General features: G+C 36.7%; 2 protein-coding genes across 4 annotated transcripts; both read right to left on the bottom strand.

Moving 5' to 3' along the window:
* Nucleotides 1–2,102: 2,102 nt before the first annotated feature.
* MRPL52 (mitochondrial ribosomal protein L52) lies at nt 2,103–8,808 on the bottom strand. The gene is made up of 5 exons (XM_072415113.1): nt 8,687–8,808; nt 6,523–6,628; nt 5,573–5,640; nt 4,012–4,076; nt 2,103–2,272 (listed from the first exon to the last, which is right to left on the bottom strand). Exons 1-5 carry the CDS (start codon nt 8,703–8,705, stop codon nt 2,141–2,143), a joined length of 390 nt encoding a protein of 129 aa, XP_072271214.1. The 5' UTR covers nt 8,706–8,808; the 3' UTR covers nt 2,103–2,140.
* Nucleotides 8,809–14,900: 6,092 nt separating this feature from the next.
* On the bottom strand, nt 14,901–66,029 carry CARMIL3 (capping protein regulator and myosin 1 linker 3). 3 transcript variants are annotated; one of them, XM_072415111.1, is made up of 40 exons: nt 65,568–66,029; nt 64,728–64,825; nt 56,490–56,540; nt 55,322–55,381; nt 54,670–54,788; nt 47,911–48,011; nt 44,473–44,543; nt 43,818–43,891; nt 43,657–43,732; nt 43,483–43,571; nt 42,949–43,043; nt 42,737–42,823; nt 42,432–42,541; nt 41,103–41,180; nt 40,775–40,851; nt 39,967–40,071; nt 38,312–38,381; nt 37,893–37,974; nt 37,416–37,512; nt 36,169–36,223; nt 29,796–29,968; nt 29,397–29,465; nt 29,184–29,277; nt 28,821–28,916; nt 28,602–28,730; nt 28,024–28,137; nt 26,937–27,109; nt 24,505–24,592; nt 23,899–24,021; nt 22,972–23,035; nt 22,580–22,809; nt 21,707–21,804; nt 21,323–21,578; nt 21,076–21,165; nt 20,920–20,983; nt 20,595–20,677; nt 17,492–17,678; nt 17,106–17,198; nt 16,503–16,592; nt 14,901–15,370 (listed from the first exon to the last, which is right to left on the bottom strand). In XM_072415111.1, exons 1-40 carry the CDS (start codon nt 65,605–65,607, stop codon nt 15,333–15,335), a joined length of 3,987 nt encoding a protein of 1,328 aa, XP_072271212.1. In that variant the 5' UTR covers nt 65,608–66,029; the 3' UTR covers nt 14,901–15,332. The 3 variants fall into 3 exon arrangements, 2 of the variants coding, with proteins under 2 accessions (XP_072271212.1, XP_072271213.1); XM_072415112.1 differs by lacking the exons at nt 17,492–17,678; nt 20,595–20,677 and having other exon boundaries at nt 65,568–66,028; XR_011921353.1 differs by lacking the exons at nt 14,901–15,370; nt 17,492–17,678.
* Nucleotides 66,030–72,089: the final 6,060 nt, after the last annotated feature.

Genomic DNA, 72,089 nt, shown 5'->3' with positions numbered 1-72,089 from the left:
GCTTTCGTCATTTCTGTATGTATTATCTTCCAAAGATGTGCATACAAGATGTCCTCAGTTTGATGGCCAGCATCATTTAACACTCTCCATTTAATTATGGGTAATTCTTGACCTATCCCAACCTGTGATTTGAAGGTGTTAGGAGAACCAGCACAAAGACAAGCTTATCTCTCGGTCACACTGCGTTTTTCTTCTATCAGCATGCCCCCTATAAGAACACAAACTGACTAGCTCAATGTAATGCCCGTCACAGTCCAGCAAGAAGCTAGATTTGACATGTTAAATTGAAGTACCTGCATTTCTGTAATTTACAAAACCCTTACTATTTAAAATTGCAATCAGGCAGGTCCCTTCTGCAATAAAATACCCTTACCTACCTAAATCCAATGTTTAAAATACACCCATCTGTCATCGTTCTGCATGCACAGCTCAATGTTTTCTTAAAATAAACAGCGATCAGGGAGGTGATTTAGTTGTAATCCAGAAGGGAAATCACCTGTTCCTTCTGCAATAATGACCTGGCCTGATTGCAGCAGCTCAAATAATTATTATATAGATTTCACAATTGTTGCTATTCTTTGCTAATCTTGTCAGACTCCTTTCCTTCACTGGTTTTGGATATTTTAACAGTTTTCAGGTTACAGTCCTAGGTGCTGTGTATTTTTCTTGCCATGTCTATTCTTAGCCCTTAGCAATGTCATTTTTTTGTAAACACAAGTAAGACATTTTATGAGGTTAAACCTGTAATTTGAACTTGGATTTTGCTGCAAGATGTATTTTGTAGTTAGACTTTTCTTAAAAGCACAATCGAGTAGCTCTTCTTAATCAGGGGTCTATTGATATATAATGCAAACAACTTAATGTCATGTACAGCAAAACTGCAGAACGTTTAACTTCAAAATACATACCAGATGTACTCCATATGCACATTCCAGTGATCACACATCCGTATGCAACACCACAGAACCAGGGAATTACTGTAGCATCAGCTGCAAATCACGGATCATGGAAATCTGACTCAGTCAAACTTCCCCTAAAAGTTGTCTACAGTATATATCCATCAGGTGTGTCATCTGTACGTCAGCTGTCTCAGAATGATTTTCTCCAGTGTAAGGTTCTTCACACACAAATGACCCATAGTACCTAATACCTTTATGTATTTTCAGTACTATGACTTATCATGTTTGCATCTACCGGTATGTACTTACATACTCAACTGCAAAACCATGTAACATTTGTTCATTTTTTTTTTTTTATTGTATACAATTTCAACCAATAGTACATCTGTCCCAAGTTCTCCTGAAGAAGCCAGAAGCCAAGACGAAAGGTGTTGGGAGTTAAAGAGAGTCTAATTGATCGCAGGTATACAGTTTTCAAGTAACTTTGTATACATTACAGACCAAATACGAATGTTTCACACTTCCATCAGTAGTATTTGTATGGTGTAAGATCCCAATAACCTCACATAATCTGATGAGGCTGGGATAACTGCCTAATTAAACTTGTTGCACATACAAAATATGTATTTTGTACTATATCATGTTTTGATACTACTTGTAAAAATTGTTTCAATATAATTTAGCCAAAAAAACCCATCTATATGTGCGTCCTTTGTTCTAATCCTATTGCAATACCCGAGGGTTTGGCATCAAAAATATAAGAAAATTAGATATTTAAAAATATAACCACTTCCCTATATTAAAAGACTCTGAAGCTCTCTAAAGTGTGGGTACTTTTTTTCTTGAACCCATAATTAGCTATCAAATTGTGGAGACCCTTTTAATAATCTATACTGGCTGCTGTTCACCAGGCTTTCATCGTACACCTGTTCCTGACAGATCTGTTCAGCTCAAGCTGTACTTACTATTTACAACAAGAACTGGCTTATCTTACACAATCAGTCATTGAAAGAAGTTTCTGCAACTTCATAGGACAAGGTGCTATCCACTTGCTAAAGCATACATTTAGAAGCCAAACACTCTAGACAAATAGAATTTAAGTTCACTCAAAATGTCAGAAGTACCCATCAGAAAGGTGTCACAAAAAGCTCAAGCACATTCCAAACCATTACATACATGTGTGGTGAGAAATAAACAAATCCATTTATATTCAAACACTGTTTATTTACAACTTCTGAGTTTTATTTTTTTAAAGATTTAGCCTTTAGTTTGGTCTTCTGTGCCAAAAGTTTTTGCTGCCTTAGTTCCTCTTGCTTTTCAGACCACTTCTTCATTCCTTCATCAACTTCATTGCTAAGAAGGACTATACGTGTCTGTAATGAGGGAAGAAAGATAAAAATTAACCATACCAAAATACATGGTAAGCAAAAAAGAAAAAAAATATTTATATACTAGTCACAGGCATAATCATATTACATAAATCCACACAAAGAGCAATCGTGATGTAAGTGCAACACAGCAATGGGTTTCTAGTGAAATCGTAGAAGTTTCATTCTGACTACTTGCTTAATTTTCTGCTTTTCACCAAATTAATAATTAAGACTTTATATTACTGAGTGGTCACTAAAAGGCCACAAATTATATTTAGAATATGTGACAGGAGATGGTCAGAGACTGCAGGCATGTTATAGGATTGGTTGAAGAGGCTACTATAGATTGCCGCCCCTTTTACAAATCATTGTTTTCACATTTGTTTTCCATATGGGCCCCCTACACCTTGCTTGGCACATATATATTTCTATCAGCAAGATGCGTTTTGAAAGTGGAAATAAATAAATGAAGCCATTTAATAATATTATTTGTGGCTCAAGAGGTTAGCACTTAGGTCTTTTGCAGCGCTAGGTCCCTGGTTCGAACCTCGGCCAGGGGACTATCTACATGGAGTTTGAAGGCTCTCCCTGTATATGAGTTGGTTTCCTCTGGGTAATCCGGTTTCGTCCCACATTCCAAAAACATGCAGTTAGGTTAATTGGCTTCCCCCCAAAAAAAGTTGACCTTATACTGTAATAAAGACATATGACTTTATGATGGTAGAGACATTAGATTGCGAACCCCTAGGGACAGCTAGTGACATGACTATAGACTTTGTACAGTGCTGTGTAATATGTTGGCGCTATATAAATACTGTTTAATAATAGTTTCTAGCAACAGCAGGAACAAATAACTATTGTACAGTCTGCGTTCTGGGAGAGGAGTTACTCATTGCTGTTAGGGGTCTGTCATTTAGCAATTCAGTATAGGGACCATTGTACTAACCATAGATTTTTAAAATGAGACTACTACATAGAATTGAAACAGATGTATGTGGTAGTCTCAGGTAAAAATCTATGGGACAGTCATTTGTACGAGGTCTAAGTACAAAGGTCTTTGGAAAACACAGACTAATATACATAGGGCCAATAAGTGCCAAGAACAGATAAGTTTGATATATATATATATATATATATATATATATATATATATATATATATATATATTATCCTTGAGGGTGCCAGATTGGCCTAGCATTTGGGTAAAGCAAATGTATATATGGTGCCAGGAAAATTGTTCCCCAATACACCCAGTACATGCTTAATGGGTGCCAACAATTATTTTTACTGCCTTCTGTAACACAAATATCAGGATGCTTGCTTCATTTGCATGTACTTTATCCCTTTACTTCTCTGTTCCCCAAGGTAAATTAGTCTATCAGTATGGTACTGGTGCTTATTTTTAAACTTCTAATAAAACCCTTATAATAAAAACCTAAATTAATACAGAAAAAAATGGTGTATTGTTACAGCAAAATAGGAAAGCAATGACAAGGAAATAAATGAAGTGTTGGATAACAAATCAAATATGTCTGTACAGTAAAGGATAACATGTATAGGAAAAGTTCAGCCTCTTTCAAGTAACATATATTGGTAATGAGGAAAAACTAAATATTTATATGGTCCTCAGAAAAACTGCCACAACTTTTAAAGTAGACATAAAACAATTTGAATGTCTATTTGGCAGTCTAACAGAGGAAATACAAGTGTCAGCATTCCATAAGAACTTGTAACACACTTACAGCCAAAGCCTTGTTTTGTTCTATTCTCCTGATCTGGCCTTTCCACAGTGGGGCTGGACGTCCATCTATGAATGAGAATATTTATTTTGAAAGAATTCTGAGTACAATTTTTTTGCAGTTAGTAAAATGACTTCAACTTTCAAAATAAAAAGTCCTGTCTAAGTACACACTTGAAATTCCTGCTATTTTAGACAGAAAGTCCTTTTTGTAACCCCTCTGATTGAATTTATCCTCGAGTTTTTGGGGCCGGTTGGAAAAAAGGCTACACTTCTTTTCAGGAGACTGCAACTGCATGTGCCAGGAATAGTAAGGGTCACCAAGTGCTAGCTATATCTACAAAAAAAAATACAAGGTCCTACTGTCAGGGACAAAATAAAAAAATGCAACATACAATTTTTCTTCTAACACCGCTATGCATACATACATTGCTTTATGAGAGGTCAAACAGCTTTACAATAACTTGAATTTGTGACAAAGAAACATATATTAAGGGAACACACAGATATGCTTTTAATGTTAATATTTGTCCTTATACAGGAAGCAAGCTTTGCCAAAAGGAGTCACATGTAGAAAAGACTCAGCTAAAGGTAATAAAGGATATTTGAGAAGGAATTCCTTCAGGTAAAGAATTACGGCAATGCCATGTAGGTGTTTCCCTTCACCTTCACTTCTTCCTTTTCTCTAGTCCACAATACAGATGTAATTTATTGGTGTTATCTATCAAAGAAAGGACCCTCCACCACAAACGAATGCATTTAACGTTACTGTGATAACCCTCAGGATTTGGGGAAGAAATGTATATACAATCTAGGAGGGGTGCTAAAATGCTATTGATAACTAACACAGATAACTTTGCAACTATTTATATATATATATATATATATATATATGATCTATTCATGATTTAACCAAACAAGTGGATAAATATGCAAGGACTAAAACAAGCAGCACCAAAGAAAGCAGCACCAATGAATTATACTGTGATATTTTTTCAGCAACAGGTAGGTGAGCCACCTAGTGGTTGAATGTGAAATTATTCCTTATTTGTAACAGTGAAGAGCGCTGGTATTTTATTGTGTTAAAATGCATTTTAAATAGGATTTCTCGTAATTTTTCAGTATGGTACTGTATAATATTACAGTAACGCTATGATCACTTCTGCTCTACCAAAGAAATCAGCAAGTGCACTTGGGATTGGGGACATCTCCTTGCTGGCTTCTTACAGGTTCGAAATACACAGACATTTGATTAACCTGGCTAGGATTACAAAGTCCCTAAATGTGCAGGGTTTTATTTCACCATGATACATACTTTTGGCATGTGGAGCTTAATGTACAGTTTAAGACGTCTAGTGGGGTATAGGAAGGGGGTACAATTTCAAATTTACACTAAAATGCCATCACTTTGTAATGTTTATTATGAAAAAGTTCATGTTTGGTATACAGTTTGAACAAAAACTCATACTTATTAGCACAACTTTTCCTGTTCTATTTATATATAAGGTTTCTGTGTAAATATCTCAAGGATTCAAATAAAGTAACACATTTATGTTTTAATTTACCTGTAAAGCTCCAGTCTGGAAGGTCTGTTAAGGGGCCATACTCTGAATCACTGCGAGCAAAACCATGCCTGGGGGTAAGAAAAGAAATGTAAATATTCCTCTTCTAGAAACAATAGAGGAAAAAACTGGTGCACATTTTCCCACATAAATAAAATCTACAGGCTACAATTTTGGACAGGCAAACAGTAGATCTTAATGTAAAATATAGCTGATTATAAAGGTGATATACTCGAACAAATAATACATAAAACTGACATTTTCATGCACAATTTAAATGAGTAAATAATGAATATTTGTCATGTGGAAAAAAGTACACCATACGTTACCAACACTTTAAATTCTTGAAATTAGATTGAGGTGTTCCAGACTTGGTGCCAATTATAGGAACATACTCAGGAAGTATGCAAGTGACACGAGTCTTATTTAAACCTCAGAAATCATAGAAATCTGTGTCCTTTGTGCTATTGAGTTGACGTATGAGTTGTCTTTATGCAAATAACAAAAGAGGAGAAGATAGAGGCATTCAGCCACAGTAACAGTACAATTTGGTGCAAAGCACAAACAGCATTTTAGGAATTGTAATAGGTCCTAGTTGTAAAATTGTTCTGAATGTGCATGGTTTGGGGTTGATTTGCTGCATCAGAAACTAAAGTCATCAAGCCAACTATAAATTTTGCATAGCAAATGTGAGACTGTAATGTTCCAAAGGACAATAACAAATCCTCCATGAAATGCCTCAAAAAGAAGAAATAGAGGGCTATGGACCAGGCTAGTAAAGCCCCCGATTTAATTTGTATTGGTATGCTGTGGTAAGATCTTGATAAAAAAAAAAATTGAATAAACACAAATGCTGTTACAATGGTATAAATCATTTATCAAAACTGGAATTGGTGCCTTAACATTCTGCTGCACTGATCAGTACAATTGATAAATAAAATCAATATACTCACTGTTTTCTCCATTCCTGCCCAGCACAGAGAACAGAACCATTCTGCAAACTTCTTTTAACTGTGTAAAATACAGATGTCCTGCTCACACCACGCTGCATGCATGCCACTGGAAACATAAACGTAGATAATAATCACTAATTACGTCAAAAAGGAATCAAGTTTTCATGGTTTACCCTATACCAGTGTTCTCCCCGGCCCCTTTTAGCTGGGTGCACCACCCTGCACATTTCAGTAACCACCCGGCTGTTTCTGGGTTGTTATTGATGAGTTGGGTCACAATACAGGGGCTGCCACCTGCCCACAGCTTCTTCCCACCCAGCTTAAAAATAGCAGTTGAGCACTGATTTCCATATATACATGACTCACTCTGAAATCTGTTGGTTGGATTCACATTTATGTGTTGTCGTAAAACAATTCTTGTACCAGGTTACTGCAAAAGACAATACCATACGAACTGCAGGGTTTTCATTTTAAAAGACCCACTGCTGCAATAGTTGAAGTGTTATTAAACTCTCCTATCAGAAAGAACGAGAGCTGCAGACCTCAGTGCTAACCATTTGTGATGTGTGATTTTATATTCTGTCACTTGTAAGGTCTAGATCATTTTTAACAGGTTTTAAACAATAGTGTGAGTTATCTGGCATGCAACAGCCAAAATGTCCGTTAGGTAAAAAGCTCCTCTGCTTCGGATACTAGGGTGGCTACTTTGTCATGTTGGGTCCCAAGCAGACCCATTGTAGCCACCCTCACCTGCTCACTCCCCATAGTAACTGACACACACATAAGCCCAAATGTGATGGCATCAACCAATTCCCCTGCTCCTCCTCCTCCTAACCTTTCACAACCTTTTTAACACAGGGGAACCCCTACTATCTATATCCACAGCTCACAGTACATTAGTGTGGTGGTCAGTAGGAAGAATTCCTCTGTTATAAATAGACTAGAGTGAACATTGGATGTCAAACTGATCTAAGAGACACAAATTGCTCAAGGAACCCCTAGCAACCTCTGGAGGAATCCCGGTTGAGAAACTCTGTCCTAGACTTTTATAAGAACATGGTGCCTGTGTTTCGTATGCCTGTCCCTGAAAACGATGGCACAGTAGAATTCCCGATGAAGTTGGTCAAGTTACATCTGTGAGTTACATTCAACATGCGCTTCCCAACGTGAAAATATGGAGCAGTGCTAAACAAATCAGAATGAGCGGCCATAATTATAGGTGAGTGTACAGAAAATACATCCATGCTACATCTGAATTGAACCAAAAAAAATTGGAAAGTTTAGTACTCCTAAGAAAGTATGAAAACGGTATGAGGCTGAAGTAAGGAATTTGGATTTATTTCTGATCTGTATATCTGTTCTAGGTTTTAAAAAAGCCGAGCCTGTCAGGCAATTAGCATTTCCACAATACTACCAGTTGGCATATTGCCCCTAGCATAGGTTACTTTTAAGTGATTCTGCCTGCCGCCTATACCACAATGAAGCCCAATTCCCAGCTTTGGGGGAGTCCCCCTGTGGCCCGTGTCTATGCCATGGCGCCTGTGCCCCTCCATGTGTTCCCCATCCTGACATCATTACTGTGTGCTGGGCCAACCAAGGAGCCCATACCCCAATGTGCTGAATGCTTAATGTCTGATGGGAGCTGCAGTGCTGCAATGAGGACCGGGGAGGTGACACAGGACGCCAGCAAAGTGAATCAGATCTCCTACTGCAAGGGATATTACAATGACATAAGCTGACCTTGTCTGTCACACCTATGCCAGCCGCCATGATATTCCTCAGGCTTTAATTACCTCACTGACCAGAACATTATTAGGAACTTGTTATCTCTATTTGTCTGCTGATTAGTATTAAGAACGTACAGAGGACACAATCCAGACATCTAACCATCCATAGCAAGGTCATGTGCTAATGTCAGGTTTAGTTCAGGGAAACACATAAAGCACTTTATGTCTGGGTAATGCGCGATACAGACAAGCAGCCTGCACAGAATACAGGTAATATAACAACTTGTCATTCATCGACCTGGCAGCACAATGCTGCACCACTGACTTAGGAGAAGCACCTGGCCGTATATTCTATGCACACACACCGCATAAACTAATAGAAGTCACCAGAAACCAAAGAAAAACACGGCACGCCTCACACATAAGTAAGTCCTCACCTAGCAAGGGCGCCGCCATTTTGCCCAGCAGTACGTCACGTGGATGTCAGTGTCAGGTGACCGTGGCGGGACTCGAGGGGCGGGGTTTGTTGTAATATGTGAGGAGAGGGAGAAGTGTGAGTTCAGCAATGGCTGATGTGTTGTGTGCAAGCCGTGTGTGCGCTATACCAGGCTGTTTCATTACTAAGACCGCTGCATAGCCAGCAAAATGGCAGCCCTGACTGCACCCTGAGATAGATCCCCTGTCATAGCATTTGTTTTACATGCCAGCTTTAAAATATGTTTTGGAAAGAAGATTTTAACGTTATAATCTTTTTATTATGGAACACTTATTGGGCTGCCAGATTCCTGATTTCCCTGCTACATGGCTCTGTTTGCTGACCCTCCATCATTACCGGACACAGTGACCATCACAGCTAGGGTGCAGTGACTGAGCTGGCCAGCAGTGGGCACCCTATTCAGGACTGACTTAGGGCCCCTATGGGCTCCTGGCTATGTGTGGCCCTGCTGAGGTGTGTCACATGGAGATCAGTCAGCAACAATAACTCCTTAAGAAAATCTGTGGTGTGTGAGATATACATGATATAAATACAGGGCTCTAATACCTTACATATTAGCCTAACGATACAAGATTGCTTTTGGGCAAACCTGTTTTATAGCACAGCCACTGTTGTGTTCCAATGACCCATCCAGTACCCAACATATACATAGACATTCCTTCTTATTTCCTTCATTTATGATCTGGAGATGAAGGAATACCCAATACCTGGCTAATAGACAAATTACCATTGTAACATGGGGAGTCCATGCCCTGTAGCTTTCCTTTCACTCTGGTAAGCTCAGTTATGAAGCACAAGAACAAAATGTATTTATATACCGTATTTTCAGGCGTATAAGGCGACTGGGCGTATAAGACGACTCCCCACTCTAACCAATCAGTTGGGGGTCGTGTTATACGCCCAGTATTGTATTGTTCCTTCTTCCTGTTAGATCTCACTATTGTGCGAGAACTGAGAGGCAGAAGGAACAGTACAGTACTAGTTCTAAAGAATGAATGGGCGCGTTCCTTTAATGAATGGGCGTGTTCTAGTGGAGAGCCAATCCAGGCTCACGTCCTCCTGTGCAGGCTCACGTTGTTGCACAGGAGGACTTGCGCAAGCTGCACAGGACGCCGGACGTGAAGCAAGCTGCAGGTAAGTACCGGTACACGGCGTATAAGACGACCCCTGACTTTGGCACAGATTTTTCGGGGTTAAAAGGTTGTCTTATACGCCGGAAAATACGGTATTTGTGAATGGAAAAGCAAACATCAACCTGTTGCCTTTCCTTTTGCAGATAAAACACACATTTGAATAATTATGTATTTTTTTTTACTAGTTATAGCCCAATACCACCTTCCTCTGGCCTGAGGATCCTAGCTACGTACAATCCTAGGTAAAGGAGCTGGTTAAAGGTTGGAAACCTCCAAACAAAAATTCTTTAACCTGTTGCCCCGATACCCCCTTACAATTTACTATGAGCTACCTGTCAAGTCTTTCAGCAAGGTTTACATCTATCGGTGTTCATAATAAAATCACATCTTCTATGGCTGGGAGGCAATCATCTTCCAGTTCTTTACTCTATATGTTACAACCTTGGAAAAAATTGTTTCTGATTCTTTCAACATGTGCAAAGGCACTAAGATCAGGTAGGGAGAATAAAACAAGGTCCTTGCTGCTAATTAAACCTTTCTTACTAAATGATTTATCTGCCTGTCCGCAATAAGACTGTTTTTATCACTGAAGTCATTGCTAATGAAATGAGAAATGACACTTACTATATATACTCAAATTTAAACCAATACCAATATAAATCAAGGTACTGTATACCTAAGAACATTACAAACCTGCTTTATATAACCCTAGGGAGTAAAAAATGTAGGGGTCACTGCTAACATTCAGTGCAGTAATGTCAATAAAGATGTCAAAAAAATAACCTGGATAGGTGCATACATGGTTTGTGAGGTTAAAAAAAGTCACTTGAGCTTAATCTGTAATTTTATCCAATCTTTTTATGTTGGTTATTATTGGTCTCTTGCCCTTAAATTATATTTTGTGTATTTTTTATCAGTCACCAGTAGATGGAGCTGTGTCCTTATACAAATTGAGTAACACACTTTACATGAGGACACAATGCCATCTAGTGATGTGACTTAAGTAAAAACTACTCCAACTACTTGTAAGATAGAAGGCACATTGTCGCTTTGCAGAGGTAGAGAATCTAAGGCTTGGTCTACATGGACAGTTTTGAAAACGCATATAAAAGTTCCTACCAAGTTTATATGCCTTTTTATGCCCTTTTACAAGCGTTTTAAAGCTTGACTTTAAAATGCTAAAAAAACTTTTATAAACGCCTATGACAGGTTTTACCGCGATTTTACATAAGTGTTTATAAAAAGTTTACTTTTAACTCTTTCAGGGAATGAGTTCAGGGGTACATAAAACCCCTTACTCATTACCTGAAAGGGTTAAAATATGTGTAAAAAATAGGACGAGGCCTTAATGTTAAATTTTTTTAATAAATGTGTGTTTGTTTTGTGTAACTAAACTTTTTTTTTTACAGGTTATCCCAATGACAGGATGATTCCCACGGCTGCAATTATGACATGAGCACAGCCATGGGACTCCTCCTGACAGTGAGGGATCCCCGGGCACTAGGGGTTAAATGAGGACAAGGCTCCCCATTCACCTCTAGTGCTTTGTGATTGGCTGAGTTTTTCTGTTTCTTAGCCATTCAGTAAACTTGAATGGTAAGACTTGTCCTTATCCATCTTTAGTGCTCTGAGATTGGCTGAGAAATAGGAAACCCTGATGACTGCTCAAGCATCATCATGATTTCCTTTTCCTCAGCCAATCAGGGAGCAGACCAATCAGCAAATCTCTGCTATGCTCACAGCTCCGCTTCCCTGATTGCTCCCACAGCCCTAGAGGAGCTGTAGTATGTGCTATAGATACAGAACATGTCACAGCTCCTCCAGGGGTGCTGGAGCAATCAGGGGAGCGGAGCTGTCAGCATAGCAGAGATTTGCTGATTGCTCTGCTCCCTGATTGGCTGAGGAAAGGGAAATCCTGATGTAGCTCTGTGTACACAAAGGAAGATGGCTGAACTCAAGTCCAAATTGCTAATAGCAACATCACTTGCTTAAATAAGCCACAATGGCTCAAAATTGATATGACTGAGAAACAGTTTGACAAAATTGAGGACAAAGGACCAAAACCTGATGGATTACATACACGCGTCCTCAAAGACCTAAACTCAGTAATTTAAAATCCATTTTTTATCATTTTTAGAGACTCTTAAATCACTGGCATGGTACTGATGGATTGGCATAAGGCCAATGTGGTTCCTAACTTCAAAAAGAAAGCAAAGTAATTACTAGGTAACTACAGACCGGTTAGTTTAACGTCCATAGTTGGAAAGGTCCTATAGAGTTTGATAAAGAACCACATAGAGGAGTTTCTGCTAGAAAATATTATTATTGTGATAGTCAGCATGGCTTCAAGAATGACAGAAGTTGTCAAATAAATTTACTCTCTTTTTATGAGGAAGTAAGTAAACCGGTAGACAGTGGAATAGCAGTTGATATAAGGTACTTGGACTTTGCTAAAGCATTTGACGCAGTACCCCACAAACGGTTAATATGCAAGTTAGGGTCAATAGGTTTGGAAAAGTCAATCTGCAAATGGATAGAGAACTGGCTTAAAGATCGCCTCCAGAGAGTTTTAATTAATGATTCATACTCTGAATGGTCTAAGGTTATTAGTGGTGTACCACAGGGTTCAATGTTGGGACCTTTACTGTTTAACATCTTTATAAATGATATAGAGTTTGGGATTAAAAGTATCATTTCTGTGTTTGCAGATGACACCAAACTATGTAACGGAATTACCATACAGGAGGAAATATACAGGATGTCCATAATCTAAAACAAGCAGACCTTGATGTATTGTTTGATTGGGCAGCCAAGTTGCAAATTACATTTAATATAGACTTTTTTTTAGAAAGTTATGCACTTGGGGGCTAACAACATGCATGCTTCATACTGTCTAGGGGGAATACATTGGGGAAGACAGGAATGGAAAAGGATCTGGGGGTTCTGGTAGATCATAGACTTAATAACAGCATGCAATGCCAAGCTGCAATATCTAAAGCTAGTAAAGTACTTTCTTGTATTAACAGAGGAATAGACTGCAGAGATGGAGACATATTGCTGCCCCTGTACAAAGTATTGGTCAGACCACATCTGGAATATGCAGTCCAGTTTTGGGTTCCAGTTTACAAAACGGACATTGTGGATTTTGGAAAATGCACTAAATTATTAAAAGGAATGGAGGAGCTCAGCTATGAGGAGAGATTAGCTGAACTGAATCTATTCTCCCTTGAGAACAGACGTTTAAGGGGGGATATGATCACCCTGTATGAATATATAAACGGTCCATATAGAGAACTCTCTTCCCAATTATTCACTTTGAGATCATTGCAAAGAACAAGAAGGCACTCTTTGCGTCTGGAGGAAAAGAAGTTTAAGCTCCCGATAAGGAAGGGATTCTTCACTGTAAGGTCTGTGAAAATGTGGAATCAGCTCCCTCAGGAAGTAGTTTCAGCAACTAGTATAGAATGCTTAAAAAAGCTGGATGCTTTTTTAGAAGCAGAGAACACACCTTGGTAATAAAGCTTTTAAGAAAAGATTACAGACTGTTGATTTAGGGAACATCTGATTGCCTTGTGGAATCAGGAAGGATTTTTTTTTCCCGTAGAAGCAAATTGTACTGGGGTTTTTTTGCCTTCCTCTGGATCAACTGACCACCAATGTCCATAAAGTTTTATATCTGGGATGTGTCTATTTCTCTAGTGGTTAAACTTGATGGTCTTATGTATTTTTTTTTTTATTCTGACTTACTATGTTTCTATGTTTAGACATTATCTAAAATCTCATACCTGTCAAGTCTCCCATTGTTTTGTTTTTTTGTGATAACCTATTTTGATCCCACTTTTCTCCCAGATACTAAAGGCTACTTTTTAGTTTCCAGATGATGGGGTGTGGAGTTTAAATAACTTTTACCTACTCCTTAATTGCATTCCTAGCAACCAATACATATACATTTCTGCATGTCTTTTGTTATCAAAGGTAATCATTTTTTCCTGCCTATTGATGCAAATTTGTATTATGTACTTACAGCAAATGCATGTGCAACGTTAAGCAAATCCTAGCTGTGACTCCAGTAAAAACAGAAATATATTTTCTTGCGGGATGTGATATTTCAATGCAGAGGAAAAGCTTAATGCTCTTGTGCAAAGTAAAGTTAAAGCCCCCTCATATAAATATCCCTAAATTCCAACTAAACCTTCAAATTCTTATAGCAGCCAGGGTGAAGTGAAGTGAATACAAGTGCTGTATAGAAAGCAATGAACAGAATATGTTTCATGGGTTTCAATGTCCTAGCACGCTGCATTACAGTTATTTCCTCTCATCAGTTCAACCAGTGGTAATGTCAATCAGATGCGGTCAAATGACAACCATAGTAGAAAGAACAATAGATTCCAAACTACATTTCTCAACATCCCTGCATCACAGAAACCGTGTCTACATGAGGAAGGGCAGGCCTTTTAGTCACAGGAAGTAGGTGGTTAGCAAATGTAGGATCATAATCTTTTATCAGGAAACTAAAAGGCAAGAATTTACCTTGTTTCATTTTTGGTTTGGTTTGCATTGAAAAACAATATTTCTGCCCTATAGGCCAACAGTTAAAAGTTCTCCTAATAGGTCACCGCCTCCACCCATTGACTTATACTTACCTGTGGGAGGTTTAAATCTAAACCCTATGTAATATCTGTTCATGCTCAAGCTTATGTAGGCTTCAAAACCATATCTCTTACTCATGGGACAGTGTTCAGGCTTGGGAACTTAGAGCACTGTACCATAATGACTAGGACCCAGTTATAGAAAGTATTTCTCATTACTCCTGCAGACAAATACAGAGGGTAAAGTAAAAAAAAACACAGAAAAGTAATAAAAGAAAGAGCCTTTCACTTTGTCTGAAATGTCCTCAATCCAGTTTCTTTTAACTGTCATGTTCAGAGTGTAGGTTGCCAATTTTAGGAAAAGAATTGTAAAATCCACCTATTTCAGTTCCTAGAAGCTCAATCAGCATATACAAAATAAAAGGATCAGAAGGAAAGAAAAAGGTTGCTTTATTCTGTACATGTTATTTTAACACATATATTAAACATAAATATAGAGACGTAGCAATTGTGGTTGCCCCATGACTTTACAGGCCCAGGAGCAGTTGTAGCAGTAACACCCCAGCATGAGGAGACGCTTACCTATGACACTGTCTGACTGAAACAATATCAAACTCTTGGAAAACATCTTCTATTAATCTAAAAGAAGTACTCTTTTCTTATACCATCTTATTGTACATATTAAGTATGCAAGAAAACAACCATTTATCAAGGTTTAAAGTTTTATTAGGTGCTGAAAATGCACAGTCATTCATTATAGGCCTCTCATTGCAACCTAGTCCAAGGTTGGGCACTCTGTGTGGTGTGTTCACAGGCAGATATCCAATAAGTCACACTTCAAGTTTTCCAGATGGTAGAGTCAAGCTTATGAAGGCAGACTCTTCGCATCTCTTTCTTTGGCTTCTGAAATGAAAAAAATATATCAGGGCAAAAACCTATTCACATCGGATAGCTGAAATAATCCTAACAGATTTAAAAAAAAGTGTTGTAGGCTGACACACAGATTTATAGACTGATTGTCATCATTGCTTAGGTTTCTCTTGACACATCTATTCTCCCATCTCCACAACACAATTGGTAATCATTCCATAAATGTAAGATAAGGACAAGGGTGGTTATTTACTCAATTTAAGATAACACAAGGCTTGATAACTAGGCACAGGACAACTCTGAGTTCCTGACATTACCAAAATATATTATTTTCTATTTCAAATAGATATAAAAATGTTTTAAAGTCATTTTAACTGAGCAAAAGGGATCAAAGACGGGAACGTGTTACTGTTTATTACAAGCCTATTTAGCCTATAACAGCCTATTTATTTCCCAAAATTTAAAACAAGCAATTGATGGAAGGAAACCCACAAACATAATCTCAATGACATAACCACTGGTTGGAAGTTAGGTATAGCGCCCATGGTGTATTTACTTTTTCCACAGTATATCACAGTATCTATTGATATTTTTGATGAATAAAATGGCAAAATTCTCATGTGATTTTACACTGCCATATCACCTTTATAGGCATTTTTTCAATAAAGATCTAATGTTTGCTTGTTTAACTATGTTTAACATTTTAATAATTTCCATGTGTTGTACAAACTTTATTTCACATGACTGTTTTTCAGGGTTTTTTTGACCTATGTGTACTGCTAGGGAAGCCATCTTTCCTGTTCATTAGTTATCTAGTTGTTTGCACTTATGTGTTTTGTTACATAGGCCTGATTTAATAAAACCCTCCAAAACTGGAGAAGTCTTGGATCCAGATATCATGGGAGAACCTGGGTAATGCAGCAAGCCTGGAGTGGACTTCTTGAAAATCACTTGCTATAATTTAGCAAACGTTTTCAATCCCGGACCAGGTGTATTTCAGGTTTGCTGTATCACCCAGCTTCTCCCACTATAGTCTTCTCCTGTCTTGGAGAGCTTTATTAACACCAGGACCATAGTGTGCAGAGATATTATGCTTTGGTAATGCCTTATCAGAAATTAACTTTGACAGGCAGCCTTTTTGTTTTTGACTAGGCTCTGAACTTACCAGCCATGTGGCGTAGTCCACGTTGCAAGGCATCCCCTGTCTGAGGCATTTTCTGTTCATTTGTTTGCAGTATAATACCTGTTCCAGCCACTAAAACAAAATATCACAGCTAATCGCTCTATATATTGGAATACATAGAATGAAATATGCCATCATACGTACAGAGACACTGTTACCCTGCCCACGTGTAACCCCAAATACTTGTTCTACCTCACCACACCTATTTCTGTTGTAATGGGTGACAATACCTGGTACTTTACCTGGTATGGGGGAGCATGTGACCTCCTCCCATGTGGCATTGCCTGGGTCTAGCATCCAGTCACTAGACCTAAGTACTGTCATATGATGTTTGCATACCCCTTGGGATATACCACCTGCTAGCACTGGGATTGTAATGCCCACTGCAAAAGAGACAGGAGCAGGGAGGAAGTAAAATCAACTGGCAAAACACAGGTTAGCTTTAAGGTGTTTGTTTCTTCTTGTTTTTATATGTCAGTATCAGTAATGTTCATTGCAACCTATACACAAATATATTTTGTAATGCTATATTTATGAGCTGTATTGATATCGTCTTTGCCCTACCTATGGTATAAAATATCTCACCAGAAGTTGGTGGTTCAGCTGAATCACAGGACTGCATCCTTCTGGATCGCTGAGGCTTTAGAGGAGGCCTACGCACAGGTGGTGGTGCACCATCTAATTGAAGCATTTTGGAGAAAGTAAGGAATTACAATACAGAGCAATGATCAATCTAGGTCACAGTAGAATGGAAAGAGAGAGGGCACACAAACAGCAAAATATAATGAATAGCAAACGTCAGAAATGAAAACAAATGCAGAATGTAGAGATAAACGGCAAGGCTGAATGCATTTACAAACTAAAACTGAGAAAGCGGTAACAGATATAGGCAGCAAAAATGCAGACTTAGGTAAATGTGGGTGAGAGTGTGCACTGCATGCTGTGTAATCTTTGCAATGGGCTGTTCCCACCTCCCGTTGGGGGGGCCGCCTCTTTCACAGGTTCTCTGATTCTTGGTCTGGGCACTGGAATTTCCTTTCTCGCCTCTTCCGGACATTCGGTATCACCTTGCCCCCCCCCACAAGACACTTTCCTACCCCGTGGGGCAGCAACTGGCCGCAGTTCTGCAGAAGGGGGGCAGGAAACAGTAAGACCCCCCTGGAAAAACAAGGGACGGGAATGTGCAGTGAATTGGATGTAAACATTTTCTGTTACCCTGTTCTTTAGGGGACAGATTGCTTCATAATAAACCCCGCTGCTCAGTTCTGTTATTAACACACTAGTTACATTTTCTGTATTTCGTACTAACATGCAAAATGCAAAATATTTAGTGACAGCATTAAAATCTACACTAGATTGCTTATGGTAGATAATCCCAAAAAATACACTTATTCATGTCATGTAGTGCTTAACTTTCTTTTTACAGTAGTAATGCTTGGAGGACTGAGGAACCCTAAGGCATTTATAAACATCTTCAACTTGAAAGAACATGATAGTGTCTGTCTTCAACTACTTTGTTCTGGTATAGGTTTCAGTTTTCAGCCCACAGCAAAAATCAGGTGTGATAAGGTAAACTGCATCTGCATCCCAATATCTGCTAGTTTGATAAATTTACCTAAACAACAATAATCTAGTATAAAGAAACAAAACATTTACACATCAATGCTTAATCATAGTGTTGATTACATATTTTATAGGCTCTATGGTTAAGCGCTGATGTGTGAAATAAGTTAGCACCGCACAGAGGCAGATTTTTTAAACTATAAAAATCCAGAAGAATTCATCAGACTGATCGTAAGGCTGACCAAAGACTCTAGGGGGTGAATATTAAGGACTAGTAACATGGATTGCACTTGGCCATTTTTTAATCTTTGTCATGTGATTTATTTTGGGTTCTTTTTATACACATTCATACAAAAGGGAGAAATGTCATTTATTAACTATTAATTGTAAATGATAACCTTTTTTTATGGAATCTGCCCAACTTTTTAACTTTTTTTTTTTAATTACTTTAACTTTATTTTTAAAGACTGTAGTATTATGTATCCTTTGTTCACTTTAAGCAAGAAGAATGGACCATGGTCAGATAAGCAGTGACCCCCTCCCATAAATCTGGCATGCTGATATCATGCCACATACCCTTCATTAGTTGGAGATAATTTAGGAGGGGTTCATCAGTAACAAATGATGCCTGATGATGACAGGCACCAGAATCCGCCGTATCCCTTGTGTGCAAGTAGGGAATATGGGTTTGTCTAAAACCCACCAGCTTCCCCTTGGAGATTATGTAGGTTTTAACCTTTTCCATGCAAACACTAGTTTACCTGTAGTACCAAAAACAAAAAAAAAAATCTCCACGCTTTTTACAATAAAGTATTTTAAATGTATTTTTCTACACACAAACATGGTCTGGTAGGGTAATGTTACCAGGGATCCTGAGTTTACTGTGACCTTATAATCAGCCACCAACCAGATCTATTTACTTCCAAACCTATGTTACCTGAACATTGCTTGAGAAAAGAAAATTCTTGGTGCTGGGCTACATGAGGTTTTTTTTCTTACTCCTCAGTTTAACAGGAAAAAAGACTATTAGTTTACTGGGCAGACAGGTTGCACAATGATGCAATCACTGAGTGCCAAAGTTATAGACCATTGGTAAAAGTCACTTATTGTTTTAGAGAGATGTCACTTTTTTTTAGAGACAGCTTTCATGCAGACTGGGACTTGCTTGATGATGACAGGGCAATTAATTTCTACTTCCTTGCCATGGGATACCAACTTGCATACCTGATGTACTATGTTGGCATTTTCCATACATAAAAATGTTAAACTAACACACAGTAGCTATCTGAAAGCAGGTAGTTGTGAGGATTTTCTTATTTATTTAGGATTTATATTTCTCTTCCTTTAGGCTCACTACTTCATGTATTATCTCCACTTCCTGATACTAGGGAGTAAGTATGCCCCTGCCTTCATTCCACATTGTAAGTCCTGTTGCAGGAACAACTTAGTAACAATTACTGGAATTTCAAAGTGGGAAGTAAATGGACATGCACATGCTTATGCAAATAGAAAATTTGGGAGTATTTTCAAATGTGATTCAGGAGGGCTACAGGCCGCAGGGCATGAATACATCATAAAGGAAGAGGTTTCTGCTACACTTGTTTGTTTAACACCCTTAATTCCTACACTTGGTGTACAGAAGGGCAGGGTTGAAGTATGTGAAAAGCTTAAGTGATGTTAAAGCATGCCATTACCTTTTTTAATCTAGTTAAACGGTTATATTAATCGGGTGTTTGAATTGCAAGGGGATATATAACACCTCCACATTTTCTTCCAATTTCTCCTAACATGCAGCTTTTAGTGTATGCTGAATCAAGAACAAGATGGCAGTAGATTTGTATTGTCTGGCCAAATCCAGCCCAGCATCAACATTTTTCTTCTACAAGATTTATATTATACAAGACTCAGGAGCCAATCAATTACTGCTGGTATATTAAAAATTAAAGAGTGGTTAAGAGTTGTACAACTATGTATAACGGGAAAAGAACTGTGTTATAGACATTATAGTCCTGTGCTGGTGCTTTTTTTTAATGTGTGGTACATCTAAATGAAGCCACAATGCTTTTTAGTGATAGCCAATTCGAATTTCAACCAGGACCATAATTTTCTATTATGTTTGCATGTAGCCTTTATAATCATCTAACCACCAGCCTGGGGTTGCCAAATTGCTAAAAAAAAAAACAACAGGTAATACAGTAATTGAAATTAGGATATTTATATTTAATGCTTGATTCGTTTTTTAGGTTTTAAATTATTTATCACTATCAAATTCTTTATCTTGTACATTTACCATTTTTCTTGCAATATTTCTCTTTTCAGTTTTACTGAGGACAAATCAAAATAGGTCTTCCATTTAGAGGGAATAAAAAATGAGCAAATATCTGGATAATTAATCAATGCACGAAAATGTATATTTTGTATATCTAAAGGCTTCTTGTCCATATTGTTTTTGGTCACCATCTATTCCCTTTTATCTACCCGAATCTGGAAAGCTTTCAATGTTAGGATTACCTCTTCACTTGATAAATTCTTCTGATTGTTCCTGTCTCCGTTGGAAAAACAAGGCTGTCTGTCCTCAAACGTAGCACCCTCCTCTGAGAGACAGAGAGAGAGAGCGAGAGACAGAGAGAGAAGAAACAAAAAGGGCAGGTGTAGGGAAAGGCAAAGAGACATTGCACATACAGATAGGAAGCACATGGACAGTGGAGAATAGGTAGGGAGTAACACCAGAATAAGACAGAGCAAGCATGAATTGATTTGCTCATGGGTAAGAGAGAATGAAAGTTCAGTTATGGAAAAGTACACATAGAGAACATGGGGTAGAATAAATATTTACCCCCATCCCCAGAAGAACGTCTTCTGTCTTCTGGGACACAGTTAGTACTTCCTGGTGCATCTATCTAAAAATATGCGTATAATTTATTAACTTGATAAAGCATCCCAGAATGTCAAAACAAATTAATAAAATTATTAATGCACCTATGTGACATACCTCCTTCCATTGCCGAACACCATCCATCCCTGGAAGTGGAACTCCCCTTACTCTTGTTGGTTGCACTTCCTCCAGCCTTTGCTCACAAGACTAAAAACAAACATTTAAAACAATATTTTTCTTTACAACATGACCAACCTAAATTGTAGAAAGTTTCTTTCATCATCTAACATTGACAGAAACTTTCTTGTGACCCATTGTATGTGTATTGCCAAATACACTCTGGAGTTTATCAAGTGCTGCTCACCGGTGTTCCTCGGCCAGGTAACCCCCTGACTCCACTAATACTATGCGTTTCAGCTCCATTGCTGATGGATGTCCCATTTGTTATTGGGTATCCTTCAACTTTCACATGATCTGATGTTTCTGGACCTGGGGATGGGGGAGGAGCAGTTCTTCCTCTGTCTTGTTCTCTCTTTGGGGTCCGACTTCTACGAAAATGGAACAAGCTCCGACGCCTTCTTTTTGGGGGTGCATCTGTATCACCTTGACCTGAAGAGACACTGAAGGGGACATAAAATGACAGAGCATACAACACTTTTCTATTGTATGCTAAAGTGTAAGACATAGCAATAGCTTTAGCTCTGCTTCAACACACATGAAATGTAGAATTAGGGATATAGTACAGTACCTGTTTGACTGAGTCAACACTGTGCGATGGAAAAATTCATCAAGGCCCTCGTCTATGGCAGGATCAGGACGTTCTGAGTCAGATGCTGGGCCCCGTACCTTAATTAAAAGACACAGTCAGATAGACCACCTAAAGTTTACATTTAATCTGCAGTATTGCACATATAAACAACAAACAATACTGAATAGAAAATTATACTGTTCCTTAATATAATAATAATAAAAAATTTAACCTAAGATAAAACTCAACCCAGTGAATCTGGGCAGAATTGTTCATCTAATAATTAAAAACTGTAACCAAGCACACAACTGCTTGGTTTGATGATAATGCAGTTTTAGTGATGCACTATGCACAAATAAAATTTTACACATTCGGTAAAAACTTTGCAACAAAATTACTGTATTGTCGAAGTCAATGCCGTTATGGGTTAATAAGATCTCTGTGTTTTACGTTTTAATGTTTGCTATGTATGTTTGTTTTATTTTTCTGTGAAAACTCAATAAAGCTGATTGACACAAAACTACTGTATTGTGGACCTCTGCACCATACACAATAAGATGATTTTCACTCCCATGCTGCTCTGTTAGGCAAAATAAAAGCTTCAAATTGCCAGATTCTTAGCTTACAAAGGGTTAGGATTTTTTGTGACATCATTGGTTCAACTAGTTCTTTATTTGTTCTCCATATCCCGCCATATATGAGTATAGCAGATTTTTGCTTTAAGGTGTCTATACACAGGGAAATTATTGCTTTAGATAACAATTCTTTCTAACCAACTGCTGCTTTCTTTTTTACCATTTTATGGATGAAGGGAGTGGTTATATATAAACATGTAAATCAGAGTTATTCATCCATTTGGTCTGAATTTCTCACCTTTCCTCCTCCTGGCGCTCTACGTGACTGTTGCTTCGGCCTGTCCCGGGTTTGATGCTGCAGCTTACTCCCTTCTGTGGGTAGTTCAGAAAGACCTTCTAGTGACACGCTTAGAGAGCGAGAGAGCTGACTGCTAGCGGATGAGGAGAGCGCAGGTGGAGAATTGAGTTCACGGGAGCCAGGGGACCCCAAATCTAGTGTCTTGGGGCTTAATTCCTGCTCACTCACACCTACCAAATGAGGGGCATACAGATTCAGTTAATATTCTACAACAGAAAGATTTTATAGTTGAACAATAAAGGGATGTTTCCCACAAAACATGTTGCATGAAAATGTTTATGTTAGCGTTTTGCATGAAAACTTGGAAATAGTATATATATCAGAGATCTCACTGATAAATGCAGACACAGGGCGAATTTTCCTGCCTTGAAGACGCTTCTTTATTACCATGGTATCCTGTAGAGATACAATAAGAAAATCATTGTTTTTCATTTGAAGTGTTTAAAAACCAGACATAAGGCAATTGGAGTATAATAGTAATCTACTAGATTATAGGCTCTTCGGGTCAGGGTCCTCTCCTCCAGTGTCACTGTCTGTATTCGTTTGTCATTTAAAACCCCTATTTAATGTACAGTGCTGTGTAATATGTTGGGGCTATATAAATCCTGTTTATTAATAATAATAATAATAATAATAATAGAGCAGAGAAAACCATTCATTTTTTCAAGCTTGGAATTTGACTTTGACTTGGAACAGAACTTTGGACCAGGCCCTGTTTTGCCATCCCTATCGAACACAATGATCTACTTTGGCACTTGTTATATGTGGCACTCCATTACCTCAGTCTGTCCAGGTGAAACTTAAGGATAGCATAAAAGAACCTTTTCTGCTCACAAATTGGTAGTATTAGAACAGACAGGAGTTTCTTTTGTAAAACACATACACCTGCACTACTGTCATGATAATGCATATACAAAAAGTCAAAGAGCAGCACATTCTACAAAAATGATAAATTAGGTCCTGACAATTAATTCTGTTAAGGTCTGGGAAGGTTGACCTAGTTTCTAGAACAGCCAACAACCACGGTTAATGGGTAGAATCAGAGTTACTTTAGGAGATGTATATGAATATATGTGAATATATGGACAGTGTAAATATTTGTAATAAACAACCATTGCAATCAATATTCTTTGTGCATTAGAAAATTTAAACTAAAAGAGATTGAGTGAAAGAGAAACAAAATTTCATAGGCTATAAAAATTAAGAAGAATTGTAAAAAGTTATTGCATTCTAGAATTAAAATGAACTTAGCCACTTACAATACTGGAATACATCTCTCCCTCCTGGGTTTCCTGCTTATTCCTTGGTGGTGTCTGCGGGAGATATCCCATCAGCCTTTGCTCTTCTTCCATAATGCTCTGTAGCTGAGACCTGTGACGAGCCTGTGAGAATTTATGGAAAAAATTATAATTGAGAAACATTTTTCTTCCATAGAAGTTACTGATTTCATAAACTAAATGTTAATATACTCCCTTAAGTGATGTCATAGGTGAGCATTGGTATATCAAATTAACACTGCAAACATTAGTATATAATGTTCATTAAGAATGCTTATTAATGCTCCTATGTAAATTAAAGATGCATCAATGAGAAACAATTGTTTAGATACATTAAATCGAATCTAAAGATAATTGTTTAAATAATTAATAAGCAAATTAAAGGTAGCTAAGGGTATGTAATGCAGTAATAGCTACATTTAGCACATTCTCATTTTACAGTCCATCACCGTTTTCTGACATGCAAAATGTTAAATTGAAAAAAATTGGCATTTAGCATCTTTGTTATGACTACACTAGTTACTTGTGGCTTGGTTATTACATACTGTTTTGTACCACACTATCCAAGCTCTGTTACTTTATACTTACTAATTTTCTGTGTGTTCTTTGCATTTCCTGTAGAACTTGCTCCAAAACTGAGTTACTGAGACGAGTCATGAGGGAAAGCTGGGCAGCTCTGAAATTATAACACATCATAACAGACCAGATTAATAAAAAGGCTTAAATAATTACAATGTGTACTGCCCTACAGCAACAAATCATATTTGAAGTTTCATTCTCCCAGTGGCACTATCCGTTCTAGGTTGGAACCTTATGAGATGTATGGGTCAACAGATGTACAGACAATTCTAACTAGAGAAACTAGAACTCCAAAGTCTGCCAAAAATACCCCATATTGCAAGGGTTATACAGTTGTTGATGTCACAGAAGGTATGTAAAAGATTAAATTTACTTACTACTTATACACAGCTGTAAGCACTGCCCCTGAACAGCTCACAGAGCTGGGCTGAGGGGAAGGCAAAAGAGGGGACCTTGAGTGCTGCAACATGTGAGGGAGGGGGGTGCAAAAAGGGCAGGACCCACATTTTATACTGCTTAAAAGATCCAATCTCCTTGGGGAGTGGGGCACTGGGTTTTTTGTTTTGGGTGCTAACAGACCTTGTCCCACCACTGACTGTTCATCGTGACCATCTGGGATTTTTCTGAATTCAAGCTATGAATGCCAAAAAATGATTAAGGTGGAAAGTGGGATATGAAAGCTGTAGTTAAAATCCTTCAAAGTTTAACTTCAGACACCCTCCTGTTCTACTTCAAAACACTATGAATGATGAATGAAGAGAGACGCAGGGGGAGGCCTGGCACTGCACATCTGTAGTATGTTCTAGTGTTTAACCCAGAAGACTGAAGCATGGGGGTTGCATTCCCAGATTGAAGGTGGCAGCTTTTTAATTTTGTATCCTGCCTGGGAGCCAGTTTTAATTAAACAAAAATGCTTCAACACATTCAGGTTTTCATATCAACACACATATACAAATCCGCTTTTCTGACTTTTCTCTCTTTCCTTCTGCCCGATTAGTGATTCAGTAATTATTGAAACTATGGACACCTTTTAATCTCTGTGTACGTTTTCTTCAATCCAATCTTTGGTAAATTTTATGGTTAAATCTTTTTTTATTGGCATTTTGAAAATAAAATTAAAACAGTGCAACCAGAATACAAAAAATGAGGAAATCCCAGTATCAACAATACAGGATGGAACAACACAACATCATTCATAAAAAATGTGTATGATAAAGAAAGCTACCAGCAAAAAAAGGAGTCAATCAGTGAACAAAATGAAAATAACCAGTGAGGCATCTGGGCAAAATGATAGGTAAGGAGTTAAGTGGAACCATGGTTGCAATCTATAGGTGAGTGAAGAGGAGGGTACATCAGCCAAATGAATCAACTAGAGGTGTAAGCCTCAAGGTTATCATTTCCAATGCTTTCCTTTCCTCCAGTCTCATACGTTCATTGACATGATTAACCCAGGGAGGGAGAAGGAAGGGCAGGTCAGTCTGGTGAATTTTAATATGCTCCAACCTGTGTCTACAAAACAGCAGCATTGAGTTTCTTGTGACTTGAAAGGGGGCTTGGCCATTAAAGTCTGCCCAACTTCTCTCACAACTGCCATTTCCATCTGAAATCTGGCCAGATGACAGTTCTTTTGTGAACGAGATACAGTTCAGTTTTCTTGTTGAATACATGCCATGTCACAAATAAAAGCAGCATATCAACCTAAAGTTAAGATTTCCAAGAATATTTATAACATGGGAAAGGAAGTTTAGGGAGAAGAATGTATGGGTACACAGGCTTTTGAGCAAAGACATGGATCGGGAATATATTTAATTCCCCAAACATTTAAGCACATGAACAATTAAAGAAAATGTTAATGAATTACCTATATTCATGTGGAAGGATAGTTGATTGTGAGAAAATAGCCAAAATGGCTAACATTCTTAGATTGTTTTATCTTGCAACAGCTGAGTGGCTTTCTTATGGTAAATCAGTCAACCAACTCTTCCACAAAGACATCTTGATCACACTGAAAAAAGCATGTGAGGACACCAGCAAAAAAAAGCTCTGTGTTGGCTCACCTTCCAACTATTCATACCCTCCTAGTAATGTAATGTAATTATTTTTTTGAAAGCCAAGACTACACCGAAAGGGAACACTTGGACAAATAATGAATAATGCTGCAACAGAGACTAGGAAATGACTGATGCAAACTTTCAGCACTTCTTCAATGGAAAAAGTGTATGCAGTGACGTGTGAGTTATTGAAGGGTAAAAATTATATTTGTAAAGATGTTTTAAAAAAAAGTTTATTTAAAATATATTCATTACTGTTATTTTCTAGACACCTCGAATAACACTTTCTGGTGCTTTGTATTAATATTACACAGTATTTATATATATATATTTATATTGTATTGTATATGTATATCATTGTATTGGTTTGGTCTCTACTACAGTCCTTACCTTAGCTTGTTATGTATGTCGCTTCCCACCTGACGAAGCATATCACGGATGTGGGGTGGACTGAGTCCATGTTGTTCTCTTAGTCTACACAGCATTGCTCCTCCTCTCTGAGCATCCCGTGCTGCTCCAGGGAAAAGATCCTGAGTAGCTTCCCACATGGTGTCTGCAATATTCTAGGTAAACAAATTAAAAGCCCATCTGTATTAGTCCATTATTTTTTTTTTAGTAATAAGATCGAAGACTTGTGTGTGTGCATATGAGTCAAATTAAAACCAGAAAAAATATTTGAACCAATAGCCTTATGTTTTAAAAATGTATCTTCTATCTGAAAGAATGAATATACCAACAAAAGTTTATCCTGTTTACTGCGGTTACTTTTTTAAATGTATGGATGCAATGAGAATACATGTAATTTCCTGGTTTTAAATTCTGTTTACGTGCCCATCTGAAAGATCTTCCCTCCCTCCTGACCCTGTAACAACCACATGAGAAATACGGACTGGATTCATCTCTGTGATCAGAAGGCATAGTTCAGCAATAATTACCTATGGCTTTCTGTTCTGACAGCAAATAAGGAAATCACCCCACCTGACAGAAGCTTTGTACAACACCCTATTTACATAATGCAAGATCCTCCAGTTTTAGGCAGGAACAGCCTATATTCATATTTATTAATTAAATATATTTTAAATAATATAATAAAATACAGCAGCACACAAGATTACTTGTACAAAGTACCTTGTAAGAACACAGATTGCCTAATTACTAAACTGGGATGCTAATTTCAAACACTTTGGGCTCTTTTTATAAAACAGGGAATCAGATATTCCTTAAAACATTGCCTTGTGGGAATCTTCCAGGTCCAATGGCAGTGATAGGGGAATGTTTGGGGGAATGTCAGATTCCCTTTTCATAAATAGAGCATCATGTGTAGATAATATTCTTTTCCTTGATTTGAATACAAAATTGTATAGGGTAGATTATTCAAAAATGACCATCTACACTGGAGAGAAGTTAAACATGACAGCAAAATGAACGCAAAATGTTTAAAAAGGCGTGTTTGAAATAAATAATACTTTTCCAGTACCTGCAGTTCCCTATCCACTGCTCGAGACAGTTCATATGACACTGTATCAAGGAGGCGCTGAGCGGGACCTGAAGGAGACAGCCAGCTGCCCGCTTCCAGGAGACGTGGTAATAACTGGTGATAACAAGGGAAAATGACACATAAAAATAGATGTATGAGACTTTGGAGTAATATAGAGGTGAGGAGGAACATAACTTCAAGTATGAGGGTCACTGAATATGTTTTACATAAAGTGTTACTATTTATTATGGGCCTTTAAGATCAAGATACATATTTTATGCCAGCTTTCCTGATAAAATGATACACCTAACACTAAACCATGCTTTAAAAATCCCTAATAAGGTTGTTACCATTATTAAAGCAATATTCTTGTATGGATGTGATTTGCATAAAGGGTGATATAGTAATAATTATAATCTTTATCAAAGGAAAAATCCCCATTAACTCAATATGTTGTATTCTGTGTAAGCCTATTAAATTTATACTATTGCATCGTAATAGTTGTATATTTTTAACTGTATAAAAACAAGTGATCCTCTGCACCATTGCTTGTATAGATTAGCTAAGGAGAAGCTTACTGCCCGACAGTTCTTGGCATCTCGGAGGAGCTGTCTTGCACATATGATATCTTCTTGGACCGTTTCCAGGTCACATGAACGCAAAGCATTAATGTGATCATTTATCAACATTGATAGTGTCTGTAGCATCTATAAGAGGAGGGTAAATGAAGGGAGAGGGAGAAAAACTGTTAGATAATTCAAGTAAGGAGTGGAATAGTGAAATGGAGCTATCATTACCTGTTCTGCACTGTTTGCTACTCCCTGCTGAAGTCGCAGTGCTCTCTGATCTGAGGCCGCCAAAGTCTGAGAGTTTCGAAGGAGACAACTATGTATCTGAGAAAATAAAAATGTTTGAATTGTTACATTCTTATTCATCAAAACCATATCTTAGAACCCCTATTCTTAGTGTCTCGCAGAACATTAGCAATGAGATTTTAATATTAACATAACTGTAAATAAGTTATCTACGTGGCTGGGCCCAATAATCAACCATTTTTTTGAATATTGATCTTTTTTTCTATATGGCTAAGGAATGTAAAGTGGAAACATGTATGTTTCCACAAATTTCATAAAACAGGGGTCCATGGACAAGTCAGTTACCTTCCTCCAGGCACTTTCTGCTTTCTCAGGGTGTCTCTGGTAAGCCTGGCAGATGTCTCCCACAGGAAAGGACATGAAGCGAAGTGTTTTATTTCTATTTCATAAAAAGAAATATAAACGTTACATATATTATTAAATATATTTTATTAATAAATAACTAAGTTTAGTTAAGTCTCCAGTCCACACATAAGAAGCCTGAAATTATTAACTCACTTTTCAAGAGCCCTCGCCACATCCATAAACCCAGAAGCAGAAACTGCATTCCTGTCCCAAAGCACAGATCTGAAAAAGGAGATGAAACAAATCAAAAACTGTTCTTGGTACCATTTCGGCCACAACAGAATATTCAACAATATTTAGATAAGGCCAGAGATGACGGGTAGCACGATGGCTCAGAGGTCAGCACTCTGGCCAGGACACTATCTGCATGGAGTTTGCAGGTTCTCCCAGTGTTAGTGTGGAATACATACAGCTTTTACTATCATGCAGACCACTCTGAAACACTATAACATACACAAAATGTTAAAATGTCACTCAGTAACTCTGTTGCCTTAGCATGACCTATATTGCCCATTAAGCATCCAGCCTTCAATACTTTGTAGAAGAACTCACCGTAGAGTACTGTTTATTTGTAAGGTTTTTCCTAGCATCTTTGCTCCAATATCTGACATCCCATTACCACTGATATCCAACTCCTGAAGAGATGTATTGCTCCCAAGAGCATTAAGCACAATACAAGTGCGTGATTTGAGCCGAGAGTCTGTGAGAGACAGAGACTGCAAGCACTAAGAGAAAACACAGAATAAAATAAATGAGACAAGTGTACATCATATTAGATTCTAGCATATCATCAAATATTTGTATGCTTGATTCCTACAACCTTTCTTGATGTTTTTTTTTAATTTAGGTCAATAAATACTTGCAGAATTAATAATGATGTATGATAAATACACTACATGTATGAAATAATGATAATACCATTGCGTATATTTAAATTATGCAAATGCCAGTGGACGAACAGATGGGTTACATTTGTTAAATCTCAACTAAACCTAATATTTAATAAGGCAAAATCTAACAGTAATCATGTTTATATGCAAATACAAACACTGTACAGAAGTGTGGGGACAGAATACCTTTTCATGAGTCAAACATGATTTCAGCACAACTGTTTCTTTCATTTCTGAATCCATCCAGGTACAATCATATGTGACCAGATGACACCAAGGTAGGAAGAACAATACATGCCAGGCTACATATCCCAGCACTAAGGACTAATAGTAACACCAAGAAGTCTATTATCAATTATAAGACATCCGGTTGTTAACAGGAAACTAAAAGGGGCTTCTATAGCTGCGAAGCTACAGCCAAGCACAACTACAAAATTCATTCAGTAGCTAGGTATTCACCTTTGGCTTTTTTATCAGAAATATAACCCCAGTGGGATAATCTACAATATCCAATACCGTTATAGCTTGTGTATAGCTGATATTTGATTGGCTAATTAGATCAGGGTAACTACAAATAATTGTTCCTGTACTATAAAAAAAAAGCCATCACCACTTCTAACATGCAATGTATTTAATAATCATCCAAAGTAAATATTACAGTGGGCCTGATTTAATAAAGCTCTCCAGGGCTTTACTGATGAAAATGTATGCTCTCCAGCCTTGGAGAGCTTTAATAAATTAGGCCCAGTGTGTCTATTTACTATAAGTGAGTTTTAATTTTCTAAATTTTCAAAATAAATTATAGGATTTAGGTCTTTCAACAACCCTGAACCTGATGATCAAGGTACAGAATGTGGCTCCAAAAAAGCTGGTTCTCACAATAAAAAATGGCAGGCGAAGCTGGCCAAAAGGGCATGTCTATTTCCCCATGACATTCATTGAAAAACTAAAAAAAAAAGGTTTAAAAGTAAAGTTCATATCCCAAAACTATTTTTATTGTAGTTGTGGTTGTCAAAAAATGTACATTTTTCAAAGAGTCATGTCATAAGCATGCATCATATGTTAAGATCTGTTAAAACTCCTATAACGCATTTTTTTTTTTTTGTAATTATATTTTTATTGAATTTTTAAACAGGGTACAGAAGGAAAAAAACCAGGGAGAAAAAAAAAACATAAGGGGGAGGTAACACATGTTCCAGAATCACAGAAAAGAAAGGCAGTCAATATACAATAATTTACACAAGGTAGTATAAAAATCTCTAAAGGCATAGTAGCACGTAAGACCCAAGACCTAAATATTGCACGAGTAAGAAATAGAGAGATCATCCCCATCAGCTACATAAATTTGCATAGAAATGGTCCCATGCCCCCCAAACCAACTCAAATCTGTCCATCGTGTCTCTAATGAGTGCCGTGAGATACTCCATAAGACGGATCTCATGTATTCGTGCGTGGAGATTTTCCAAGGAGGGTGGAGATGTTGATTTCCATCTGGAAGCTATCAATGTACGTGCTGCAACCAAAATGTGGGATATTAGTTTACGGGAAGTGTTTGGAACATTTAGAAAATGCCGCCCCAGTAGGTGATGTAGGGGGTCTAGTGTCACCTGTTCCTGAGTCACCTCTGAAATCAAATTATTGACCTGCGACCAATACGGCCGAATAATCGGACAGAACCAGAATATATGTTCTATTGTACCTCGGCATGTTCCACACCTCGAGCACATAGGCTCCACTTTTGGAAATAGCCGTTGAAGCACCGTCGGTGTATGATACCACCGAAGCACAATTTTATATAAGTTTTCCTTATACAGGGCATTGATAGAACTTTTGTGGGCCGCCTCCCATATACCAAGCCAGTCCTCCGCCCCAGAACTTCCTCCCATTTAAGCATATAAGCAAATTTGAAGGAACTACCCCGCATGGAAGCGTGCAGGATGCGATATATAGAGGAGATGGTTCCTTTGGCATAAGGGCCCTCAGAACATAATCGCTCAAATGTCGTCAGTTCCTGGAAAGTGGCAGTGGGTTGTAAGGATAAGACATAATGTCTTATCTGTAGGTAGGAATAAAATGAGGACCGGGGAAGCTTAAATCTGTCACCCAGTTCAGCAAAGGTAAGTAACCGCCGCTCAACCTATAACGCATTTTGACCCACCCCAAGGCTTAGTCACAGAGGTGGATCTAAGGCAGATTAGGTAGGAATATACATGTGCAGCTTCATTAATCAAAACTCAGTTGGCTTCCATCTGCTCCAAATCATGGCCTGAATGCACAGGCACTTCCAATATACTGTTCAAAATATAAATGTCAACTCAGTCAAAATGTCCTAATAAAAAAATCCTTACAAGACCTGCAAATCAATTCTTCTTATTTCATACCTTTAAAGCATAGCAACATTTATGATACAGTATATAGCAATAATAAATATACCAAATGTCAACCCCAAACAAGTATCCTATATATTCTTGTTATGATATGCTATGATGACAAGAATAGATAGGATACTTGCATTATTGAATGGATAGGTACATACATTATTACATAGGTTTACATATCTAGACACGTCTATGAATAGGCCCCAGGGTGGGGTAAAACAAAGTAGACAGTCTACGGAGTCTATGGATGTGATGCATGCCTATAGAATAATTATTTTTGTACAGCAGCAAATACAATAAAATTAATTTTGGGACATGGACTTCACTTTGGAGTGTATCTTTTTCTGTTTTTTAAATCATAAATAAAGCAGATAAAATGGCTTATCATTTGTTTAGTTATTTCCTAAAATACCAAATATAAAGCTAAGTAGACCCATCCAAAAAGACACCCACTGAATAATATAAAAAATAGAGGGGGAAAAATTAGTATATGAAAATATTTTAGCTCTTAATATTTCCACTTGGACCATGTTTAAATGCATTACTGTGAAATCATTCCACTAATCCCTACTTTTTACAGCAACCTCTTCCCACCACTTGTTCCCTTTGAGTGTTCTTTATTATCTTTGATTGTTGATTGGCTGAGGCACATCCATTTGTTAAGTAGTGACTCAGATTTCCTCCAAGCCCAACTGTTGTTCTATGGACCAACTGGGTACCATTGGGAAATGCCAAATCTGCTTAAAACTTTGCATTCCAGCATTCCTTTCTATTACATGGTCAGAAAGCAGCAATACACTAATCTTATTTATGTATAAATATTATTTATAACACACAATCTCATAGGTGTTTCAATAATTCTGAAAGTACAGTATTCTAAAAGTATATTTTGCGACACAAAGAATGCAGTCTCTCCATCCTAAATATATATATCTAGGTGATAAAATCTCCTTGGTGACTTGTAATGTCTGCTACATGATTCACAGGTAAGCTTTTATGATTCACGCCAAACAAAGCTGTTCTTTTTAACTTCATCTGAGTCATTCATTGCCTGCTAGGGATTCCTGCTTTATGCTAATATGTTTTATATTTAGGGAAGTTTTGTCACTGGGGCTTAGAAAAACATAATTCAAATGTTTAGGAACTTTACATACAAAGACCTTTTTAGTAACATGACATGTAAAGTTCATTAACTTAACTCAACCTGTTGGGTTGAATCATGGATCTGTATTCAACAGAGTGAAAATGGGTTGCTGCAGTTTGCATATCACAGAGAATGCTTATATTGACAGCAATTTTAGCATTTGCCTGATCTTTCACATTCCAAAGATGTTCTGGTAAATTCAGTCCCAGTCCTACCATCTGTATACCTCACCAATAGTTCTGCATTGTAAGTTAAGATGCTGAGGGCCAGCCTGGAGCATCAGGTGAAGGGGAGTGCACCTGAAGCCATTGGATTGACGGAAAAGATAAGTAAAATCCCTTTTTATTTTCTCCTTATAACTAAACTACATTTACCCTTGCACTACATTGGTAGCCCCAGTGTAGGGGTTGCAATAAGCTTTGATTTTAATAGTGTTCCTGAAATTCTTCACTAATTGTGGTCGGGGTAAACCCTGTTTAGAATTTCTAGTAGTGTAACCATGACAATAAAAATCCTAATTTGGGCCCAACCCATACTGTAGTCTTTGTACAGTAAATATATATATACATTATTTTTAATTTGTGTTTGACCGATTACTATCTCAGAACCTTTGTTGTCTGGATCACCCAGGGATTGTGGAGCAATGTTTGAGGTTCACGACACAAGCACTGAAATCTTAGTTAGTTCCAACCTTTATTAACCTTTTATTGCACCAAACTCTGAGAAGCCTGGCACCCCCTGTAATGTAAACAAACAACAAATGTTTCTAAGCGATTAGAAACCAGGTTAAGCCGCATACATACGTGCAATAATAGTCGTTGTCATTGGAATGGATCTTACACGATCCTTTCCAATGACTAAGGACCGCACAATGCATGAATAAGTGCTGTACATACACCGTTCTGCTCTATGCAAAGGGGAGGGGAAGAACGACAGAGCGGCACCCTGCTTTGCTCCCCCCCTTCCCTTGCATTAGGATCGTTAGACGTCGATCGTCCATGGATCCGCCAGGACTGTCGTTCAGACGATGGCCGACTGGCGCTGTACACACGCCAGATTCCTGCCTGATATCGGCCCTGAGACAACTATCAGGCGAGAACAGTTGGATGTGAGTACGTAGCTTTGGGCCCAACTTAAAGTCTCTGTTTTGCACAATACAAGTAGCTAGAGAGGTCAAGGATAGCATGTTTTAAAAATGGGATAGCATGTTTTAAAAATGCTTTTGCAGTGCCTTAAAATTAAATTAACCCTTTACAGCTTATTTTAGTGCCATTTTAGATTATACTGGAGCTCCACATATGATCAGCTAGGCTACCAGACATTTATGGGCTTCAAAGTTGGATTAGGAGCTGACATGAGCAAACTAGCAACTACCGGTATGTTATCACCAGATCCTTGAATTGAATGGTTTTGACAAAAATTAAACTGTTTGATCAGTGGGGTTTAGTTCCAATTTATGAATATGTAACTATTTTACTGAATATAGCACAGGTTACCTTAAAAAATAAAACAATAAAAAACATTCACAAAATGATATAACTGGAAGCTGGAGCTGACCCTTAATGACAAGTAAAAAAACAAAATGATAAATCATTTATTAGCTAACCAGATATGGTAATTATACAGTTCTGTAAATCCAGCTATTCTCCGTAACATTGCTCTGCAGGAAGAAATACACTAACAGCATGAGTTGCTTTCTCCCTGGGGGTTGCATAAATTGTAAAACAGAGGTACAACATCATATCTCACTCAGTGGTATAGCTCACCCCAGGAAACTACATAACGCAGTGGAAGGGAAAACATCAGCACCTCCTCCTTCAGAATTACAAGTGTCACTTCATTTCCAATAAAAGAGTGATGAATCACACCGTCATTGTATTTGAGAAGCTCTGCAAGATACTTTTTACTCAAGCCTCTGGCAATACATGGATTAAACATTTTGTTTTAACTGCGTGTATTGCTCTGGTGTTTCTGCAAAATTGTAATTATTTACATTCATAATGTTTAACATAACAATATTGTATCTCAGGACCACAGTTGTATAGGGTAAAACATGATAATATTTAGTGCAGTTCTATTCTATATTTTATTTTAGGATTGAGCACCAGTGTATCTTCCTAGAAACAGCACTTTCACTTGCAGCTGTGGTCTCAAACTAGAGGTTAAAGACCAATCAGCATGGTTCCTAATAGGGTGATCACAATGGCATTCAATTGTGGTGATCACATAAAGTTTCCTAACTTCAAGACAGATGGGGAAGTTTAGAACCTCCCTGAATGGGATGGAAAAATCTACAAGGGCACGGACAGCAATGAACAAAAAAACTCCTTTTTAAGCTAAGGCATGCTCAGTATGCTTTTTATTGCTGTATCATTCCTACTGAAGATTTCCCATCATTTCAAGTCAGAGAGCTGCTTCAACGGCAACATATGTGTATAATGGAAACAATTATAGACTATTATGGCATATTTGACTATATTACACATTTTATACCATATCAAAGAAACACTTACACAATCTTCATCCTGAAGCACATTTACAATTCTCTGTAGAATCTCTTCAAGAACTCTAAAGTAAGAGACAGCAACATATATATACATCAATATTAAAGTTCACCAGAATCAACAAATGAGATAGTAAAAGTATTACCAAATTTGTAAGCATGTATACATTTAATGCTCCACAGCAGAGTGAGTGAATGCTTGTCTTCAGACTTTTTTTGCCTGATTGAGGATTCCCCTGACTTTAGTTACATATAGTATAAAATATATAATAAATATATATATATAAAATATATGTATAGAAAAGAAGCACTTAAATCATTTTCATGTCTAAAACCAATTTATTGGACGCCAAAGGCTTCTCAAATTGGTGGCCAGTGGAGGGAACCCCCCCCCCCCCCTTCCCTTCCTTACAGTGGTGGCTAGAATTCTACCTTTAAAGACAACTAAAAACATCATTAGAGCCATTCAGCTGAATCTACCTAGTAGTGTTGGGTCCCAGAAGGAACTTTGCAGACAACATCAAAGTGGAGTTTAATCAGCCACAGTTCAAAGAACCCCTAGCAATCTCTGGAGTAACCCTGGAGTGCTAGAGAAATCTGGTTGAGAATGCCCCCTTTTACAATGGTGGCTAGAATTCTACCTTAATAGACAACTAAAAAAATCATTAGAGACATGCAGCTTACTCTACCTACTAGCATTGGGCCCCGTAACCATGCAGGCATCATCAAACTAGAGATCAATCAGCCACAGATCAAAGAACCCCTAGCAATCTCTGGTGGAGCCTTGAGTGCCAGAGAACCCTTTCTGAGAATGGCCTATTTATTATATGAAGTGATGATGATCACTTTGGTCATCCTATCATGTGCTTGGCAAAATTCTGTTTTACATTAAAAATAAACATTCTCTGCCCCTATGATAAAGGAATCCATCTGTGTCATGCCTGATATAAATTATTCTAAGGTAAATGGCACATCTTTCTTTAGAGGAATATGTACAGCAAGCTGGGCTTCCTCTCACATGTCAAGATAAGAATTTTGACTTTTCTTTTCTTCAGCTGCTATTTTCTGAATGGTTTTTTTTATCAGAAACTTAGAATAAGCATGCTGTAGAAAATATTGTGTTTTACAGGTCTATGGATGCAGGAAATCATGGGTTTTGAACAAAGGCATTTCTCTTTATGACAATGTAGTTATGACTATTATGGTTTAATTTATTGAAACAATGTGATAATAAACAACAACAGAAAACACTCTTACCGTGACTTAACTGAAAAGTTTTTGCCAAGGGAAAGATGTTTTAGATGTCTACTTCTGCCCAGAGCTGGGACAAGGGAAAGCAAATGGGAATCCAAGCCTGATAGAAATCAAGCAGTATTACTATGTGCAAATCCAACACATATATTTTTAAATAAATCTTTTAATGAAAAAATGTACTATTTATAAAACAATATAGGAGCATGTACAAAACTGTACAAAGAAGTCTGCTGAACTTTAAGCCTTAAGCATAGTGAGGAGAATAAGGCCAGATTCCATGCCTGCTTTACCATCTCTGCTTTAAAGAAGTCTTGAGAAGTTGAAAAGTGCAAAACAGCATAAGGAAGCAAATCCGAAGATACAAAAGACTAATGAGAAGACTAAGTGGTTAGAATGGAACGGCTGCAGTGTGGAAGAACTTTAAAATAATGTACTTTTTGGAGGCAACAACAAATAGGTTATTTCAAAAAGAGTTCTTACCATTATCAGATATATTCAGACTTCCAACGCTGCTGATGGGTGGAAAATGGTCCTGTAATATCTGAGCACCTGCAGCGCGCAACTAAAACCATATGGAAATACCCTTATAAGTTAATTTTAAAATCAGAAGAAATATATATTATTGATATAGAGTCATTGTATAATGCACATGATTTACAATAAAAATACCAAACCTGAAATTAATTTAAACTGAAAGTGGCTTAAAATGCTGGTGTATAATATACTAAACAATACTTGTCAGCAGTAATAAAAAATAACAAAAAGGGATATTTTAAACCAGATTTTAGGTACAGTGTTCCAAACTAGGTAACATTTGCTTGAAATGGATCTTAGCACTAGACATTCTAATTTATATGAATAATTCAAAAAGGTTTTTACAGTCATTAGGTATATCTTACCTCGCAGCTGCTTAAGTCAAGGTGAACATCTTGGAGGTGAGTGTTAGAACATAAACCCTGCAACATGGCCCTAGAAGTGAAAGAATGAGCTAATGATGTCAGCATACAGCCTTCAATCAAGTCACTAAAGACTAATAATGCTTTCTACCTTCTTGCATATATGAAAAAAAATAATTTTGACTAGAGCAAGTACAGTGTCATTTACAAGTAATATGTGAATTCTATTCTAGTTTTTGCATGCCATTTCACACGGAGCATGAACCATAAGCCTCGATGTTTCTCTACATATATACAAAAATGGAACAGATCACATTTGTACTATGTCATAGTACATGCAATGCATGCTTTCCATAATTTCCACGCTTTCCACAAGCAGAGTACTGTAATAGGCACTGTACTCCCAGACCACCTGTGATTGTCCCTGTGGACATGGAGGAGGGGAGAGGGAGTAAGATTCTAAATAGCATGAGAACTGGACATTACGCTGGCTGGGCTGATTGATATTCATTGCAACGTAGTTGCCAGATGGCAGAATAAATGATGTCAGATCTTTCAAGGATCATACTGGATAAACAAGGTTTGTGGTGTGGATTATATATTTGAATCTTTTTATTGTTTTTTTGTAAGAAAGAAGATACTAGATATGTATAAGCATGCTAATTGATGGTGCATTAATTAACATTACATATATATATGGCTATATGACATGGTGTTGGTGTTGTCACAAAGTGCCTTAGAAGAGAATGAAAAAATATAAGTACATTTACATAGTTGTACAAGGGGACATATTAGGACCATGGCAGTGGAATAAATACTTTAAACCTCTACAAAGCAAATTTTAAAACCAAATATGATAATTGGTGTAAATTATAACTATTACTTAATTTCCTTTCCAAAAACTTATTGTATAGATGTGTTTCCCTGTAGTAGTGGGCCTGATTTAAAAGAACCCCTCCAAGGCTGGAGAGGATACACTTTTATCAGTGATCCTGGATGATTCAACACACCTGGAATGGATTTCTTTCTATTTGTTAGCAAATGTTTTTTAATACTGGACCAGATCCAATCCAGGTTTGTTGAATCACAATAAAAATAAGACATAAATATACCTGCTTGCATTGTAAAATAATGTTGTAATGATTGTAAACATTTTTCCAGTCTCTCACTGTTTTACTCATACAGAGATAGTTTTATAGAGCATGTCTATGAAAGTTAAAAGAAAAATGTTTCCAGTGTCCTTTATATATGTGTATATGTACACCATGGGTATATTTAAGGTCACAGTACAAAATGTATTTTTTGAGCCAAACATGCACATTTGCTACAAAGAATTTGTACCATTTATTGCTGGGTTTGTTTTTCCATTTTGTATGTAATGTTTATGTGCTGAAGAGTTTTGCCATGCAACACAGAGAGATAGCAACATGTCCTACTTTTTTGCTGCCAACATGAACTAAAGCCATAGAAAATAAGACAAATGGTCTTGTTCTTGTATTGGGACTGCTTTAATCAATGCTGCAGGTTTGAATGAGCCCTAAACATTTTTAGATGGATTTTCAGATGATGTTTATATGCAGTGGCCACAAGCTTAAAAAGAGTGCATTCTGGGTTGTCATTAAATATTTATAGAAACAAAAAAAAACTAAATATTTTACCTCAAGAGTTCTGGGGGCACTTTGGTTCCACTAAGTGATACGTGGGACAGTGACAAAGAGCTGCCGAAAAACTTCTCCACTGATGGCAGTGTCTCCGGAGTGCGCCTGTCCAAGATATATTGGGTAAGCATTGTATGATTTTTGTACATGTAAAATAATTTTTTTTTATTATATTATCACTATGTGTTAATGTTTCATTAAAGATTGTTTTATATAGTTTATTAATATATTATATATACATAAGGAAAGGTACATTTTCACAATATATAGGTAGGCTCTAACTAAGCAAAACATCTAGCTAAGAACATTTAGGCAAAGACTTTAATTGTATATTTGACAACTGCTGTGGATAAACACCAGAATATGAAATTCCTGCAAAAGCAGAAGAATAGTCAGAACAGTAGGATAACTGATCTGTCACTTGGTTGGCTTGGAAAACTTACATCAGGTGGCACAGTGGAGAAATTACTTATGTTCAGAACATTTGTGTTTATAAAAATACAACTTGGGGACAGCCATACTATGTTCTGTAGGTAGTACTAGTCAGATTTGATCTGGCTAACAATAGACTTTATTTTGTCAATGGTGTATTTGATTGTATCACTACTTAACCTAAAAAGTGAATAATTAATACATAACATCCTAAATTACATTAATGGTAATCGTACAATAATACCTAAAAATATATATTCAATAAAAGCCTGCCATTCTAGCAATAGAATAATCATCAGATTTTAATCAACTTTTACCATAAGCTCCAAATATTGAATTTAATATAAAATATAACTTCAGGCTCAAAGAATCTTACCGGTGTGACAGAGAGTTCTTAGAGAGATCGAGATGTGAGAGACAGGAGCAGCAACCAAGAGCCAATGCTCCAAATATCTGAAAGGAGAGATAATACTGCTTTTATATCTCTATGCTTTATATCCTAAAGTTATTCATTTATTCTTCTTTTAAGCACTCTTTATCAATTGAAAATCTCAGAATTCCTCCACCACCATGTTCTCTGCAAACATTCAAATACTTGCACAGCTCTATTCTGCCATTCCCAAGACAGACAAGAGCCATTCACTATAGGCATACAGCTGTCATCCATAACCACAGCACCCACATCACTCCTCACATTCTCTTACAGTGTCTACAGCACAGTCTGTTCCTGAGAGATCCAAATAAACCAACGAATTTGGATGAGACAGAAAAGTGTAAAGTGCCTGGAAAAACAGAGATGTATTAGTTATTAAGAGTGTGCAGAAGAGAGGTTTAAACCTAAGTGGATCATAAGATAGCTGTAAAGGTAGCAGGTACCACAAACAGAGAAAAGATGACTTTCCTTATTGCAAAACAAGCAGCATAGATTACTGTAGTCAAATAATGGAAATAATAGCAATGGATAGGTTTTTTTTTTTACAGAGGGTTTATAAAGCTGCAGATATCTGAAAGTAGGATTATACATACAGCATGGACAACATAGAGACATACTGTATTTTTCAGCTTACTAGGATAATACATTAGATATCTTTCTAATATAATATATTCTAATATGTCTGAACACCTTGATAAGCAGGAGCTGCGTTAACTTAAATGGTAAGTTTTCAGTGGCAGGAAAAAATTTACTACCTTTACAGACCATATGACTGCTCATATAGATACCCTAATACTATTCTACTAGATTGTAAGCTCTTCGGGGCAGGGTCCTCTCCTCCTGTATCACTGTCTGTATTAGTCTGTCATTTGCAATCTCTATTTAATGTACAGCGCTGCGTAATATGTTGGCGCTATATAAATCCTGTTTAATAATAATATTAATAATAATAATTCTTCATCTTTTTGCATAAAACATCTGAGCACTGTGTCTGTGTACTGTGTAGCACCATGTACAATTAGGCAGCCCGCTCCTATATATTGATCATGCACCTACTCGACTTCTCTACATAGTGGATATATATACAGTACAGTCTCTACAGGCTTCTAATTTTCTCAGATATTAATCACCTCCTGCTCCCTGATTTGTTGTCCCTTTGCTCTCCTACAAACTTAATAATAATTACTTATGAATTTTAGGTTTGCATGATTTTTTAACTGGCCGTGCCAATAATATGTTAGCATACTGTGCTATCTGCATTAAAAACCCTCAGTAAAACCACTTTGCACCCACTTTAAAGAAATCAAATTTTACCCATAATGTAGCACCACTTTCTTATTGGTTTATAAACAGCAAGAACAAAAAGAACTCATAATCACATATAAGGAGAATTTTGGGATGAATGAATGAAAACGCTTTAAGGAAAAAGTTCAGTATATTGCAAGCGCACATGCATAGAGTATATGGCATACAGTGTGCATGTGGAAAAGAAACATGCAAGAAAATAGATAGTAATTGAAAGGAATATAAGTATCGGTAGATAGATGAAATATAAAAGCATGCATTATATCTGTTTTTTGTTGTTAGGGGTCAGTCTCACATTGGTCTCCTCACTCCCGAGAAGTCCAGGGTTCTTACTGAGGGTCAGAGAGTGCAGCGAGGAGGAGAAGAGAGCATTCTGGCAGAGAGACTGACACAGAGAGAGTGCTCCTACAGAAAGAAAGTTCCACAGTAATGTACACTCATACACAACATTATCCAGGCACAGGGGTGTCATTTGCAGTGCTTTCGCCACCCATTCCTGATATCATTTCCTTTCATACATAATTATTACATTAATATATTAGATCATATAGTACCATCATAACATATTAAAAAGCCAAATCATTTTATTCATCCTTGTACCTCTAGATGTAATGTTTGTTTTGCTCAGGTTCAGGCTCCGAAGTCCCGCGTGAAAGTACAGAAACTGCTGAGAGAGTGCCGAAATTCCTAAAGAAAGTGTAATATGAAATAGGTTTGTATACCAACAAAGACATAATTACATGCTTTTATGGCAAATATAAGTGTTGTTATATGACACTGAGATGTATGCACAATTATAGAAGTTGGATTACCTCGGTCTTCCAGCGGGTTGTGTGATAGGTTCAGTGAATGCAATGAGGAGGCTGAATTATCTGCCAACACAGAGGCCAAGCGGAGAGCAAAATCACTGCAGGAGAGAGAGGGACAGAGAGAGGAGGAATGGAGAGAGAGAGATAAGGGGTGAGAGAGAGAGGGAGTACTGTTCTTTTGGACATAACAAAACTAGTCTGACACCATATTTATAATTTCTAACTTTATAATGCCCAGCCATTCTGTCATGTTCTTTGAATATTTACCACCAAGCTTCACTCCATATTGTCATACATACATGTACTCTGACTACACCTTCCAGACAGTTACTCTTAAAAACCATGTAATCACTTGCACAATATTGCAAACTCTTGATTGGAAAGCCTTGGTTTCCCACCCATAAACATTTGCTTTGTCCTTGTTCCTAAATCTAGTTTTAAATCCACCCAGCATGCCCCATGTGTTCCTATCTCCCTCTCTTCCCTTATCTCGGTATCCCATGTATTTAACCCTCCTTCTCTGTCTCCCTTTCTCACGCTCTCAGTCCGCAGTCCTCAAGGATTAGCTCCTCTAGGTGTTGTGAGCGGCCCACGCAGTGCAGGATCTGTTCTGTCACCTCTGATCCCTACAATTGAAATAAAAAAAAAATCAAAACATATCCAAAAACTAACATTTTGGTACAAAATATGTACACTATATTCTGTGTTTACCAGTTTGAGATTTGCCGCCTGGAGCCTGAGAAAATATTGATTGTATGCAAGAGCAGCAACAACCAGAGCCAGGTCCCTGTAAAAGAAACAAGGTACAGTGTAACTAGGAAATAATTGAGCCAGTGAATGTTCACATCACACTTTTACTTTTACTCTCTGACCTGCTTTCTAGATGGCTGAAGTCTTGCAGGTTGAATTCCCGGCTGTCCTGAGAGTGATAAATCATATCCACATCCTATAACGAAACAGTTTTTCTTTTATGCCTCTGGACACATATTATCTATATATAGATGCCTGCCTCTGTGTGTAATTAAATTCTGCTATGCAAATTCGTCATTAAAGTCGTCACTGTCTGAATTGCAAGCCACATCCCAATTTTCGATTAGTAATTTACTGTGAAGTGCACTAAGATACACCACCCTGGGAGAAGAGCTACAATGGCAATTTTCATCAGATGCTCCTGAAACAGTTGTTTAGCTATGCAATAAAATCCCTTAATTAAATTAAATTACAAATATAATTATTTTTTTACCCGCCATCAGAGATGGTCAACCGTCATGATCCATATGGTCCGCCACACATTAAAACCAAGCAGCTAACGCTTTATTCCCAGTTCAGCTTTGCAGGCTCCTAGTTATCTGTCTGCTGCCTGCTTACTATTTATTGCCACTAGTATAAGGCGAGGATCACAAAATCAGTTGTAGAAGTAATTATTACCAAATACCAATTATTTGGAAGGTCACAAAGTCAGTGTCTTTGTTTTCTACTTTATATTAGCTGTTGGCCTGAAGTTGCACATTCATTTGTGTTCCTTACCCACTGCACCTCTTCTCTGCAACAAACACCGTTGTAATCACAAAGCGCAGCATACGTCTCCGAAAAGCCACCTGGGGGAACAACAGTAGTTGTAACAAAAGGTCCAATGTCAGAAAAGTAAGCTTAAACTATTTTATTCTTAAATGTTGGATTTTTGTAATTGCAGGAGAAATATAATAATATAAAAGGATGACTTTTATTTGCACTTTATAAGGTTGATCTATTTTATTACTTTTGGGAGAAACTGAAATAAAATATGTGTTATAATACCAATTAAAGAACCTCAGACCGCACCAAGGTGTACACTTGATAATGGCCTTGTCAAAGTTGAGCCGTGTCTTCCAAAGCTGCATGTGCCAGCTCAGCTCAATAACCTATAATGTGAGATTCCATTTATAAGTATATTAGATACTGGAAGGAGAGGGGGTCGTGGAGGAAAACGTCCTAATTATTTCAGTTCTGCTTTAATCAGCTGTACCAATTTATAATAAAAAGATTTCATTTTCACACCTGCTATAAAATACAGCTAAATGTTGAATGTTAATGTGTATATCCTACAGTCTTTTTTTAATTAATCTTTTTGTTTCATGTTTTTGATAATAATAAAGCTACCAGAAATCATGTGCAGATTTTTGACTATCCTGTTGATTTACAGGGCCATCTGATATTTATTAAAAACCATATCAATGCATAAGGAGAATCTGGGGAAAAAAACTAAAAATTCATTCCATGCTTTTACTGAATTTGTTGATCTGGTGTGCACTGCTTTTTTGAAAATGAGTTGAAAATCTAGACAATATGTGCACAAAGGGATAATTTCAGTAATTTTGGTAATTAATGAAATGAAGGTCAAAGTATGAATAAAGATGCTACCGGTAGATGTACCAAAAGAAATCATGTACATACTTCCCACAAAAACATTCATTCTTGGCTGTTCTTTGTAGCAAAGTCTGTCTGTCTCACAAATTTTTTAAAGCACATGAAAATAGGGATTGTTGTAGAACTCAATCATAATCATTATTAAGGTTGTGTACTAATATGAGAAAGTTTGATCTATCTAAAGTGGACCACCTGTCCCATCCATTTACATACCCAGTGACCAGTTGTTTTTAAAAAAACAAAAAATATTTACTTTGATATTTACCGCATTTTTGCTAGTATAATATTAGCTTTTTAACCTTGTTTCAGACATTTTGCAATGGAAACATTAACTTTACAAGGAGACTAGTTCATTTTAGTCCTGTTGTCCTATATGTAGTAATTTAAATCCAAGTTAAAAGTTGTATTCATTTATTATATCATCACCAATTTTTTTCTTCAAAAAAGTCTACTGGAACACATACAACCATGACAAATAGTTTTACCAGGACCCTTAGGACATCTGCTCACTGAATACAGACAAGACAAGTGAGATGAGAACAACTGTGACTGTTTTTCTCTACCCACAGTAACCAATGTACAGCTGCCCCAGGCAGGTAGGTATCTCCATGCCCTATGACTATATTAGTATTGTTAGCTATATTAAGTATTGTTAGTATAAAACAATTACCAATGTTGCAATGTAAATAAATAACTTATTGAATATGGCATACCACTGATGACTCCTTATGTGCAATTATTTTTTTGTGACAAAGTGGTTCCTAATAGCTGGTGGCATTGCCTGTGTTGGATAGCTGGACCAGTGTTGTCTCCCTAGCCAAAATGTATATAAAGATATCTCCAAAAAGTCACGGAGCAGCAATTTTTTCCTCGAAGAAATGATGGCCCATACGTGGCATTTTGATCCTTCAATCTGCTCCATAGTATAGGAAAACATTAGACACTTCTTAAGGAACATTTGTGGTGCTTACTGTTTCCAAACAGCAAGTCAAAATGGCCAGGCTGTTGAACACAATGCTCCGAATGAGGCAAAAGGATTATTTGTGGAAAATGTAAGCTAGACCATTGTATGTGTTTTTTTGCCATAAGTTTTAACATAATCCATTGTTATGGTGCACCTCCTACATTTTTCCATTGTGTCTGACAGCACTGACAGCAAGCCATGGTCGATGACTTTACATAATAAGTAAGGCAGAAAAATCAGATGTTCATGATTTCTTGCCAGTTTAAAAACTGAAACTGGTCTAAGGGAAACATGTTTTTTAATAATAATATTTGTAGACCAAGCACAAAAACGACTTATAACAGAAACCTAATAATCAGCTTACTCTTATCTGCTATGTGACCTGCTTAGAAATTAAAGCTGGTTAGGCAGGCACCACAGAGCTTAAAATTATATTTTTCAGTACTGATCCTACAAGCTAGATGATTTTTGGGTATTTTTTAGTATACTGCAAAGTTTTATTACCCTATATGTATGAAAAAAAAAGCATGAAATGAATTAAAGCACCTTTGACACTCTTTTCCAAACAGAGCAATCCTTTAACCATAATCATAGTATATCCTGCAGTTAAAGAGGGGTTAGACATTGTACAGCTTCATCATGATTTATCTAAGTAGCAGTAGCATTTGGAAAAACTTTTGGAAAGAAATAATTCAGAACCAGTTTATTCACCACTTTTAGATTAAATTAAATTAAAAGTGGGAATGTGTTAAAATGTGAAAATATGTATATATATATATATATATATTCAAATATATTAAAGAAGGGGGCTAAAGATGTTGCAAGCTACTGGACAGATGATCTGCGGGCTGAGTGCTAACATACTTTAAGGGCTTCAATATCCATAGAAACAAGCACAGACCCAGATTGAACTTTTATATGTTCTATTGTTTGAAGGGGGTAGAGTATCCCACAGACACAGAGGATATGATCACCACTAGGACTCATTATTAGTGTATTTATTTTGTAACGTCTATTCTCTTTTTCTCTTTTGCTCCAGTACTAGTACAATGACATACTGGATTTTCGGCTGTCCAAACAATAGCCTTTGTACTTGAACTTCCCCTAAATTATTAGGCAATGGTTCAAATTTAGTTTTGTCTTTACACAAGGCATCTTGCTACCTTAACTGGGAATACTCACCAGTTTTTCCAAGCCTTTTTATATACCCATCCTTAACAACATCTTTCATCTATACCAGTAAACACACACAATCAATTTAGAGTTTCTTGTAGCCCCCTGAAGAAGCCAAAGGGGGTAACGCATAGGGACAGAGAAAAACTCATGTATTATACCATTCATTAAGTTATTATTACCATATGCTTCACCAATGCACTTTTTCACAACATAGTTAAGCACTGTAAAGACCAAAATGTATGTTGTTGTAATCACTTGTGTTTAACTCTGTATAGACGTGCACTGACTTATTATTGAAATATAATTATTTCTAAAGTATTAGTGTTGCCTCAAAGAGCCACTCTTGTCTCTTCCAATGAGATTGTGTTTATGATGAAGGTTAATGACAATGGCCCTATAATTTATATGTATAACCTCACCACATATTCCAGTTGTTGCTGGCAGCCCTGCTATGTCTGAATTTGGGGAAGAATTCCGTGAACTGTCCGTAGATTCGGGATACTGTCGTCTGACCAGGCACCTGTTAGATAGAAATAAGACGTCACAACAGTATCAAGAAGAAGAGACATGAATATTATTCTTGTTTATATATTACCAAAACAAAATCTGGACCAGAATGTATAGTTAGAGGTAAAGCAGCAATTAGGAAATAAGGTTTGAGAATTCAGGCTTTATAGTATAAGGTAAACATATGTATTCAGGATAGTAAAAGATATCTAGAGCCTATGTTTGTATGGTTACTGGCAGCCCCTGTTTTCTGTGTTGTCTTTTCTGAATGATTCCAAAATGTAATAAAAAATTATAATATTAGGGCCTGGCCTACATGGTGGCAGAATCACACATTTCTGAAGAATTCCTGGTGCTTTCTTGTTAGCTTGACTTGCTAGGCTCTCTCTTTTTAGCAATGACCAGATGAAGAAGTGAGTGGTCATACTGTACGGAAGGTGACAAATCGGTATTAAAGTTTATGTTCCCCTCCTCCAAGGTAATATAGTACAATACAAATTAAAACATAATCACATTGTCTTTGACATCCCTGAATCATCATTCATTCTCCAGGTAAACCTTGTTTTGGCAGGATTTGTGGTGATTTTCTAAACAGCAACCAACTTTTTAGGAGGTTTCTGGCATTTTTTCTAAACTCAATCTTTGGGGTTCCTGTCGGGCTCCCTGTCCTACCTAGCTTTTCTTTACCTTCATTGCAATCAACTTTGGTGGACTGTGTGCGCTAGTCATGTAGATCTAGTTCTCATCCTTTTGAAACCTCTAAAGAGATTGACGTAGACTTTTCGAGTAACTATGTAGACCAGCTCTTTTTACAGATTCTTGGAGGTATCGGATCTGTCTGATTTCACATGAAAAGAGTTTATCATATACTTGGTCTATGCCCCCTGAGATACTGATGGGCTTGGGTATATGTTTTTGCAGAATGCTTTGCCTGGTTGTTGCATGGAAAGCCTTGATAGCAGCTTTCCAAAGGAGGCTGATAAACCAGGCTGCAACCCAAGTTGCACTGGTGCCTGATAAGTCTAATGACTCATCCTTGTTACCACTTTTTTCATGGCCCGGCTCACAATATGCACCCTCCATCTGGGGTCTCTAGATAGTAGACCTGGTTTTTGCATAGTTTGTTTGGATCTGATCTGGAGAAGTTGAAGGAATGACTGAAAGCTTTGCTTTGGCTAGCCATATTCATTGCACAAGATATGGCCAAGGTTTTCAAGCAGCTATAAATATTGACTTTTCCATACTCTCTCATACTTTCTAATTCAACAGGAAAACATCCAAATTTATTCTGGTGAAAATGTGGATTGTTTTGACCATCTCTTCTATTACCAGAATAACAAGAACATTTTAGGATTAGCCAGACAGACAGTTGAGTTGTTTTATCAATTGGTCACCTACCTATTTCTTCAGCGGTTAAAACTACTAACATGGAATGCCTTTGCTTTTTGAGGCTGCATTGGGATGAGCCCTTTATTGAAGGTGTCCTGTACTTTGCATGGTCTACTCTTGCTGGACTACTGGGATTGGCATGGACCTGCCTTGAGTACTGCTGTTTGAAAAGCTGTGTGCTCCTAGGTTTATTATTTGAATGGATTCCATGCTGGTTCTATCTCCCATATACACCAAAATTCAAGCCTTTATAATATATTTTAGTAGGGCAACAAAGTCTTTGTTTAACTTTTTTAATGTGGTCCAGTAAGCTTTTAATGAAGTAGTAGGGCCACAAGACTCACATGGTACACAGTCCTCTCCCTATAAGTAGGCCTACACCTGTATCATTGGCTCTAGACACGTGGTTTTCATGCCATTTAAGCCTTTCCATACATGTTCCTATCATTAGTCTCCCTTTTCTTCCCTTTTTTAATTTGTGTTTTTTCTTTCTCCTTTCTCTTGCATCACCTGGACCCCAGAGAACATTTCTCATCTTTTATTTACCTTTACTGTTGTCATTATGTATGTTCCCTGTCTTTCACTACTTTAGTATGTGACATTAGATGTTATCCTGATATAGTAAGGCCTATCTCTCTTTTATATATGTGTGAAAAAATATGAAATAGTGAACTATATGCCTCTTTAAATATATAGATTTGTTTATTCAGTTGCAGAAATTGGTGCTAGACTGGTCTAAAAATCTTTTTTGGGTGTGTGTAATACACCTGGCCTCTCCTCCTCCCCTGCATGTCTCCAGGTATCTTTACCAGCAATTCCTAGTTGTCATTTTTATAGCCAGGTGTGCCTTTTTCTACACAGGAGCACATATTTCTAGCCAGATTATTAATTCTTCATCGTGACTTCTATGATTTATTCTTAGTCGATTAAAGAAGTTACCTTTGCTCTCCATAGGATATGGATAACATTGCAAGTTAAAAAACCCCAACAAAAACTCTGTTTCTATTTAACCCTGTTGTAACCCCTAGGTAATCCTATTCATCCCTATTGAACTCTTTGCTTCTCTTCACTTTTCTAAGGAAATATTCTGCTGTGGATTTTTATCTGTTTGTTTTTTTTTTTTTTTAGCATAAACTTGATTTGGTAACATTTGTTTGTTCTAATAAATTATTCAAATTTTTTACTGATACGTTTCAAGAAAAGCGAAAAATGAAAAATGCTTTTATTTAATTTGCAAAACCTTTTGCTATGCTTTGTAATATAAACAACACTAGTGTCAGAATACACAGAAAAAAATGTGAAATGCACTTTTTTCAAAGGAACACTTTTATTTTTTGCCTATTGTTAGCAAATAAAAAATAAAATATTTTTTTTTAATGAAAACGTCTTGTTTGTGCAAAAAAATGTATTAATTTTTATTTTTAATAGGGAAAATGTAATACTTGAATCAATAGAACCATGTCTGAAATGTGAAACTTGTAACGCATATGTTCCAGTCTTTGATATTAAATATATGAAATATATATGTTTGCCTAAAAATGATTACTTATGCAAGTTGTTTGAAAGCCTTATTCGCATATTCATGAAAGCTAGATTAAATGCAAAAAAGCTTGACTGGAAAACAATGTTTTTCAAAATCCAATCTACAAAGGTCTGAATAGATCTGGTGCAATTTTATACCCCATAGTAACCAATATACTCCTGTTTCCTTTAATCCAATGTTATCACTTAAAGATCAAAGAAAATACCATTGTAGGCTCCCAGCCAGAAATACTGAGCTATATTTGTTTGACATATCTTCTTTTAAGTCCACAGAAATGAGGAAATCTTTACTTAAAATCTATTTTAATATGAATAATTATTCCTTTACTATTTAGCAAGTTTAGCATTTAGTAATTTGTTGATTGGACTCTGCCTAGGTGTAAGAAAAGTGTTGCAAATACGCAGCAAATTCTGAGAACTGTTACAAACATATGGATGGCGCTGAAAAAGCTTGGTTTGAGCAATGTTGTTAGCACAATTGTTATTGAAACTGAATAAAACTAGGCCAGTAGGTTTTATTTTTCAGTTCATGTTTTCCAAGTGCCATCTTTTTAGAATAAGCTACAATCCATTTCATGTCAGCAGCATAAAATGACTGTCACGACAATCTTCAAGGGAACCATCATTCCTTTCTGAAGATGAAAGGCCTGTGAATAGGGAATTAGGGTCTGCAGATAACTGACTATTCACAGAGATTACCTCCAACTTTAAAAGCTTCAGAAAGCACACGGACCCTCATCCTATTACAACAGACAGTGCTGGGACAAGGTCCACTGACAGCAAATGGTAGCAAGCCAAATATGCCCACCCCTCCATCCACATTCATATGAACAGAGTTTGCACATGTGAATGTACTTTGGCCAGGCCAAAGCATAGTACGCATTTTATTTTTTCTCCTAATTGACCGGTGGTAAATTTACTATGTTTTACTACAAATATAATATTATTCTCCAGTAAGTTCCATTTTTACACTAAAGTTATATTTCTGCAACAAAGTACAGCAAATCTATTTTCTCTACTGGGAAACTGCAGTTACTGCCATTTACAGCAGAAATAGTTGCTATGGAGCTTTGAGCTCCAATTTTTTACTAAGCCTTATATTTTCCTGCAGAGATCACTAATTTATAAAGATAGGTCACAACAGTTCTTTTATAAATGAACTCAAAGAAGAACCGGGCTATTATACTGACTACTCACTCTGCAGATTAAAGAGAGAGCAGCACATCATAGGAGCTTCACTATTACACTGATGTGTTCACTAATCTGAGCATTTGAAATAGAAAATCCGCAGAAATTACTCATGTAGTCCATTTAGTATTACTTCTAAGGCATTAGTAATCCCGATAAAGTGGAATTTTACTGGACCCCTGAAACCAGCAGGAGTTTTTTTATTGTTAGTTGGTGCTGCTTGCAACATTATTTTATGCAGTAACATACTAGGGAGGGACAAGACCTGTAAGTGTTATACAACTGCAGCGGAGAGAAATTTGTATCCCATTGTGCCAGACAGGGCTGCACTATGGGGCAATCCAAATTAGCCACTGAGCTAAATTGCTAGAGTTATAATTCCTTTGGAAGATGCACATGTATTATGTATGTATATATCTGTTTGCCTGAAGTTCAATTTTAAATCAGTTATGTCTGTGCTCATACATGGAAGATGCAGGTTTGGCTTCAGGTTAGGAAAGAATGATCTATCCCCATGAGGGTGAGAAAAAAAAGACACCCTTAATGTCTTGAGAAGGAAAATAAAGCATATATGGCTGTGGACGATGAGTGCCCTGTTTGAAGTTTTGTTGCATCCAAGGAGAGAAAGTCTACAGTGTCTATACCTACTTTCATCTGGCTTTAAGGGACAGATATTGCATCTTCATTTGGGGAATTCATTTTGGCTTCTTACAGGCAGGATTAGAGAAGAAGGGAGCCCCCTAATATATATATACATACTATATTATTGTTTTACCACAGCATAATACTCATTTATCCTAGTACCGTAACAAGGAAGAAAATCCAAAACAATTCAGCTGCTCTTACGGGAATGTGAGCTACAGAAACATTTATTTTTAAATAGGTAATTTTCATAGCTGCAGGCATTGTGCATAATTTCATCTTTAACGTCATAACCGAGACACTGAAATTCCTGCTTCATTCTACTTCACCAAAATCTTGTCAGTATGCCAGTCGTATAATGTGTATACCCTGCAACTACTATTAAGTTGCTAAAAACTGACTAAAACCAGCCTTTTCTGTGATTTTTAGGGATAAATGACCTCACAGTTCAAAAAACTAGGAAGAATATTAATGGCTCATTATATTGCTTATTGTACAGCCTGTTAAATCTATGTAAAAACTTTGAAGTCAATTTTTAATTGAAGTCAAATACTCTATTGTAGGCAAAATGAGAAAAAAAAGTTTTTGGTTTAAATATACTTTAAAGAATCCATGCACCTAAACAAATGCAATCAGCATTGTAATAGAAGAGGTAGAATTTGCACTTGTCCAGTGCCATGAGTCTCCTACTTCACTATGTTCCAATACTGCATCCTGTAAAAGACTGTTTTGTATTTGACTCTATACGAACGTAACAGTGGCATAGGGAGTAACCATGCACAGTGGGGGGCACAGGCATCTAAACTGCCCTGTAAATTATGAATGCTGAGACATATGGGATTTGCAAGGCAAAAATTAAAGTAGAAGGTAGGGGTTACCAGAGAGGTTAGTATACTGGCTCTTGCAGGAAAGTATGGATTCATTTTTTAAAAGCATACCTAAACTCAGAAATTTCACTTTTACATAAAAGGGTAGACAACCCTTTTATGTTAAGTAAAAATTCTGTTGTTTGTTTTTTTAAAAAAAGGCCCCAGCACCCCCCCCAGTTGCCTAGGCAATCGAGAATGAATGGGAGCGCAAAGCCTCCTGGGATACCTACGTCACCGTGACGCATCCCAGGAAGCTCTTGGATGCTCCTTCTGCACATGCCCAAGCATCTCGGGCATGAGCAGAAGCAGCCTTTTCGTGAAAAGAGAAAAATTTGCCAATCTCACACATGCGCAGTGAGATCCGCAAGTTTTTTTCCCAACCTACGTCACCCGATCTCGCGCCTGGGTTTGGTGATGTAAGAACCAGAATAAAGAGGCGAAGATGGTGTCACCCATTGCGCCGGCTCGGGGGCAGATGCCGGGACGTCACGGGACCCAATGGAAGCCCCCCTTTGGATGGATCGGACTGCCCTGCGGGATTAAAGGTGAGTGTATTTTTTTGTTTCTTTAAGGAACCTCACAGATTTATTTTAGGGTGATGTGGACCCTAGTTACCCTTTGTAAACAATTGTTTTCATTGTATCAGTTTAACTATCTGCTGTAATTTGCTGTGTGAATTCTTTAAAATGTCAATAAAATGTAATGGTATAATATATATATATATATATATATATATAAAGCAGATAAAGCGCTCAAATGAGAAGTGCAACAAAAAGGCAATAAAATTTAAAAGCAATTTAGAGTTGTTCAGTAAGCCTGTTGTTTTCTTGACATAGCATACTAGCCCTGCCTGAGGATCTTGCAAAAGATTTTCTAAATGTGTTACTTTCAAGCAAAGATAACCCTTAATAAAAACATTCTGTACCACAGAGACCATCAGACTGCAATTAAAACATTCACGCCCGACAGAAAAGCTGAGAACTAATTAAGCTGCTTTGTGTCAAGCAGAGGACGGGATGTTATTTCATAATGGGAACTCACACTGTATCTGGAGTAGGGAATATCTTGGACAGGGTGGCCTGGATGCCGCTAATGAGCTGGTCTGTATTCTGCGCACTTAGCGTCAGCTGGAAACTCCCCTTCTCTGTCTCGATAAGTATCTAAAAATAAATGAGAAATAAATTGAATATCATTCTGTTCCAGTAGTAAAATGTAGCGATAGTTTGACTTCAAATGCTATATAAATGAATCCAGATTTTTGATTGACAAAAGCCACCTTGATTTCAACATATCTGATATAGTACATTTTTCAGTGATTTACAGAGAACATGATGGAAGCACCTTCCACAATGGTGATGTCTTTAACTATACAAGCAGGGCCAGTTTAAACATTATGCAGTATATTGTGGGAATATGGAAGGCAAACTAAATATCTAGAAGATACAAATATAAAAAACTTATCATTTCATAGAAAGCCAGAGTGCAATAGCACTGGGTCATCCACAGAGTTACCATGACACATTTATGCACATTCTATATTGAAATGGACATAGAGTTGGAATAGGTGATCAAAACAATCACATTTTTACATGAATGGATTTGATGGCATGATTGTTTTAAATGCTATTGTTCTAATAAATAATTCTAAATAAGTAATGCATATGTGACAAATATCTATTAAAATATTCATTACCTGGCTTAGACTGATTGCTGTGAGAGATCGAATTTCTAGCACACTGAAGGAACTTTCGATCTAAAGAGAATAACATTAATACGTCAAACTAAGTATCATCACTGTGTGATGGCAAGTAACAAGTAAACGGCATGTAACAAGGAAACACTGGATGGTCACATGTAAACAATATTTGGAAAGATAATAAAACATGGAAGAATTATAGGGAAGGATAAAAGCAATAAAAATAAGTCTTTAGTAAAATAACTTCTTCACTGTTATTTGCAAATGTATATAACTAGGTGAAAAAATAATAGCAATAATAATAGCAAAATCATACCTTTTTGCTCTATTAAATTATTTATTGTAACATGTTAGTTTGTTCCAGTGATTTTTAAGCTGCTTTGGTGAATGACAATACCACTTATTACAACTGTTAGCAGGAGCAAGCTAGGAGCACACAGGTATGGGGAACTGTGCCGTCCCATTAAAAAATGCATACACCTAATTGATTGGTTTGCCAGGTAAAAAAGTATAAAAAACCAATTCAATCTTTTAATGCTAATGGAACACAAGCAACTACATATTGGCTTATGTGTTTGGGTTTACATTTTAACTGACTTTAATAACATTTGACCTAAAAATCTTTATTTACAACACTTTCCCACTTTGTGATAAAGGTATTTATGTAATTTTAACTGTTTACTTCTTAAAGCCAAGCCAAACCCCTTCACCTCAATATTGATATAGAGCAGATGCATGTGCTGACATTATTATAATAGGTATCTCTAGTTCTTCTTACAGTTAAAATATCAAATTATTTCCTTAGTGTGCTGGATTGGTATCATCAGTTTGGTGGCTAGCATTGTTTTTTTTTCTTTGTGTCACAAAAATCATAAAATTCTAAGTATAAAATCACAGAATCAGCAGTAGACAGCCTAGCATATGCCAGTATGTATCATCTTGCATATGAATTAATAATGATAACCTCAGTAGTGGTTACAATTATTGCTCGTAATCACATGGGAATTTTCCCCTATTACATTTTAAAGGATCAGCTTTAATCATTGTGCAAAATGGAGAAACTATTAGATCTACAATTTATAAATAGAATTATTGCTCAGTTTCCAAGGATTTGTTGCATCAAGCATATTTTATGTGTATGAAAAATAATCATGTACATACTGACCTTTGCTGGTAATTTGATGTAAAAAATATAGAATCGCCAGCATGTTGTTACCTGCAGGGAAGCACAGTTGAGTATAAATGAACATAAATAAGCACACATACACTTCTACTAATGAACAAGCTTTAGAATATAACTTATTGTTCATGAACCTCCTGCACAGAAACAGGTACCAAAAACATGGGTTGCCATGGTAACATTCATCCTCTATTTCGGTAAGCCTTTTAATTGTCTAACATTTTAGAAAAAACGACAAAAAGCAGAGCCTATAAATAACTGTGTGCAAGGTTTATCATCATGAACAGAGGATTCTGATAATGTTTTACAAAATAATGGCATACAGCATCACTACACACAAAGAACTATAGGACAAATGTCCTATACTAACCTATACACAGCATATGTGACTAGTACTACTGACATGTTAATAGTTCACTTTACTACAAACTATGCAAGTCAACAGAACCTGACTTCAGTGTTAGGGAGAAGTAGTACTTTCCTACACTCAACAGGCATATTCATTATTTTCTGCATGTTGGTGGTCATTCCATCACTTTCAGAAACCCATTGTCCTTTGAATCTCTTTTTTGTTTTTGGGGATCAAGCTGTCAAAGTGTTATGGATTACGAAAATGGTTGTCCTTCCCCAGAACCAGGGCCCTAACCATTCTAGTATCCTTGGTAGATACCAAATATCTCCCACCTCATGTTGCTTTCAAACAAATTCACACCATAACTGCCAGTATTAGCTTTCTAATGCAGCAGGAAAGCAGGAAAGGGAAGGCTATTTGAAAGGCACCCATTATTCAAAATTATAATTGAATAAAAACATAGCTTTATTAATTAATATTGGTACATGAATAAAGCAGTCATATGCATAACTTACAAAAAACATACAGTAAAATAGTACAATACTATTGTAATAAATATACAATAGTATAATACAAATACAGTAATTGTATTCAATTATAATTTTGAATAATGGGTGCCTTTTAAATAGCCTTTCCTTTCCTTCTTTCCCAACAAATTTCTAGAATTTTTTGAGGCTAGGCACATACCGGTCAACCAGTTTACTGGGGCTAATTGAAATTCCCTTCTGGACAATTTCTCTTTTGTGATAGTGGTATTTCTAATGCATCAAACATTATATAGTGTCTGTCTCTTCTATCACATAAATCTCTGTTGCCCTTTAATGTCTTTTTTAATAGTTTTAGAAACACATATACCACAATATACATGCCTACCCTCTGCGTTTCTACGCTCTGCCCAAACTCTAATGTTATATTGCAGTCCCCTCTTCTTGTGTCCAACCTACACAGTTGTCCACTGCACTGTATACTTCTCAAAAAACATATGTCATGTTGTCACGTTCAAACCTCACCACTTGTGTGCACCCTACTCTATTGTCTATTCATCCTTTACCCCCCACCCCATTATCTGTGCTCTTATATGCCTAAAGACAAATGTGATATCCCTATTCTTCCCTCTTGTTTACACCCCTCAATATATTGCAAAGAGTGTTGTACACATAGGATATTCAACATAATTAGCATAACATATAATTAGCTGAGGTTACATACACTTAAATCTACCAAGAAAAGGCCCTAGAGTCTGTAAACAAAAATTGTTGCATGGTAGTTGTCAATTTCATAAGACCAAACTAAACCAGGTACCTAAATCAGGTAAAGCTGACCATGAATGGTAGTACTTTTTATTCTAAGCATTTATTCTAAGCATAAATAACGAGTAGCTTATTAAGTAAGAAGTTCTGGCTCTTGCAAATTTCTAGCTTGTTGCAGAAGTAGCAGATATGGGCTGCAGTGATCCTGTGCTTGTTAAACACGTGAGTGTCTCAACAAGTCAGATACATATATTTTATTAAGTGTATAATATAGAACTGTGATGAACAGATTTTACTGTAACTCATGCAGTCATGGCAATATATTTATATATTTAAGATTTATGACAATAAAATTTAAAATTTAGTAGCTAGCTAGGAAAATCTGGGAAGTGTAAATGTAAAACAGTGCAATTTGTAAAAAAGGTAGCCATGCACTAGCTGGTGGTACATATCCAGTGCAAATGATCGATATCCCTGTGATTGCAATCACTTACCTAGTTACTGAAATGCACTGATCAATTAACATAGCCAAGATTCAGGCAGGAGCATTCCCCAACAATTGCCAGCCAGCCAATAGGAGCCCTCTCAGATGTTTGAACTAACAGAGTTACAGAACTTGTGGTTGTTGGTAAATGCTCCTGACATTGATAAAACAACAGGTATTCCCAATCAGTGTTCAATAAATATGTTTTATTTATTTTTTTTATAATTATTGTAATTGCTCAAGTGCTGGCAGTAATATGTTTGTCCAAATACCTGTAACTGTCACTTTTGTTGGACAGCTTAGTCCGCATCTAAATGTGGGGAAAAACAGCCGAGACCTTGTACATATTATCTGGGAGTTTACAAATTATAGAATTTCATACAGCGTTATTGTGGGTTTGCATAGTGGGTTTTTTGCATTCATATATGTATGATGTAGAATAATTAAATTGTTAATGAAAAGTCCTCCTGGAAGACAAATATGTTAATACAAAAAAACAAAAAAAGAATAAAAAATGTGGTCTCAGTGTCTGTCAAACACATGAAATAAATGTTTGACGTGCAGACTTTGATTGTAAGCAAATACATGGGGAGGAAAAACGCTCAGGGGATTTTCTTTAAAGTGCAACCCCTGAACATCATTGAATTGGGAATTCCACACTTGGATATTTGCCTGACTGCTAAGAAGCTTCAAAACAGCCAACTCAGAATGTTATGCCTAAATTAGGTACATTATATAAAAAAACAGTAATTCATATTCTGAATACAATAATTACAGGCATTTATCCCATACAGTTATCAGAAGACAATATTTTCCTGACAGTGGTACTAAAAGCTTGCTGTTTATTTTTTTAGCATTAGTCATTAAAGGATATTAATCACATAGTGTAATGAACACAGAGTTAACTGGTGTACTGCTGTAAACCACACAAGTACAGCACAGAAATCACTCACACATTAGCAATGTTTGAATTGTTACCAAAGCTTCTATGACTTGTGCAGAATCTTAATAAGCAAAATTTAGTCTCCATGACCTTTTACCTAGGACAAGGATATGCAGCAGCAGAGTTTTTTTTTTTTTTTTAACAGACACTATTATACTTATTTGTGAACATTTTTATTATTTTATCTATCAAGGTTGGCCAGTTACAGCGTTGTGCATTATGTTCTTTGTACTCTTGCAGTTCTGATCTCCCATTAAGCAACTTGTATAGCACAATACCCTGATAAAAAGATATGTGGACTTCTTTGTAAACTGTTTTACACATGGTTCAGCAGTTCTCAAAATCTTTACCAAATCACTCTTTAGGGTTAACATGCCTTACATTTAGTGGTTTTAAATAGTTTTTCTTTTAAACGGAAATATGTTTCCAATGGTAACTTAGCCTAAAGCAATTTTAAAGCATAATGCAAATGTAGGAAATAGAATTTACACATTTTCTAAAGCATCAGCAAACCACTAACAGTACCAACGCATTCTATAAAACACAGAAATATTGTGAAAAATATTCTATTTAGTCAACCATATTTTATCAAGGTCTTTCAGTTGTAAAAAAAAAAAAAGTATTTTTGGGGAAGGGTACTGCTAATACGTAAATTGGCTGATTCAAATTAGACAATACTATCTAAAATGAATGTCAAAACTAGTATATATATATATATATATATACGGTATATATATTCATTGTAATGTTAAGCAGTTTCCATATATATATTTCAATTGTGTATTTTTGCCCAGAGTTCATGCTGCGGCTGATCCACCTTCAACCTTTTTATTTATCCAGCAGATGTGTTTCTTGCCCATAGCTATTATATATTAGTCTCCCAGTTTGGCTGTTTTTTTTTTTGGGCTGGATAAGACCATGTCTATGGGGAAGGCTAAAAAGAGCATACAAATGATACAAAATATTTCTGTAGTTAATATACTTTGCCCAATCACCATTAGTTTCCCAGTGCTGAGACTGTGTGCAACAAACTTTCTTTTCTTGTCTTAAATAGGAGCTGGATCTGGGGACGTTGTGCGATAGACATACCTTACATGTACATTTAATGGCTGTCAAATGTCTATGGGCAGCTTTATTGGATCCTTTGCCAATCCAGGTAGGAATCAGAACTTACAGTATATCATCATCAGTCCTCATAACTACCGCTATCATAGAACATTTAAACAACTAATGTAAACTTTTCATTCAACTTAGTTTCAGAGAAAAGATAGCTATGGGTGTATCCACAACTATCAGCTCTTACATTAGTTGCTGGTGCCCAATCTGGACTAAGTATGGCACTTGCTAGAGGGTTTCAAAATCTTATAAGCATAGCCCTCTTCCCTGCAGTGCAGAAGTCAGCAAACTTTTTTGGCCACTAGGTCATTTCAGGGGTAGGCAGGAGCACACTAGGCCGGACTCTCTCTCTCACCCCGCCCGATTGGCCCGCCCCACCAGGAACGCCCCCTGAAGGGAAATTGCTCTCCTCCGCAATGCATACGGAGGAGAAGGTGTGTTCCCTATTTACCCTGATGGCGGAAGTGTTAACACCGGCCACAGTAAATAGGGAGGGGAGGCACCACATGGAGGCTCAAGAGCCGCACGAGGCTCAGGTAGTTTGTTCCGGCTCTGCCGGGGGTTGCTGGACGGAATTAGACCGGATCGGCCAGGAAGGGTTAGGTTGGTACAAACTAAGAAAGAAGAAGAAGCTAGCAGGCTGTTGGACCTGAGAGTGACATGACCACAGCTTTAGGTGAGTGAAAATGGATTTTGGATTAAATTTTTAGGTCTGCAGTCATTTATTGGGGATAAACAAAAGCTGTGTGTAGAAGGGATTGTACTTTGCTTGGAGATATGGTTGAACTTTAAGCTTTTGTTGAGCTTATATAAAGATTTTTAGACTGTGGGTAAATCATCATACATTGAGCTTCATCTATAGATCTCTATTGCCAAAAGCTAACAGTATATGTATAACTTTTAGCAACACGTTTTTTTTTTTTTTTTTTTCAACACGTTTTTTTTTTTTTTTTGGTTGCCCAACATTTTATTTGCGGTCCTTAAATGTCTTTAGGACAGTGTCTTGGTCACAGCAAAAATTGGTTTTCATATTTTTTTTTTAAAAACTGTACATACTTCACTGTTTCCCATACAAAAAAAAAATGAGTTGAAAACTTCAATACAAAGAGGACATTACAGAACTTTTTTTAAGACTGTATTAAAAGAAAAAGTTTCCTTTACTGTCAATTGCATCAACCATACACACAAACAAATGCCTCACTCAGTGAAGTTTCTCATTTATTCACGGTATAGCATAGATGCTAGTAGTTAGTCAGATTCAACTGGATTTCTGTAATGTGGGAGGTGTTTCTGCAATTATCTAAGACACTTCTTCAGTTCTAATGAGCATCAGGATAATGCCCCACTAAATTTCAGTTTTAGTAGTTGTCAGGAACATAACCCAACATCTGTTTTGGCATATCTGGTAGCGATTGGATTAAGGTAGCTGTGTTACCCTTATGGTTATAAATGCTACAGTATGTTCCTGACGCTCATTAAACCTAAACAAGCAGCTTGGATAAGCTGTAAGATATATTTAAGTGCAGTTGAATGTGACTATCTACTATTAACTGCCTCAAGCAAAACAAAATACCAATGCAAAAGTATAAATACAAATATATAAACAGGCAAAAAGAAATGACTAATACAAGCAAAACACTCAGTGCAAAAATCATGTCACCTGCATAATTAATGGCTGTGGGGAATATTCCTGAACCAGGGACAAAGCTGGTCACCCCAGGGCAACACAAATACATCAAATAACTGAACTGATATAAAAAAGCTGAAGCCAAATAAAAAAAAATCACATTTTGAATGCAGGTATGCCATGTTTTTTAAATACTACAACTGAGATTTACTACAACTTGTTGTTATTATGTTTTCTTTACATATTGATTTTTATGACCTTTCTAAAAATACTCTACATACCATGAATCAGACAGAAGGGGGGCCACCCAAATAAGCTAATGTGTTCAAATCCAAATCCAGTGTGCTAAATATGGGTTTATCAGTCTGCTGCTGCTCCTTCATTGTCCAGTGATTGGGCAGAAGTTCAGCAGCTTTAGTCTTTAGGTGTATTATTGGCATTAAGGAAGTTACGTGCTCTTTATTTTAGCATTGAAAAAGTATAGGGTAGAATATGTTCCCAGAATAGATTGTCACACATTTGTCAGTTATTGTATAATTAAGAAATACCAAAAATAATAAATGAATGAATAGTAAACTAATATAATTATAAAAATAATATTAGAAATACTGACCTAATGTACATGAACGTTTGCTGTTCTACTTTTACAAAGAAATTGCTAGATTGTATTAATTACTTATTTCATGTACAGTGTGGCACTTGAACTCATAAAGGTAATTGATGCCTGTATACCTGCTCCACCTGAGTTTATTCGCCCACCTATGCATATGACTCAGAAAGAAGCCAAACTGATTTGCTTTATGGTTTTACCAAAATAATCTCCCTGTAAAAGGTGTTTGTATTTCTATTTGTCGGGATTGATTTTTAGTTTTCATGAGACCATGGAATGTCATAGTAGGGAATTATGTCTGGGAAGATATCTGACATTCTTGTATCTTTTTAACAGAGAAACAAGTCCCCCTATAATAAATCAATATGTGTAAGTAATACAAGCAAGACAATACTCTACAAACTTTACTATTTTCTTCAGCAAATTGGAATAAGTCAATAATGAAACCTCCAACAGCTAGATATGCTAATTACCACTTTCTGAGGAGGACAAAATGGTCCTGATTACTACAGGCAATGCTTGAATCAAGGACATTGTTTGCAAACACTGTGTCATTTAAGGCTACCATCTTTCATCGTGTCTACCTGTGTTCTATATTTGCAGTATTATGTACCACTGTGTGGTGGATCAGTACAAGTTACATTGCTGGATACAGTAAGAAAATGGAAACAACAGAGTAAACAACAAGAACCTAAAATAGATCTTCTTTCACTAGTCTAGCTACACCACACTGTTAAAACACAACATTTTACTCCTACACATACAGAATGTAGTGTTTGAAATCAAAGAATCTCTCCTTTTAACGTTTTCCATTTCTGTCTTTAATAGTTGTAACCTACTGGAATAATTTAGTTTCTTTTTAACTGTCTCCTGTTAACACTTCATTAATATAAACACTTAAACATTAATTTTATATATATTAAAATTTATTGAAAATGAACAAATTGTAGATTTAACTTCTTCAACCAGTGCTGGACAACACCCCACAGTGTCACACACAGCCATGGAATGTTAGTTAACAGATACTGTATATCTGCAGTGGTAAAGACAACAGGTTTTACTAATAATGGAAGAACTAATACCTAGGAAAAATGCTTTGTGCCATGATGGCAGCACTTACAGTGCGGTAGAACTTGCTTTACTATGTTAAAGAAGTTGACTCATCTTGGCTTTCTAAGTCCGATATTCAAAAATGTGAAGAGCACAGAGGTTACAATACACATGCTATCACAAGGATCACGAGGATCAAGAAAGTTTATCTAAAAAAATTGAAACTTCACAAAGTACCAAAAGCCTACTATCTGCTCTGTACTAATAAACAATTTGCAAACTACAAATTCATCATCAATTAGGAGAGTTGAGATATCCCCGAAGGACTTTCCAAATGGAACTAATCGTAATGCAGATCTGTAACAGGTGTTATTTTTTGTTGTTGTGGAGAAAAACACTGTACATAATATGTCTTATCCACAATCCTTAATCCATAATGTGGCACACACATTTAATGCAGAGGCCCTATCTGAAGGGACATTGTATATAAGGACTATAGAGTGATATATATATATATTGATGACATTATTTCTTAGTAGTCAACCTTGTTCTGTCCTTATTCACACATGCGTTGATTGGAATAGGTATATATCTACTATTGCTTGGATGTGGTTTTCTCTCTACTGCCAACAGCTTGGCAAGATTCTACACTGGAAAGGCTTAATACTGAAGGCCTTGTAAGCTATAATTCTATTTAAGCAAGCCATGAATCCAAAGCAGAAAAAAAGATGTTTTCCATGACAGGTACGGTCGTCCAGGGGATAGGACAGTAATACACATTTGCTACTCACCAGGATCCTGTCTTCCAGCTTTCTGGGTCTGGTCTCTAGTTGCACTCTCTGGAGACGAAACTCTCCTCCAGCCCGGCTAAGCAGCTGTCTAATGCTGTCTGTGGAGACAGTGTGAGACAATGCGGTGAGCATAATAATACTTTTATATGCAATGGAAAATCTAAAAGGAAATCTAAACTACCCATAGTCAGTTTGTATGCACTTTAACTGATAAATGTAACCATGACTGAAGAATACATATCCAGTGTATGAATGCATGCCATAGGTATATCACAGCTACATGGAGCAAAAATATTTTCACAATCTACACATTATATCCTACACTGAGACAACAGAAGATTGACTTTGAACCAATGCCCCTTAAACTACAATCTGAGCTGCTCTTCACACATAGGCAAGTATGTTCTTGATCACATCACATAATAATAATACAATCAAATATAATATCTAATACAAAGCAGCCTATTCCAATTACTGTCAAGGTTATATGACCATATAATCAAGACTATCTGCATTTCATCAAAAGAGTTAAGGCCATTCACACAGGGTGAACAAGTAATTACTTATGAAGTGACCCATGACCTCTCATATTGGCAATTCACACTTGTACAATGTCTACGTCTAGGGGTGTTATTACCATTATACAGATTACAGCGCTAATGCAGAGATCAGTAACCAATTTATAGGCAGTATTTGACAATGTATATAAAAGACATGACTATTTAGGGTGACTAGATATAAGGATAGGTAGATAGATAAATAGATAGATAGATTAGTAGATAGATAGATTAGTAGATAGATAGATAGATAGATAGATAGATAGATAGAAAGCTCACTCACCTTGCAGTGCTCTGCAGGGCTCCATACACAGCTGGTTCATGGCTGCTGCATTTCTTGCTCTGTCATAACATCAGCTGCATTCAGTTCTTATGAGCCAATTCTGGTATTCAGAATGTAGTGTGTAGGTGTGGGTGTGTTTGTATTTCTGTATATGTGTGTACGTATACCTATCTCTCCATGTATAAAGAATTACAGTATTTCAATGAATGCAGTACTGTAATTTATGTACATTGTATATATGCCTTTACATGAAGCGTATTTTGCCAATGCCATAAGGGTGTGCTGACATCTCTGCTCTACCTATTTGATGGTTTCTGGACTGCTTTGATTGTCAGTCTATCACTATGGATGTGTTGCTGATGAGAGCAGGGATAGCAGCACAGGAAAGTGCGTATGTGTATGAGAAGGAGAGAGACACACTGCTGATGTGTGTTGGTGTGAGAGAAAGATAGATGGAGAGGGAGAGTGTGTAAGATATAAGGAGGCAGAGAGAATAAGGGAAGTGGGGAGGGTTGGGGGTGGCACGCTGTGCCATTTAACTCATTCTCTCCCATGTAAAGGAAATCAACCACAATCACATCTTTTCCATACATACAGATGCTTAAATAATGTATGTTTTTATACGATTCATGTATTTAATGTATGAACTTGCAGAGCTGCATTTTAAGTGTTCCTAAAAAATAAATGAGCCAGAAAGACAGCAAAACGTGTGCTATGACATGAGATTATTTATAACTAGCAAACATATTATGCAGCCCTGCATAGAAGTAAGACAAGATAATTATACATTAGTAACAATAGAATCAAACAGAGATAGAGAGAGAAGGAAGAAGAGTTGGTTTACAGGCAGAAAAGAATTCCAGTTCATTACGATGCACAACATTTACATATAGAGATTACATTAACAGAATGACCTTTATTTATTAGGAAGGTTGTGAAAATGCTGTCATACAGAGATACTCTAGAAGGGGTCCAGGGGTACAGAAAATACCTCTGCCAGGTAATTTATAATAAACATTTAACCATTAGCCAACCATAACCATTCCATATATTGGAAGATACTAAAATATCAGGATTTGCTTGGAAAACATTTCTTCATAATTCGATTGTATGGGTAATAAATGTACCCAAGACAAAGCATTCCTAAAATAGACTGACCTGTGTGTTTTTAAAAGGATACAGAAACCTGTGGAGTCCAGCATCAGCAATCACTTTTCATTGTGCCAACCAACCAACCATATAATGAAAGCTGAAACTGGGTTGATTACTATGGAATACTACACAGAATTATTTACACTGCAGTAAAATAAAATATCATTGGCTGGTTTTCTCACTTTGCGTTGTTTTATTGTTCGTTAAAAAACACAATAAAGGAATGAGATCTGTCCAGTAATCATCAGCAGCCAAAATATTCATGCCATTCATATTTTCCTTATCTGACAGTAAAACGATGACATATTTGACTGGTTGTTCTGATTTAGTACACAGTTTTTTTTGTTTTGCAGTGCAATAATAGGCTCTGATGATTAAGTTTTTGATAATAGAAAAGAAGCAAAGCACAGTACATGGGGTATAATCCGTGACTGCCTTTTTGATTCAGTCTGTCTAGATCAAAGAATATTGGGGGCCATTAAATGGCAAGACTCTGTAAATGGCTAGTTGGCAGACAGTTGCAATGTGCTGTGTAGTACACTTACTGGTCTTCTTGTGACTCACCTATTATGTATGAATTGTAGACATAACTCTGTTATAAAGACTTCCAACCAGGGGTGCATTAAATACACATTCTACACACACAACATGTATTTCCAGCCTTTACGTCACCCTGACACATCCACAGCGTGAAGAGATCTTTATATCTTTCTGGTATTTAGCTCTCGATCTTGTGTCTCTTCTGAATGATATATATACACAGACAAAAGCTGACCACATCAAAATAATCTATGTATGAGAACCAACCAGAACAATCATCCTGTAATTGTACATCGCATCAGGTAAGTCCTTCTACTATATGTTGTTGGTATTAGTATAGTCAGATTGTAACTTGTTCCAAAAACTGCTGCATTGATATGCATATTACATTTACCCTTAGTAATCAATCAAATATCAATTTACTGTACATCAGTGAAAGTTTACTGATTGCTGTTAGCATTGCTTTACAGAATACACTTGATGGTCTTGAGTATCTAGGGTTGCCAGACAAATGGAGGTTAATACCCAATTGGAAGCTCGCTTTCCAGCACGTGTTTTCCCTTGCACTGTTTTATTAAATAAGCCATTTAGTCTCTATAAGCGTATAATTTATGGAAAGCTAGCAATTAAATGCTGTGTAATACTTACTTAGTGTAAGGCGTTCTCCACGCGCTCAGTTCATTAGTAATATCACCTCTGTTTACAGCTGTTTTAACAACTCTACAAAGTTGTTATAGATATTCTAATTCCAGCTGTATGTTCCCAGGCACATTACCTTTAACACAGGACACCATTATCTACCATTATGTAATATTACTTAAAACCTGTCAATGACTCTGTGATCCTGCTACCAAATAACACAAAGGATTACAAATCCCATTATTTCTGTTTTTACTATGTATAATATTTCACAAATTTAGAACTGTAAATCCTTACATCTTGCACAGCCTTTGTATTTTGTTTGCTGTGTGCCACATAAGGTGCATCACGCAGTAAATTCGTGCTGATTGGTTGTTTAGCAAATCTAGATGAGATTCAGAGAAGACTGTTTATTAAAACTAGTGGGAAATGTTACTGAAATCCATGGCAACTGCGCAGAGGGGGGTCACACATTACAAACGGTGCTCAGTAATGATATTGGTCATTGGCAATCAAAATGGTTTTATTCTACCGCATGATCAAGGTAGACAGGACAAATACATGCTGATTGCCTACCCTGGCCAACATCGCTTTAAAAATGAATTCATTTGTATATTTGCTTTCATCCCTGGTTTGGATGCTTATTATATTCAAAGATTGTTTTCATGCTTTGTATCCTAAATTAGAAACAGAGGCTGGCAAACTCTATTCTAATTTAACCTCCCTGAACCATGCAACACCTCCCAGCTGCCATGTTGTCTGCGGCCTGTCCAAGCTGACATTGCATGCCAGCTATGAGCTCAGACACCATCTACAGGAACTTGTTGGAAAGAACGGATTTCCGTATGTATCATTGGATTTTGCGGCCTGTTAGATCACTTTGCATAAGATATTGTAAACTGGTGCATTTTTACACTAATTTAGTTTGATCTTTTTAATGACAAGGCACAAAGAATGATTATGTAAAGATTATCCAATATAAACTTTGTAATAATATTAATCTTGAATATTGAAAAGCTAATATTATGGTTACTCTGTGCTTCTTTTCATCCTTGTAGAATCATGAAAAATGAACCCCATGAAAATATGAAAATATCTTTATTTGTCTACCTTGCAGTACCCATTCACATAGGTCCCCTCCCTATCTGTCTATGGAAAATAAAAGAGAAGCACTACTTTGATAAAATGATCACTGTGCTGTCCTCCTGTAAGCTTGCTCATATTGCTGGACTGACACCTACAAAATAAAAATTGATTGGCTCAGTGTGCTGACCTTCCTTTTGCAATTTTCTTTATAATAAAGACAGATCTAGGCATTAATGCTAAGTGTATTTAAAAAGAAAGTCAATGATTTATTTAATGAATACAAAATTGAATTAAAGGCTATGTTTTTAATATTTGACTGGTGTTCCAATGTAGGAGAAACCTCTAAATTTTAATTTGACTTCAGTTAAGTTATTTTATGTGCTCTGATGTTGTGCACTTTCTCAGAAGAGGACAGCTTTGATCTTGTGTGAGTTAATTATGCTTCTGATCGACCTATCTCAGCTGCCTTTTAAGTCACCCTTCACTGCTCATTAGTAGGAATGCAAACCAATACAGCTGTTTTCTTTTCAATTTTAACTGCACGAGCTGTTGTACTACATATTTGCCGAATGAGTTGATTTGCAAGGACAGTCATAGCTCCGGAAGCTTGTCCCTGGGAATATTTCAAGTTATCAGAACTGACTAGCCGTCATACTTAGTTTTCTGCATTAATATAGCTCCAAGCTGCAGGGACAGTCCCTGTTTTGGACCCTGGACCCTATGTCCCTATTTTCTCCAAAACTTTTCATCCTTTTTATTTGATATTTGTATGAGCAGGAATGATGTTTAAATAGTGATAGTGAACAATAATGAATGACACTACCTATAGCAGGTAATTGTTTTCCTAATTAAGAAACATGACACAATTTGGTTGCAATGGAAAGCATAAATACTAAAGAGAACCTGTTGGAATCAGAATATGGGAACAGCCACTGCTGGCTTGTTTTATAAACTGTATATTCTATTGTATTAAACTGAAATGGGTTAAGGTTGAAATGATTTCTGATATAACAGAAACATTGAGTATATGTTAATAATATAATTATATGCACTGTTATTTATACTCTATCTACTTTTATGAAAGAGATACTTTTATTTAAAGCCTATTAATATCATAATTCTGCTTAGTAAAAAAATAAATAAATAACTAATAACTAAATAAAAAAATAACTAAAGCTGCAGTCAATATACCAGCATCAATCAAAAATGAATATGTAAGCTTTTATGGGATGATCTTTAAATTACAAGGGACAAAGACTGCTCTAAATTTGTGGTGCTAACAAATCATGTGCTACTAGGTGAGAATTTCTAGGAAAGGTATGCTTGTAAGCTGTTAAAACTCGATATAATCAGAAAGATAGATACAGGTAGTCCCCGAGTTAAGGACATCCGACATACAGACAACTACTAGATACGAGCGGAGCTTCCCTGCTCCATCATGTGCAGGACAGAGGCTTGAAGGGGGGCGGTTTGCATGACTTGCAGAAGAAATCTTTTGCTAAACACAGCTGGGGTTGTGGGTAATCCTAAAAGCTGAGCTGATCTTGTAACTCTTGTAACTCTTTAAGGACCAAAGCAAACATTGCAGTTGTTTCTTTTTGCATATTAAAGCACAGCTTTCTCCAGAAGTTAATGAATGTCTAGACTCCATAAAGGTTTTTTTTTTTTTGTGATTAGCTCACAGTGAGGATTTTATACAGTAACTGACACCATGCTGCCTAATAAAATGTTGAAACATCTGTCCTAATTGCATTTATTAAAATAATGTACCTGTTCCGACTTACATACAAGTTCAACTTAAGAACAAACCTACAGTCCCTATCTTGTATGTAACTTGGGGACTACAAGGAGCATGGAAATGTTTTATGGTGTTGGAAAATTAGGCTGATTTGGAAACTGGAGTCACTGCTATAGCATTCAAACTACATGAGACCAACTGAAGCTGAACTCCAACTATACTTTTTGAACACTTTTAGATTGTCCTGTCCTGTGCTGAAATTGATTAGTCCCATTTCTCTGCACATTTCCATAAACCAATCATTGGAACATGAAGCAGGTATCATGAGTCTCCTGTCAAATGGAGTACATTATGAAGTCCACCCCTTCCTATCTGAGCTTTCATGGCCCTCCGCTTTGAGCTGTTTGCTTTTTGTTCTGTCAATCATTTACCCTGTCTGGTTTCATAGGGTAGTTTGTATGTCAGAAAATAGGGATATAAATGGTTGCCTGCACACTATAATGTATGGCATTTCTGCAGAGTATAAGAAATATGTATGGTACTAGATATAAGCACAGTACACAGCACAGATGAGTAAAGTATGCTTACATTTGTGAGAAGAATAATGAATACATGGTAATACCTGAATTTGTCTAATTGATCATACACTGATGTTCAATTCCTGTGGTGCAGCTGTCTGTTCCTTTGCACTTTAAAAATACAAATAATTTTGATGTTATGCCTTCTGTTCCAAAAAAAAGTGCACAAGGACACATACATATAAAAAAAAGGAAAACAAAACTCCTATAGTTATTCCACCAAACCATCACAGCAGATCTAAAATACTTGTGTGGAGGCTGGCGTGTGAACTTGCCATACACAATACAATTCCTTTAGGTCTCATTCACACCTGTCTTCTGTAATGGATCAAACATGTATTGTGCATTGCACTAAACCAACCAATTCATTTTAGATAGGCTGCCAATGCAAAAAAAAAAATGTACCTGCACTTTATTTTTGTACACAAGTATTACTGCAATGCTTTGTGTAAATCCATCCTAAGGCTTTTTACAAATTCATTTTTTTGAGGATTAGGTTGGCGCTGAATAAGGTTTTAATCCTATAGTGGTTTGTGCATTTAAAATTGCTGGATGACATTTTTATTGCAGGCATGGCATGATAAAGCGTGCTTCAGTTGCTGGATTGTACCTTTCATAATAAAGCACATTTTAAATTCAGCGTATATACACTGCAGCCTGTGTGTGTCTGTGCGCATCACTGGAGCATCATATATATCGTGAGGATACAATTCGATTGCCCGAGCAGAGTTGATGTGCGGGCGTACGTGCCTCTTATTCCTGATTTGTGATAAATGGAGGAAGAAAAGT

Source organism: Pyxicephalus adspersus, chromosome 6, assembly GCF_032062135.1.
Source record: "Pyxicephalus adspersus chromosome 6, UCB_Pads_2.0, whole genome shotgun sequence".
Classification (NCBI taxonomy): Eukaryota; Metazoa; Chordata; class Amphibia; order Anura; family Pyxicephalidae; genus Pyxicephalus; species Pyxicephalus adspersus.
This window is presented reverse-complemented; position numbering and strand designations above follow the sequence as displayed.

Coding starts and splice junctions, on each gene's coding strand:
- MRPL52 (XM_072415113.1), bottom strand. Junction 5,641..6,522: donor GGGCAGGAATGGAGAAAACA/GTGAGTATATTG, acceptor TCTTACCCCCAG/GCATGGTTTTGCTCGCAGTG. Junction 4,077..5,572: donor TCCAGACTGGAGCTTTACAG/GTAAATTAAAAC, acceptor TCTCATTCATAG/ATGGACGTCCAGCCCCACTG.
- CARMIL3 (XM_072415111.1), bottom strand. CDS start 65,607: ATGAACCAGCTGTGTATGGAGCCCTGCAGAGCACTGCAAG. Junction 40,852..41,102: donor CAGACTGTGCTGTAGACACT/GTAAGAGAATGT, acceptor CTCTCCTTTCAG/ATATTTGGAGCATTGGCTCT. Junction 28,731..28,820: donor TAGCAAACAGTGCAGAACAG/GTAATGATAGCT, acceptor CTCCTCTTATAG/ATGCTACAGACACTATCAAT.